The sequence below is a fragment of the Suncus etruscus genome, chromosome 10 (genome assembly GCF_024139225.1).
Source record: "Suncus etruscus isolate mSunEtr1 chromosome 10, mSunEtr1.pri.cur, whole genome shotgun sequence".
NCBI classification, from domain to species: domain Eukaryota; kingdom Metazoa; phylum Chordata; class Mammalia; order Eulipotyphla; family Soricidae; genus Suncus; species Suncus etruscus.
The window spans coordinates 31,810,116-31,882,204 of NC_064857.1; the positions used below are offsets into that span (position 1 = coordinate 31,810,116).

Below are 72,089 nucleotides of genomic sequence, written 5' to 3' on the forward strand. Positions count from 1 at the left end.
AGGGGAGCATATGGGATGCCAGGATTGAACCAGGATCCATCCCGGTTCAGCAGTATGCAAGGCAAATGCCCTATCGCTATCTCTCCAGTCTTCAGTGTTTATCATAATTATTACCTGTTAAATAGTTTTCCATGTCACTCCTAGTTCTTTTATTTCAATTTGTTTTTTATTCACTATCCTAAAATTGTTCCATCATATAATGAATTACTTACTATCATATTCATGGGAAAAGCAAATATACATAATAATCAGACCAGATCAACATATTTTACTTTGGTTACAAAATTGTTCGTGATTGAGTTTCAGTCATACACTGTTAACCACCCTTCACCAGATAACATTTTCCATTGCCAGTATCCCCAGCTTTTCTCCCATCATCTCCCACCCTTCCCCCTGCCTGCTTGAGGGGCAGACATTTTACTTCTCTTCCTCTCTCCTTTACTCCCTCCCTCCTTCCCTCCTTTCTCTCTCTCTCTCTCTCTCTCTCTCTCAAAAAATATATGTATATATATATATATATCTTCTTTTTTGACACTATCACACCTAGTTTCATAATATTAGAAGAGTTGCTTTTGGAAGTTGTTTGTTTACACTTTTCCTCTTGTATCTGAGTCATAATAATTATCAGTAACCTGTGATAATTATTTCTAGTGGGTGTGAGTGTTTTATGATGCTCATAATATAAACTAATATTAGGTAATGTCCATTTGAATTCTCTATTGTATAGTGTTCATTAAGTGTAGCATTTTATTTTAATGATCCATTGCAATTTAAGTTGCATGAATCTAGAATTGTATTTTTTTAATTAAAATAGTGTATTCTTGGCCCGGAGATATAGCTCAGTGACTAAGGTGATTTTCTTCTGTATGAGCAAGCAGGATTGAGTGCCAATAAGAGTTATTCCAAGCACAGAGCTAGGAGTAAACTATTGTCCCACTTCCTCCAAAAGATCTTTTCTGTTCTTTTAGTGTTCTTTTTAGTGTCACTTTTATGCTGTTATTACTAGATTATCTTCTTAAATTTATGTGTTTCACATAAATTTTGTGTATTTTAGAAAAAGATTCTTTCAAGGTGAGAGACATGAGTTAGAAATCTTTCAAGTAATTATTTTAACTAAAAATCATAGATACACCCACCTAAAAATATGAGTCAGTTTAAAGGAAGTTATGACTGAGGCAGAATATTAAAATGGGTAGACAATATGACACATACATTTTCTCTCTACTTTTTAATAATATTTTGCTATCTCATATTAATAGTGTTTTTGTTTGATATCTGATTACTACTTTATTTTGAAATGTGCATATATATGATGATACTTATTTTTGAAGCATTTAAAAAACATATATATTTTGATTTTTGGGTCACACGGGCAGTGCTCAGGGGTTCCTCCTGGCTCTATGCTCAGTATTCGCTCCTGGCAGGCTCAGGAGACCATATGAGATGCTGGAATTCGAACCACTGTCCTTCTGCATGCAAGGCAAACACCTTACCTCCATGTTATCTCTCCGGCCCCAAAGCACTTAAAATATTTAAGAATTTTTTTTGTCTCTATATACTTTATATACTTGGGAAAATGAAGTTGCTTAGCTTAGGCTTATGTGATTAAAGCCCAAGGTCAAATAGTCCTGCATGAGTCATATAGTGCTTCTTTGTCCTGTAGATACCAAATACATTTGTCATCCAGCCAAATAAATTGCAAAGGTCTATCACTAGGTGAATGAGGTGAATAAAGACGAGGCATGAACATACATTTCAACTGAAGTAAGAGTAGAACGTGCATACTTTAAAGACATAGGTCATTAAAGTAATTTGTAATTAAAAATGGTAATCATAAAATAATAGGTAATAAAATATAGGGGCATAGTTTTACTATTCATTTTCTTATTAAAATAATTTCAGTAAAATAGTTGCCAAATATTTAGACTCTGATATAACATCATTGTTCGAAGAAAAAATTTAATTTGTTGATATATGTAAAATTGGAATACACTTACATATTTGGTCTATTATTATTATGAGCATTACTACTTGTTTTCTCCTAAGGAATTTTTGTTTGTTTGGTTTTTCTGGGCCACACCTGGTGAGGCTCAGGGGTTACTCCTGGCTCTGTTCTCAGAAATCACTCCTGGCTAGGGTGACCATATAGAACTCCGGGGGTATCAAACCCAGCCACTGGCAAGGCAAATGCCCTACCGCTGTGCTATTTCTCCAGCCCGACCTAAGGAATTTTTTTCACCATTGATCTCTTCTCTACCCTTACTTAGCATTCAGCCCTTCTATGTTATTTCCCACTGGCTTTACAATCTATCCAAAATAAATCAAATTATTTTCTCCTTTTTAAATTTTAAATTAAACTTTGCATTTCATAATCATACTTGTACTTCATTTTATTTTTTATCTTTTTCTAGGACTTAGAGTGAACCTAAAACTATATGGAACTAGGAGCTGGAGCCATATCACAGCAGGTAGGAAGTTTGTCTTTCATGTGCCCAACCCAGGTTCTATCCCTGGCATCCTGTATGGTCACCCTATCCTGACAGGAGTAAATTCTGAGTATAGAGCCAGGGTTAATCTCTGAGCACACCCATCAAAATAGCCTTTATATATGTGGACACCGAAAGAACCTATATATACATTTATATAAATAGTGTATGCATATATATACATATGAAATTGTTATGATATTTTCATTACTTATCTTTTCTTTGAGATGAGACCTTTGACGACTTATGTGAGAAAGTAGAAGATAGAATGTGTTGGATATATTCAGGAATTATATTATTTAAAATAGTACTGAATCATTATTGCAACCTTTTATTTTATAACTTTTGCTTCCATGAGTTTATTAGTTTCTGAGTATTAAGCAATATATTAATTCTATTGGCCTCAGTTTCCAATATTTATAAACACGGAGAAATAGGTCAAGTTACAAATTTCCTCTTCTTTATCTTTGAATCACATAAAATAAAATTTTAAAGCATTCCATATGAACCCATGCTAGAGAGCGAAGAGAGTTGACTAAATCTCCTTAGTTGATTCTCCCTGTCGTCTCCTCTGGTCTTTATAAGCATATTATTTTCAGCCACAACTTCAAGTCTAATTAGAGGATTTACAGTCTTTCTAAATTTGAACTTTGAAATTCCAGATGTGGCCCAACATCTTGATTCCTGCTATAGATAGGAGAAATGTAATATGTGCTGAATGCAAGTGAATTGAACTGAATTTAAACCATCATTATTTAGTATCTCCAAGAGTGTCTCTTCACTTGCTTCTAGAAGAGCACGAAACATGTACAAATGCTTTATAAAACAAAAGTTTATAAAACAAAAGTTTAATTGATTTTATTGATATGCTGTTATAAGAGGTTTATATGTGAGACCCATATGATAAATGGCTTACTATTTATTTAGGATTTTTTAAATACAAAACTATTTGATTAAAACTTAAAAATTAACACATGTAAATATTTAACAAATATGGAATAAAATGTTAACGAATTAAAAAACATCTATTCACTAGTTGGAAAAAAAGATGGCAATCATTAAATAATATTTTAAAGGCATTTTATTTAATATTCCTGTAAAATTAAATTGCCTATTATATTTTGAGATTTTATGTTTCTCAAAACTTCTAAATAATTCTTTCAAGGATTTAAAAGACTGGCAAGCCAAAATGTTCATAATTTAGAGTAACAAGAACAAATTTGCTAAACATGAATGAAAAATGTTAGAACACTAATGAGAAAAATGTCATTTTTAGAGGAAAAAGTTTTTCCAGTTTATTTTTGACATTTTAGTTGCTAACATACAATATCTGTAGATGTTTAAGAGGCTTAGAGTTTTTAGAGTGTCAACATATGCACTCTGACACCACTAGAAGGAAACAGTCTATCAAAAATACAATAATCTTTTATTTAGCTTTGGCAACTGGAAGTACAAAGACAATTGTACTAGACAATTATACTAGACATTTTACAAATAATTAACAAGATGCATCTAGAAAATAATTTTAACATCATCCTCCATTAGAAATAAGAGCTGCTATGATTCATAAATCTGACTGAGTTTAATTTAATTTTAATTTTTTTTGTACACCTTCTGAAGTAGTACCCAAATAAAAATAGAAAATATAGTAGGAATACAGTTGATGGGAAATAAGTAGAAGATTGGTTTATTCTAGGAAAATTGCTAATTTTAGGAAGATTTCTAAGGGAGAATTACTTATTCGCTAGGTTCAAAAGTAAGATGATTGAGATTAAATTGATCTTTTACTATAGTTAATTGGATAGGATTACTTCTAAATAAATTCTTTTTTTTGTTTGTTTTTTTGTTTTGTTTTATTTGAGGGGCCACACCATTTGATACTCAGGGGTTACTCCTGGCTAAGCGCTCAGAAATCGTCCCTGGCTTGGGGGGACCATATGGGACGCAGGGGGATCTAACCACTGTCCTTCCTTGGCTAGCGCTTGCAAGGCAGACACCTTACCTCTAGCGTCACCTCGCTGGCCCCCTAAATAAATTCTTAATTTATTTTTCTTGAAAATTCCAAAGGAGGTAACTCATTTAGGTCTATTGCTCATAATAAAATACATAATTTTATATATTAAATATTTATATATTTTGACCCAGATATACATTGTAAAAACAATTTGTTTAAAGTTTTTGCTTTCCTGATTACTGATTATGATGGTGAATGTCATAGAGAAATTATGCAGTTGTCATAATTATTGAAATAATCTATTTTTACAGAGATTAATTCAGATAATATATGGGCATTGATAAGAAGTTAAATATTTTCCATAATATATAATTAATCACTGTTAATATACTAGTATATACATATATATCATAAGTAATATATATCAATATACTGATAATAACAATACGAATGTAAGATATATGTATATTTATATATTATATATTATTGTTGATATATTATTAAATATTATATTGCTATATATACTATATATATATATATATATATATTTGGCTTTTGGGTCACAATCTATGTTGCTCAGAGTTTACTCAAGATCTACTCAGGATAACTACTGGTAGTGTTTGGGTGGTGTTTGGGAACCATATTGGATATTAGGGTAGAATCTGTGTCAGGTTCATGCAAGGCAAAAGACATTCCTGCTTCACTTTCTGGATCCAATATAATATTTGTTTATTTACTTATTAATGATGCATGTATGTATGTATGTATGTATGTATGTATGTATGTAATACTTTGAGCCACAGTAGACAGTTATCAGGAGTTACTTATGCTCTGTGTTCAGAAAATATACCTGGCAGGCCCAGAGGACTTTACAGTCTGCTGGGTATAGAAATTGGGTTGGCTGTGTTCAAAGAAAATGCTTTACTTGCTGTGCATTCGCTTCGTCCTTGCTAGCATTTTTATTTTATTTTATTTTATTTTTTGTTTTTTGGACCACACCTGGTGGCACTCAGGTGTTACTCCTGGCTCTACACTCAGAAGTCACTCCTGGCAGGCTCAGGGAACCATATGGATAATGGGAATCTAACCCAGGTCTGTCCCAAGTTTGCCACAAGCAAGGCAAACACCCTGCTGCTATGCTATTGCTCCAACCCCAGAGCATTTATTTTTAATGAAAGAATATATATTGGATTAATGCTCTAATATGATACATCTAGAAGTACCTTTTACTATATCATCATAGAAGTACCTTTACTTAATCATCATAATTGACAAATAGAACAGGCAAAATATTGACTAAATAATTTATAGACCTTAGTTAAGGTTGCTGATACTAGCTCTCCTTGTGGGAAGGACCACACCTTGCAATGCTCCTGGCTTAAAAGTGATTTTTCACTTAGAGATGACTTTTGGCAGATCTTGGGCATCATATGGCATGCTGCAGATTAAACTGCTAATCTGTGTTCAAACATATGCCATACTTGCTTTCCTGTTGCTCTGACCCTGGTCCTTACTCTATTTAGTGGGGGTGGGGGGGGAGGTCACAGGACTCAAAAACCTTGGTCAGCCTCATGCAAGGCAAGGTCTTAACCATTTTTGCCCCATAATCTTGACTGTTAAGGTTTTTTAATTTGGAATTTTGTTTTTTCTTGTTTTGGTTTAATATTAGTGTGTGGAATATATTAAAATAGCCAGAGAGACTACATAAGGAGGTGTTTACAAGCATGACTATTAGGAAATGTCAACTGGTTTTTGGGAAAAACTTCCTTCCAGTTTGCCGTGTTGAATAAAAAAATATTCTGTCCACAATTGTTCAAATAGAGACTTAAATTTCTGAATGCAAATGGGAAATAATTAAGAGTAAAGTCATTGAAAACAGCCAAACTTCAGAGATAAATGAGGTAGTTGGAATCTGCCAAAGAAAAAGAGAAGTGACTACTGATGTGAAAATCACTGAACACTAGGAGGCAGTTATCAAAGAGAGTAGTAAATAATACACAATGCTGTTATATTATGCTATAAATATGACATTTCATATGAAAATTAGCCATATAAATTCACCTCATATACCTATAAAATGGAAAATCTAATTTTATAATATTGAAAAATTTGTTAACTAATTTTTATTTTTTTAATTTAGTTATTTATTGATTGATTGATTGATTGGTTTGGGTGCCACACCTGGCAGTGCTCAGGGGCTACTCCCGGCCCTGCCGGGAATCAAACCAGGTCCTCCCAGGTTGGCTGTATGCAAGGCAAACACACTACCCCTGTGCTATGGCTCAGGCCCCTTGGATTTTGATTTTTTTTTTGTCCCCCAATTCACAATACAGACCAGGCAAAGTGCCTGGGTTGAGGTGTATGTGGAGTGCATTTACTGTATCTCCTCTTTTTATACAGTCAGTGTAAAGAACACAGCCTGTGGTGAGAATTGGGAGGCCTATCTTTTCTTTTTTTTGATTTTTTAAATATATATATGTATAAAAAAAATTCTTCACCAGTGCAACATTCTCATGACCAATATCCCAAGTGTCCTTCCTCCCTACCCCATACCGGCCTGAACTCTAGACAGGCTTTCTACTTCCCTTATTCAGTCACATTTTGTTATGATACTTCTCAGTGTAATTATTTCTGTGACTGCACTAAACGATCCCTGTGGTGAGCTTCATGTCAGGAGCTGGCCCTCCAGTCCTCCTCTATTTTGTCTCTGAGAATCATTACACAAATATTTTTAATTCTTCTCAAAACCCATAAATGAGTGAGACCATTCTGAGTTTATCTCAGACTTATTTCACTCTGACTTATTTCACTCAGCATAATAAATTCTATATACATCTATGTATAGAAAAATTTTATGACTTCATCTCTTCTAATGGCTGCATAATATTCCATTGTGTATATTATATGTACCGTAGTTTCTTTAACCATTCATCTATTTTTATTTCATTAAAGAACTATATTAACAAAGTTCAGTTTTGGTCATATAATATTTCAATATCAATCCCACCACTAGGTTAACTCCTGGCTCTAGTTATCCATACTCTGTCATCACCCATCCCCAATAAACCTTCCCAAAACCCACCACCTTGGAAGATACATTAAAGTTTTGTGGGTTAAACTTAGTTCTCATATTTTTAGTCTTGTTGAGTGTGCGCTTTGAATGTATAGCTATATTATTCTCCCACTCACATCTCCAGTAAAACTGAAGTGCAGACTCCTGTCCCTTTACAATTTCCCTTTCTCATAATCTTCATTTCCATCTTGATTTAGTTTCTTCTCTGTCCTTTTACCACCTAGGCTCTGGAGTCAAATGTATCTAGGCAACCCTTCTTTACATTACCCTTACTAAATCAATCATTTTATACACCACAGATAACTGAGATCATCCTGTGTTTGTCCTTATTTTTCTGGCTTTCATTACTCAATATGCTATCTTTCAGGTCCAAGCAGGTTGTAGAAAATTGCATGATTTTATCTTTTATTGTAACTGCATAGTATTCCATTGTGTATGTGTACCACATCTCCAAGTCCATTCCTTTGTCATTGGATAGCTATGCTGATTCCATATGTTATATGTTATACTCAATGCAGCAATGAATAGTGGTGTGCCTATATGTCCATTTAAATGAAGGTTTTTAAGTACTAGGGTTAGAAACTGAAAAGTGAAATTGTTAGATCATATGGTTGCTCAAATCTAAGTTTACTGTGCCACAGGTGTTTAAATCAGACAAATTTCCACCAATATTCCCACATCCCTGCAGCATAGATTGTTTCTATTATTTTGTATGTGCCATTATCACTGGTTTGTGATGATTTCTAATTGTTTTCTTGATTTTGATTTCTCTGATAATAAGTATGCTGAGTACATATTCATGTGCCTATTAGTGATCCACTTGTCTTCCTCTGAGTAGTATCTGCTCATTTCCTCTCCCCATTTTTTGGATAAAATTTTTGAATTTGATTTTGTTGATCTTCATTAATACTTTATATATCTTAAGTATTAAGCCCTTATCTGAAGTGTTGAGTGTAAATATTTTTCCCATTTAATCAGCTGTCTTTTGGTTTTAGCCCATGTTTCTTTTGCCACAAAGAAACTCTTAAATTTTATGTAGTCCTACTTGCATGTTTTTAATTTTGTTGCTTGTGGTATAAGATCATTTGAACATTTGGTGTCCAAATCTTGAAATGTTCTGCCTATATTTACCTCAATGTGCTTTGTAATTTCTGAACATTTTTCTAGGTTTTTGATACAATTTGAATTGACTTTTGCTTATGGTGTGATATGGATTATTTTAATATCTTACATGTCGTTATCCAGTTTTCCCAGAATTATTTGTTAAAGGGGCAACCATGGTATAGACCTCCAGATATTTGGTTGATTCCTAGATACTTGGTGTTTTTTAAATATTATTTAAAATAGAATAGAATCCTTAATCAATTTTTCTTCTCATTTATTTTTGTATATTAGAATGCAGTAAATTTTTATTGACTTTTAAGCCAGACACTTTACTGTATATTTTTTTTCTAGAAGCATTTCAGTATATTATTTAAGATTATTTCATGTCATATGAAAATAGCGATAATTTTACTTTTTTCTAATTTGGATCCTTTTGAATTTTTTTTCTTGCCTCCTTCTGTAGCCAGGATTTTTACTACTATATTGCAGAATAGTGAAAACAGTGAACTTTGTGGCTTTGCGCCCAAGGAAAGGGTTTTAATATTATGAATGATACTGGTGTTATTTTATTGAGGATACTTTTTTTGATAAGAGAATTTGAATTTTTTCAAAAGCTTTCTCTACATCTATTGTTATGATTGTATGTTTATTAACTTTCCTTTTATTAATGTGGTGTGTTATGGTAATTGATTTGTAGAACAGTCCTTTTGTCCCTGAGATAAGTCTTGCTTGATTGGATGTACGATATATCATATATATATATATATATATATATATATATATATATATATCATATATATCAGTGATGTTGATTTGAAATTTCCTTTCTGAAAATATCTCTATTTTGGATATTAGTGTAATGCTAGCTTCATCGAGTATATTAGAATATTAGAAAGGATTCTGTATCTTTGATGTTTAGGAAGAGCTTAATGAATAAACATAATAAATATTCCTGTAGGTTTGATAAAATTCACCATTAAACCCATACAAAGTAGAACTTTTGTTCTTGGGAAGATTCTTAAGTACTGTTTTGAATTTCTTAGGTGTGATGGCCTATTCAGGTTTCTACTTCCTCCTGGTTTCACTTTGGGATAAGAATCTATTTCTTTCTTTCAGGTTCTCCAGTTCAAGATCATAAAGTTGACCATAGTAACTTCTTAGTATATTTTGAATTACTTACTTATGTACTTACTTATGGTAAGTAATTACTTACTTTATTTTGGATTATATTTATTTGCAAGCATCTTTTTTGGGGGTAGCGTTTCAGTAGTTCTTTAAAAATTGGTTTAGGTTTTGAAAATATGACAGTTCTTGTCTGTTTGAAAAGGTTATTATCCTTCATACCATGAACCTGTCCTCTTTTTTTTGTTTGTTTGTTTGTTTTGAGACACACCTTCTGATGCTCAGGGATTACTACTGGCTATGTGCTCAGAAATCGCTCGCTCCTGGCTAGGAGACCATATGGGACGCCAGGAATTGAACTGTGGTTCATCTTAGGTCAACTGCATGCAAGGCAAAACCCCTATCGCTGCATCACTGCTACGGCCCCTGGACTTATCCTCTTAACCTTCATTTCTTCTTTTTTTTTTTTTTTGGTTTTTGGGCCACACCCGGCGGTGCTCAGGGGTTACTCAGAAATAGCTCCTGGCAGGCACAGGGGACCATATGGGACACCGGGATTCGAACCAACCACCTTTGGTCCTGGATCGGCTGCTTGCAAGGCAAACGCCGCTGTGCTATCTCTCCGGGCCCTTAACCTTCATTTCTATCATCTTGGGGTATTATTATTACACTATGGATTATATATATATAGCAAATGAGTATGATCATTCTATATGTTATTCTCCCTCTAACTTATTTCACTCAGTATGATTACCTTCAGATCCATCTACGTATAAGCAAATTTTGTGATTTTATTTTTCATAATAGCTATTTAGATATAGCATTTTTCTTTATATACTCATTTATTTTCAGACACTTGCATTGTTTCTAGATTAGAAAATTGTTAATAGTGATGCAATAAATACAGGAGTTTAGATGCGTTTTCTGCCTTGTGATTGTGCGATCCTAGGGTATAATCTCAGGACCTACATTGCTGAGTCAAATAGAAGCTCAATTTCAATTTTTTTGAGGGATATCCATATTGTTTTCCACAATGGATTGACCAGTTGACCATTGACAACACCAGCAGTGAATAAGAGTTCCTTTCTCTCCATAGCAGCTCCAGCACTGGTTGTTTTGTTCTTTTTAATGTGTGCCAGATCAGAGACTTTTAGTGACTTCCTTTTTTTCTATCTCACATTTTTTATTAGATTAATCTTCCTGAAGTATGCTTTGCTTAGAGGCATAGCAGGTAAAAGGTTTGTATTGCATGTGACTGACCCAGGTTCAATAATCTGCCTCCAATATGGTCCTCAAGCACTACCAGAAGTAATTCCAGAGTGCAGAGCCAGGTGTAACCCATAAACACCTCTGGATGTGACCGAGATAACTAATAAAACATGCTTTGCTTCATTTTTCTGATGCCTGACTGCCTACATGTAAGATCTGAATTCCTTGCTTTAGATTTTAAGCTCAGGTATCACTTTAATTATCCTTCTTAGCTCAGCACCATTGTAAATCATTCTAATTAGAATTGTCACAATGTGAAAATAGAAATAGAGCAGTCAGCTTTTATAAAATTCAAGAATCAGGTTCACTTTTTTTCTTTATTTAAACATCTTGATTACAAATATGATTGTGATTAGGTTTCAATCATGTAAAGAACACGCCCCTACTTCACCAGTGCAACATTTCCACCACCAATGTCCCAAATCTCCCTCCAACCCACCCCACCCCCACTTGTACTTTAGACAGGCTTTCCAGAAAAAAGAAAATGAAAAAGAGGACAGGTCCATGGTATGAAGAATGCTATAATAGTGGGGTGAAGAGCAGAGTATGGTTTGGACCAGAAGGGTGCATTATGACAATAGTTGTTAAAAATGATCACTCTGGACAATATCTGGGTACTACAAGGAAGGAAAGTGATATGCATACTACCGTTTCAATAACAGTATTGCAAAGCACAGTGCCTAAAAGGAAAAAAGAAGATAAAAGAGGGGGAGAGAAGAAATGTATATGACAAAGAGGTAGACTGTGGTTGGGGGCTGGGGAAATATTGGGAACATTGGTGCAGGGGGATGGGTGTTGGAACATAGCATGACAGAAACTCAACCATCAGCTATTTTGTAACTACATATAACAGTGATTCTATTAAAAATTAATAAAAGAATAATAAATAAAAGTTCCAATTTCTTCTTCAAAAAAAAAAAAGGTTCTTACCATTTCCTCAAACCTAAGTGATAGCTTTGTGAGGTAGTGAACTCTGGGCTAGATTTATTTATTTTTTGTTTGTTTTTGACAGTTACCACAATATTTAGGTCTAATTTTTTTTTTACTGTGTGTATTCTATGTACTAAAATCTAGTTACCCTGGGTAACTTCAAGACCACGTCCAGGAAGAACAGCTTAGCATAAGGTAGGACAGCAGAGAATGATCACTTAAGGATCAAACCCCTGGGAACAATTTTGGGAGATTTCTCTTGTATTTTAGGTGAGAGTGGATCAGCCAATCAGGTTCAAAGAATTTTAGCCAATCAGTTTAGAATGTGGGCTTCCTGTGTTTAGAGGAAGATAGGTTCTGGTTTTCATTTTAGGGGAGCCGTTTTAATAAGCGCTCATCTCACCCATTTAGGTGGTCTATAGGGTGGTTTCTCCTACACAGTTGTCTATTTAGTGTCCTTTGGTATATTTGGGGAGATCTTTGGAGGATGAGTCGGTTTTATGGGGAGCCTTCCTGGTCTCCCTTGGTGAGAGCCTTACTCTGCTTCCTCAAACCCAGCTACAATGCCACTATCTTGTTTTGAAAGATATCAGATAGGAAGTCTTATCACTATATCAGGAAGATATCAGGAAGGCCTATTATTTTCCTTGTATGTATCTGAGTGCATTTTTTCTCTCTTGCTGTTTTAATGTAGATTTTTGTTGTTTTTGTTTTATCATTTTGATTACTCTGTTTTGTTTGTTTGTTTGTTTGTTTGGCCACACCCGGGACTCTCAGGGATGCGCTCAGAAATCGCTCTTGGCTTGGGGGACCAGATGGGAGGCCTGGGGATCGAACCTTGGTCTGTCCTAGGCTAGCGCTTGCAAGGCAGACACTGCTTGCGCCACTGCTCCGGCTCCGATTACTCTGTATTTTGGCATTGTTTTGTTTGATTTTATTTTGTTTGACACTCCTTGGCCCTCTTGAATATGTGCAGGAGCTTCTCTCCAGAGATCACGAAAGTTCTCAGTGATTATTTCTGATGGCCAGTAGTTTGTCTTTAACATCACTGATACAATACTCCACATGTTGTAGTCAGTTGTAATGGCTAGCTATTGTATTTTTAACTCTTTCTATTCCATTTTATGGACTCTGATACTGTGGATCAGTTAAACTTATTTTTAAATCTTTTATTTTTAAATTTTTATTGTGATGAAGTGCATTACACAGAATTATTTACAGTACATAGTGACAATGAATGAAGGGCATTCCCACCACCAATGCTGTCCTCCCTTCACTCCTTTTCCCAGGATGTCTTCCATGTCTCCCTCCTTTAACCTCCCCCCCCCCCCCAGAATACTAGTGCAACTGGTCTCCACTTTACAGCTTGTTGTAGATTGGGTATCTATTCTGTTGTCATAACTTTGGGTTTGGTGCTCCAGTCTGATCATTTTTTATTTTCACTACATGTTCATATGACTAGTCCTGGTATCATCAATTTCCCCCCTCAATTTATGAGGCTGAATGATGCAAGTTATGTGATTCTGTTGGAGATAAAAAAGGTTAAGGAAAAGAGAAGAAAAATTTGGTATCAATTACCAAAAAAATCACCAAATAATAATCACAAGAGTGAAAAAGAAAGAAAAAAGTGGAAGAAAAAAAGAGAAGGAAAATAATATCAAAAACAAAACAAAACAAAACAAAACAAGAAAAAGGAATGCTGGAGTGGCAGGATTTGGTGTTTGTATTTTTATTGAGACAATTGTGAATTACAAGTCTTAAACAGTTGTATTTCAGGCATAAAGGGACAGTGAATTAGGACCATTTCCACCACCTTTGTTGACCTCCCTCCACTCTAGTTCACATCATGCACCCATATCTCTGCCCTTAGCCCCTTGTATACTAGTCTAACAGGCCTGTTTTGTGTTTAGCTGGTTATAGTTTGGGTCTCTTGATTCTACTGTCATTGACTTGGCTTGTGTATTTAGTTCTGACCATTTTTTCCCCATCAATTCATCTGAGACCACTGGGTCTCTGGGTCCCATCCATTATTTTTTCCCCTAAGTTTGTACAAAGATATAGAAATATGAGGCAGAACAAAATGATTCATGTTCTAATTTCTATGAAAAAGGTAGTAGCTCCTATCTAGAAGATATAAAGAAAAATTTAAAAAATAAAGGACAGATGTGGCAAGGTATATTTATTTATTTATTTATTTGCATAGGCTCAGTAAGTGTTGGGGAAATTAGAAAGGAAATTCTCTTGGCCTAAGGGAAATTTTTTTGGCTACCCATGAAGCATACTTTCATAAGACTGACTATAAGTTCTGGGCATGTTACTTGTCTAACTCCAAGGTCTTTCTATTTGGTTCCACAAAAAGTTCTGCTCAATTGCAGGTGTAAGAGTCAGTCTTCTCTAATTAGAGATCTTGTTTTTTGCACAAATCCTAAGACGAAGCCATAGTGTCACTGAGCGTCTTCTGATTTCATCAAGCCATTAGGTGGCAAGATAGGGAAACCTGCCCTTTGATCAAGTTATTGCTGTTTCCTTATTTTGGGGCTATCATACAAACCTACCCTTGAGCAAGTTGGTGCCAGAGTGGTATTAGGGCCTCCCCAGGAGGGAGTTTGATTCCTGGTGCTGGTGCAGGGAACCTGCCAGTTTAAGTTTTGGATCTGGGGTTTGAGGTTAGATGGTCGATGTCCATGAATCAGTAATTTTTAATTTCATTCAATTTTTAAGTTTCTTATTGATGAGGTTTTATTTGAGCTTGAAGATTTGACAGTACAAGTATCTACCAGATCATGTGAATTCTTCTTTCTTCAGTGCTTTTTTAAAATATTTGGGTACATTGATTTGAGATCCATATTTCTAGTTGTCTGGGATCTGAAATGTTTCTATATAGATCAACAAACTATTTCTCTCTATAATTTGTTGATCTAGCAATGTTAGTTCCCTAAATTTCTAGTGTAGGGAATCAAGGCAAAAGTGTCACATGGCCCTATGACAGTTGGCCCAGCAATAATCAGTGCCCTGGATGCACCTTGATGACAAATGGGGCGAGAACTTGCATTATGGGTCCCTTAGCACATGACCTATGTTCTTGAGTTGGACACAAGAATTGCCCTGTGGAGGAGTGTCATGGAGAAATGACAGAAAGTGTAAGGATAGTGGATGGGCTGAAACTGAAAATATAGTGTTAAATGTTGGCGAGTATACAAATCACTGGAAACCTTTTAAAAAACACAACCAGTATTTCTGATTCAGAAAATTTGAAATGAGCCCTTTGATATTTCATTTCAAAAAAGATTATTTCTTCTCTCCCACCCTGCAAATCTCATAATTTTCTTTTTTCCCCTTTTTTATTGGACCATAACTTTTGATTGTCAGAGCCTACTCCTGGCTAGAGATAATAGGCTCAGGGATCACTCAGTGCTCAGAGGACCATGTGAAATCATACTGTGTTGGTCAATTGAAAGGCAAGTGTCTGACTCTCCATATTATTTCTCTGGCACCTCAGATCAGTTTATAATGAGAAATCCTAATATAGAATAGTACTGGAATTATTACTTTATATTTACAGAGCTGAAACATTAATCCATTCACTAGAGTATTATTATTCACTGCCACACTGGCAACCTCCCAGCTTTTCCTCCTTATTTCGTAGTTCTATTGATAACTCCAGGTTTTCTTCTTTTAGTACTGTCTCATTTTTGATATTTCTTTGTACTTGCATATAAGAATGTTCATCTGGTATTTATCTTTTATCTTTCTCACTCACTCATTTAGCATGAGTTTATTCATGTTGCATCATATTGCAAGACTTTATCTTAATGCTGAGTAATGTTCCATTGTGCACATACAACTTACTTTTTGTATGCATTCATCTCTTTTTGAGCACTTGAGTTGTTTCATATCTTGGTTGATGTAAACAATGCTTCTATGAACATAGATATACATATCACTTTTCAAATTTATAGTTTTTTTACTTTAAATTCTTTAAATGTTTTTGTGCACTTTGGTAGATACCAAGGAGTAGATAACTCAATCATATGCAATTTTATTTATCATTTACCAAGGAACCAGTTCCATCAATAGAGGAAGAAAATTCCCTTTACCAAATTCCTGCCAGCACTTATTAATTATAAATATTTTTGGGTTTTGTTTGATTTTTAGGGGCAACATTTAGCTGTGCTCAAGGCTTACTTCTGGCTCTGTTCTCAGGAATTACCCTTGGTGGTTTTGAGCTAGCCTGGAACTGAAGTCAGGTCAACTGAGTACAATGCAAACACCTTACACACTGTACTAACTCCCTGGCCTTATTTTTCCAAATTTCTTGATATATATTATTCTCATAATCTGATGTGATGTAACATTCTCAATATTATTTGCAAATCTCAGATAATCAGTGATGAAAACATTTTTATATGTCTGTTGGCCATCTTTATGTCTATGTGAGGAAGTGTTTATCTCCTCTCACTGATTTTTTTAAAATATTTGAAAATGGGCCGGAGAGATAGCATGGAGGTAAGGGCGTTTGCCTTTCATGCAGAAGGTCATCAGTTCAAATCCCGGCGTCCCATATGGTCCCCCCGTGCCTGCCAGAGCAATTCTGAGCATGGAGCCAGGAATAACCCTGAGCACCGCCGGGTGTGGACCCAAAAACCAAAAAAAAAAAAAATTTGAAAAATTAACAAATTTATCTTTAATAACTACTTCCAAGTTATTTCCTTTTAACTTGTTTATGTTTTCACAGTTTGTTTTAGTGACATAGTGACAGTGAATTAGAGCCTTTCCCACCACCAGTGTTGACCTCCTTCCACCATAGTTTCCCAGCATGCATCTCATACCTCCATTCTTAGCCTCTAAGAGACTATAACATAACAGGTCCATTTTGTGTATAACTTGTTATATGTAGTTTATTTATAATCAGCAATGCTACTGTTGTTTTACCACAGATCATATTTTGAAAACTGTAGTATATGAAAAAGTTTCCATAAGATTAGTCTTGGAATTGTTGTATATAAAAATATTTCCTTAGGATTGTTCTGTGACTATTGCCCCACCTAGACTTCCAGGTGGGGCACTGTAGAGTTGGCAATAAATAGCTTGATGGACAGGGAAGGGGGTTCCTTTTTCGAAAGCTGTTTGCAGGTTGCAAGAGGACTCTCTTTCTTTGCCCAATCTTTTACACCCTAACCTTCTTGTCTGTGTGGATTATTATTTGCTGCGGATAAATGTTACAAAGGTCTTCCCCCAAAAGGGGACGAGGGGATGGGAAGTAATTTCTCATTCTGAGGACTGTTTGTGGATTCACAAACACCCAACAAAGGATTTAACAGCTCAGATTCACTACAAATGGTGCCCGAACAGGGACATGAGCTCAGCTAAAAGCACACAGAGACTGCTCCACCGTCCTGATGCAGCCACTTTGGTTCAGCTCCTGCCATGTGGCATGGCAAAAATGCGGTGAATAGCTTGCAAGTGGCCAAGGTGGCAGGTGCGCTCTCAGCCCAGCCTTGAAGCAGCTGCGGTGGCTAAAACCCCTTGGAACTCCAAACCACATGGAAGAAGGCCAGTGTCTGGACTTATGGTTTTAGGTAGGGTAGTCATATTTTACACATAGTTGGTGATGGGATAAGTTTTAGTTAGGATAGTGGTATAAAAAAAATTAGTTAAAAATAGGGGAGAAATAACAGTAAAGCCTAAATGAACAATCTAATTTCTAAAAGCCTGCATCTAACTTTAATCTAAGTCATGTTCTTGCCAATTTAATGTGCTTTATTGTTTTCCATAGTTAATGTTTCCATTGGTATAATGTTTTACTGTGTGTATTTTAATGGACTTAGCCTGTTTTTTTAAAATGTTATGCATTTATGCTGTAGTACTTGTGTTTAGGGAAGGTTTATAGGAACAAAATGTTCCCCCAAGAAATAGTTTATATAGTATTACAAGGTATAGGAACATGAATGTTCCAGGATAGTGCTTGGTAAAAAGCATTAAGAAAATTTTAAGTTACAGGTACATGGTATGTTTTGCAAAAATGTTATATTTTTGAATAGGGCTGGTATGTTAATTTTCACTTTATTACATTGTTGCTATGGAAATATGACCCACTTTGGATATAGGCAGAAATCACATAAGTTATGCCTTTTTTCTTTATGAAAAAAAGGGGGGGGGCAGATGTGGACCCATTTCCCCATTCTTCCTAGGTAACTTGAGCTTACTTGCAAGACCCTGCCCATTTCTGGGAGGGGGTCTGGGAAGGTTAGATAAGGGCTTTGACCCAAGGGCTTTTGGTCTTTGCCAGCATGGAGGTCAGAGGGAAGATGGCTGAAAGGAGTTAAGATGCAGGACAAGCTAAGAATGGCAAGTGTAAATGGTTAGCAGTCACATCTGTTGGCTAGGGCTGAATAAAGATATTATCTCTCTGGAAGCCTGCCTGTGAGTGAGTTCAATACCCGCCGTGACCACCTGAAGATGATGAGTTGTCAGTTAATGGAGGATGGAGCCATGTAGTCCTGAGCCTAAGGACAAAGGCCTCCATCCACCATATAAGCCCATAGTAAGGGCTTAATGCAACAGAGAACTACTGATTTAAATATATATTTACAAGGAGAAAGTTTATACATAAAGACATAGTAGAAGAGAATAAAATTGTTTGAAATAAAAAGAAATGAGTTTGAATATCTGGCTATTCTTTATTATTTGTTAGATTTGTATTTTTGTTTTAGAGGCTTCATTTGTGAGTTGAAGGAAAGTATCATTCATTTGTGAATTTAAAATCTTTACATAATAGAAATAATGCTGTTAGATATGGAGAACTCAAAGATTATTATATTTGCTTTTCTCACTGTTAAAGATAATCTAAATCATGTTAGTATAGTGCTATTGAAAATCTAAGATTCATTTAAGAGTTATTTTAAAAGAAAGGCTGAATAATAAATGAATCTTAGTTTTTATTTTAAAATACTAATGCAGTTAAGAAAATTGAACACAAAAAGGAGAACCATATCAGAATATAATTTCTTATTTGATCTATTACAACACAATTTTATTTGAAATAGTCATGGAGTATCCAAGTTAAACTATTTGCAAGGCTATAGAATTGACAGTGAAATAAACCCATTTAATGGAGATACTCATTACAAGCTTGAAGTATTAGGAGATGTGGAATTGTTTATTGGTGTATAAGATTTCAGAACTAAAGTTCCAGGTATTGTTTAGTTCTAGAATAAGGTCAGGGAAGTTAGGGGCTAAAATATAATTAGACAAACAGCATTTGACTTGAGGAGGTACAGATATTCAATACAAGTCTTTGCATTGCATGTTAGACACAAAACTTACCCAAAAGAGACTTTGAAAGAAAGCTGCAGTGAGTTGTTTCAGTCTTCAATGCATGCTGGAAAACTATAAGAGTACATGATTGTATATGGAGGAATAGAGTGTCACATATTTGCAAGAGGGTGAACATCAAATGAGTATTTTGTTTTGTTTTGTTATGTTTTGGGGTCACATCCGGCAGTGCTCAGGGGTTACTCCTGGCTCTGCCCTCAGAAATCGCTCCTGGCAGGCATGGAGGACCATATGGAATGCAGAGACTCAAACCACCATCTATACTGAATCGACTGTGTGCAAGGCAAATGCCCTACCACTGTGCTATCTCTCTATCTCTCTGGCCCCATGAGTATTTTTTTAAAGCATGAAACAGGGATGAAGACAGTAGAAATAGATTTTTTTTTTAATTCAAGCATCTCCCATTCCTTCCAAATGTAGAACATTTGAAAACAAGTAAAGAAAATAAATATTCTTGGAACCAGAGCAATAGTACAGTGGATAAGTCATTTGCCTTGCTCATGGCCTACCTTGGTTTGATCCCCAATATTTTATATGGTCTACAAATCAACCAGGAGTGATTTCTGAGTGAAGAGCTAGATGCAGCCTCTAAAATAAATAAATAAATAAATAAATAAATAAATAAATAAATAAATAAATGTTCTTATACAATAGAGCCATGTGGGTAATATAGCTTGAGTATTTATATGGAGGACCTAATAACCCAGGAATGATAGAAGAAAGTTTATTGAAGATTCAATGGTTTTAGGTATAGAAAAATAATCCTTGCAATAGGAGTTCTAGTAAAAGAATGAAAAAAACAACAACAACAACAGTGCAGTGATGTATAAATCAGGGTATAAATATAATATTTAAATGAATGACTTTTCGAGACAAAGAGAATAAATGACATGTATTCTGAGGGTTACCTAGCATGAAAATTGTCAATAATTTAAATTTAAATTTCTTTATATATTTTTGCTGGATCTATACAAAACATTTTATTTTACAATTAGTACCTAGAATAATTTTAAATAAATGTACATATTTGAATTTTCTCTAAGGTAATAAAATTTGGGCAATGCTTTTATAAAATCTATGAGTATATGGTGGATTTAGATTTCTGCTCATAATTAAAGAAATTTAAGCCTGATATTAAAGGCATAAAATTCAAGTATAACTTGGGTGCTTAAATTAAAGTTTCTCTTTATTATGGCTTAAAAATGTAATTAGGAGGGCTCAATTTATTGCTCTAAAAGTTCTAAAAGAATTTATAACAATATAAATACTTCCTAAAAGTTCTAAAAGTATTTATAGGAAACTATGTCACCTTCTAAATTACTTTAAAGTCATTGATGTGGTAGTTGAGTTTGATTTTATCTCCATTTATTATTATTGTTATTATTATTATTTCCCTACTTTCCCTCTACTTTCTACTTTATCTTGCAGATCTTGGTAGAGTACTTACAACTACAAGTTAGATTTACAAAACTTCACTGGTTTTAAAGGTCAACATGTAAATGAACTAATTAGGTCAATGCAAATCACGATAGCACTTTCAGTAACAAACCTCACACCTTTTAAATTCCTTCTGAATTAAATAATGAGCCATATTGTTAACAGAGCTAGCATAACATAAAGAAGATATTAAATACTTAAGATCCTAGATAAACAGAAAACTCATTTGCAGATATTTTACAATGAAAAAATAATGCATAAAATTACAAGTGTAAGATTTACACAGTATAATATTTGCAAAATGGAAATGTAACCTTAGCGCTGAGAACAGGAAATTATAAAATGAAATTGAAAGGAGCCAAGCAAATGGAACCAACTCTCCGTTTGTCCAGAAAGAAACTCAGCTTTATAAAACCAGTTTATTAGAACAAATTAGCAAATCATAAAGTAAACAAAACCAGCCCTAAACAAAAATTTATGTCAGCTTAAGTATTTTGAATATTAAAAATGAACAAGAGTTTTAAGTGCATTAATGCTTTTACTATTAGTAATTTGCAGGCAATATAGATATGTATAAATAGGTACATATATAAATATTAGATATATATCAATGAAAAATTAGGAAATTTAAAAACAATTCTTCAACCCTCTGTTATAGAACTGATAAATGATAAGAATTCAGGAATTTTGAGTTACTGCAATATTTAGAATATTTTTAAGAATAGATATTAAATCAAATTATTCAAAACTTATGGACAGATTTTTAATATTATTATTGTTACTATAAAAGTTTAAGAATTACCTATAAGATAAAAATTTGTGAGGTCTTTGGAATACATAAGAGACAATTATATTTCTGGCATTGTTTCTAAGCTTTTGGATAAATCAGTTCTTTGTTTTGTGCCAGAACTAGAAGTAGGAAACCCCTTTTCTTCCCTTTCCCTATGTTGAGCTTTTCAAAGATACCAGCTGCCTCAATTTTGAAAATAATAAATCCTTAATTTTTTTTAAATTTTCATATACAAATGAATTGATCCCTAAAAATAAAATAAAACTTCTATAATGTTCTTCATGGCATCTATCAATATATATTAGAAGATTCCTGATTCTGAAATCTAGAATATTTGTATTTATCAAATAGAGCAGGCTTTGAAAAAGAATAACAAATGTGAGCACAAGTTATAATATATTAATTCATGCAGAAGCAGCTGCCTCTTTTGCTATTAGAGTGTGCTTATGCTCTCAGTTTGGGTGAGAGCTCATGTGAGCACACTTCTCTTGTAAAGAGACAGCTGCTGCTGCATGTATTAATACATATCAAATAGTTGCAGAGTAAACAAAATGCTGCAAAGGACTTGAGGCCTTCTGCTGACGTCATGAACCTGGAGACTAAAGGACTGCTGATGTGGTTCTTTCTCTTCTATGTGACATCATAACAATTACAAAGCTGAGAATGAATTTCCTCACCTCTTTTTATTTATCAGCCTAAACACATTATCTTTGATGCCATTCACATTCTTAGATAACTGACATGGACTATATTTGCCTTATGTTTTGAATGTCAGCTTGTATATGTTAACTTATTTATTTTGTCATGGTTACATTCTTTGGTCCTTGTTAGATGCTGAGACCAAGAAAACTTTCAGTGCCAAATCAGAGGATGGGCTCACCATCCAGAAATAGCAATATAGCAAAGAGAGAGGGGACAGAGAGAAGAAATCTATGTAAATCTCAAGAAAGGTTAGCATGACTGGCAAACATGTCTTGTTAACCATGATTTAAATCATCTTCATTATGTATTTGTGAGTATACTTTACAGTATGGTAGATATTTTAACTATATTAATAATGTATATTTATGTTATTTACTAAATGAAACAATGTTTTGATAACTAACCAGTGTTCCAGTAGTCTATGGTATAAAAATTCACAGATAGTTTAAGAAACTTAAACCTTGTAAAAGAACATTTCCCCTGTATATTATTATACTAAAAAATAAATATTAAAACTTAGAATTACATGGATATTTATAATTATTTTATATTTTATTCTATAGTTTGAAAAAGAAAAACTTTTTTCACCCATTTACTCTATGAATTTAGTAAATTTATTTAGTAGACTAGTTAGTTCATTTTTCTGCAAAAGTAAACACATATATTTGCTGATCTTAAGGTATTTGTAGAACTCAGTAAAAGAAGTTGTAAGTGTTTGACCTCTTTCAGTTAATCAGGATTGTGAGTTCTAATTGGCTTAGTGAAATTATGTATCTTGGTAACCGCAGATCATCTTAGATATACTAAAGCTTATGGTTCAAGGAGAAACTGTTATTAAAGATAAAAGGGAGTAGCTGATTTGAAATAATATCTAGATTTCTCTACCATCCACTGGTTTTGCTTTTCTTTCTTTTGCTTTTTAGAAAAAGCAATGAATAAATTAGGAACCATATCTTTGTTCTAAGAGTCTTATTCCAAAGACATCCTAATAGAATGTCAAAGTTCATGTCATACAGATCTGCAAGTCTATATCTCACATTGGTTTGAGACTCCACAGCTACAAATGAGAGCAGACCCATCCCTTTAATAGCCAAGAAAAGCACCAAACCCTCCACCATAATTTCCTCTTGGAAATATTATATGAAAGCTCCCTTGAAGCTTCAAACTGTTTTGTATTTTCCTAAACCAGTCTTTAATATTTTAAAATACACATATACAAGACAATTTAAACTACTAGAACAACTGTATGTAGATACACATTGTCTATTCACCTTGAGCCAGAGTAAATAACAAAAGGAACAATTTCTGCTGTGTAAGATGAGATTTGTTTCCTAATCAGAAATGGACATTAGGAGTCATTTCATCCAAATTTCTTATTTGTCATGTGGGGTAACTGAGTCCCAACTGGTTTAAATAACATTTTCAAAGGGTAAGTTTTACTTAGAGAATGGTCTCTTTAATTGTAGTTTTTCTTAAATTCCCAGTACTGTTAAAGAAATTGATAAAAATAAAAGCATAAGAAGAGTTTAGTTTTGTTAAAGTGGGAAAATAGTCTGTGTGCTGTTATTTTTAATCATTAATGTAAGATCAGCCCTTGCAAATGGATATCCTATTTTAACTGACTACATAAATAAATACATAGCAATAACTTCAAATTTATAATCTATATTATTTCAAAGATATATTTAATAGGTTCAATTTATTAAATTATTTGCTTAGATGTTTCCACTCACAAAGACAGTGATGCAATATAATTTTTACTTATGTAAATATAAAAATAATTGGCAAAAATCTTTAAATATATAAAAGATATTAGTGATTTTATAGAAAGCAGACAGAAAAGCTATTTTTCAAATGAATCTCCACACATGACCTCCTACTTAATTTTAGATAAATATTAGATTAAATTAGAATGTTCCATTAAAAGAAAAGTATTATATTCCCCCAAAAAAAACATGATTACCATTTTATTTTCTTTTAAAATGTCTTATTTATCATGAAATCTTGGTCAAGTAAAATGGAACAGGCAATTTGGGTTTAACCTATAGGAGCTTATAGGAAGGCAGGAAGACAGAATAATCCAAGACAATTGAAATGTGTAAACTTTAAAGAGTTTAGTGTTGAAAATACAAACAAACAACAAAACAAGTGGAGACAGAGTTTCTGGTTTCTGGTGTGTTTATGGTAGGAAGGAAAGTTCTGTCCCACCAAAGAAGCTGGCATTATAAAGAGGATTAGGAAGGATTTCAAGAAAAGGAGGTAGGGAATGTCACCCTGCTTGAAAAAAAAAATCAACAAAGAGGAAGGAGAGCCTGCCAGCTGCCCCTGCTCCATCTCATGGCTCAGGCTTCTCCAGCTGTTTCCCGAGGAGAATTTCCACTGTGCTCTCTTTCTTCCAAGACATAAGATACACCATGAACGTTAGATAGTATTAGGTAGATTCACCACAACTTTTGTTAGATTAATATGAACTGAAAGCTAGGTGACATTCTGAGAACCTTCAGAAATTATGTTTGGACAATCACCTGAATTTCAATTATTTTTCATTACTTTTGCCAGTACTGTATATGCAAATATTATATTTAAAATATTTTATTTGAGAATGCGGCATTTATATTAATAATAAATGCCATGTCATTGAGTAGCAAAATCCACTTTTAGTAGCTTGTCCAAGTAAAAATAAAAATTACTATATTTAATAGTTTTTAGACAAAAACATTTGAAGTAAATAGAAGGAAATACATTTCTTTATAAAAGAACTTGAAAGGAAGCTAAAATTGATTTCTAGGGATATGCACACATAATTTTATGTATGTAAATAAAGTATACATATCTGTGTATCTATTAGCATTCCTTTTTAGCAGTAACACCTAGCTGTTATCAATCTTATTGTTTTTATCAAGGTTAGTAGAACAAGATATATAATTACCTGGAACATAAAAATCTTATCGTCAAGTAAAATTTTGATCATTTAAATCTGAATTTAGTGCCTAATCACTTTATAATTTCTATATATTTTTATAATATTTTGTTAGAGAAATTTTTCTGTATTACCTAGTGAAGGGTCAAAGGTCCAAATTTTTCATTTGGTGATTTTCATTTCATAGTTGGGAAAACAGCAGTACCCCCAAATTAAGTAAATTCATTCAGGACATCCAATTACTGAAGTTGGTGCAGAGGCCAAACCTTTAACTCTCAACAGAATTCTGAAATCTATCCTTGATAATCCTTGGGGATTCCTTCTCTTGCTCTAGGAAGAATTAGTTATATACTTTTATTGAAGTCACCCAACTGTGACTTTAGGTTAGTTTCTATTTTGAAGAACTGTAGGTAGACTTAGAAAGTTACTGTTAGTCCTTGAAGGACCCTGTGGCCTTGTGGATTTGTTGAAGTGCAGCGTGGCAAAGCTGAAAGACCATAGGATTTTGTCAGATGGAACCGACTGGTCAGAATCCTGGTTCTATTTTTAACTAATGTCATTGATGAAATCTCCTGAAATCTGAAATTTTTTTACATAATTTATATCATAAAAGGCATATGATATATCTGCTGTGTCAAATATTTATTTGACATATTTCTTTCTTACCTTCTAAATTGTTCAATATTTCAGTTATTTTTGGCATCATTTTGAGGTCATAAATGGTCATGTCTAACCCAAATCAGAGGGTAAATTTTATATATGGAAATTTATATTCCCAGTCGGTCTACTTTACCGGATGAACATTTCCGCACTTCTTCTGGTATATAAAATAGTTGATATTTGGTGTTGATTAAAAACAGTATTCCATGTTACCTTTTTTGTTTGTTTGTTTGTTCGTCTGTTTTTATTTTGGGCCATACCCAGTGACACTCAGGGGTTACCACTGGCTATGCACTCAGAAATCACTCCTGGCTTGAGGGATTGTATGGGATGCTGGGGGATCGAACCTTGTCCCTCCTAGGTTAGAGCATGCACAGCAAACTCCTTACTGCTTGTGCCACCGTTCTGGCCCCTCCATGTAACCTTTCTGCCTGAGCTTTGTCAAGGCCAGGTACTTATTTTCTTCCAAATAAAGCTGATCACATCTTAAAGAGAAAACTGTGTTTAAATTCTGTGACATTGTAGAGAATTTTGAAGAGACATTTGAATAGTCTGTAATCATGCCATTCTACTGTGATTCAATTAACTGAACCTTACATTACTAATATCTCAAATGATTTACTTACATAATTAACTAAAAGTGTACTACATGTATACAATATTCAGTTTTTGTTTCAGCTCTAGGTATACTGTGAAAGGACAATTACCAAGATGTAGTACTCTGCACTTTCATGGTTTCTTTTTTTTTGGGGGGTGGCACACCTGGTGATGCTCAGGGATTACTCCTGGCTGTGAGCTCAGAAATTGCTCCTGGCTTGGGGGACCATATGGGACACTGGGAGATCAAACCATGGTCTGTCCTAGGCTAGTACTAGCAAGGCAGTGCCTTACCACTTACACCACTGCTCCAGTCCCACTTTCATGGTTTCTTTACAGTTTTGTTTGTTTGTTTCTTTTATTGAAAGTTGTGGAGTTTACTGGCACAACAAAGTGAAGTTTGGCCTGGTGCTGATTTATTTTTGGCCTTGCAATTTACATGACCTACATCAATATTTTTTCTTCCTGTATTTTTTTAATCAGGGAGAATAAATAGTAGTTTTAATTTATATCATTAGTATTTAGTACAAGATAACATTTTGTCATATGTAAACAAATAGAATGGTAACTCAAGTGCATGGAAAGAAGGGTATTTGAATAATAAAGTGTATGATTTTGAAAGATCATACATATTTATTTAATATTTGAAGACATTTTATCTAGCAGTTACAGCAACTTGGCTTCAGAATCTGAACTAGTCTAGTATTTTAAACATGATTGTACAATATTATTTTCATATCAAATGGATTTTTAAAACCTAGATCAAACTTTTCGAACCCAGAACAGGGTACTCTTGATATTTTCTATAGATAAAACAATCCATAAAGGGCCACTTTTTCCAATGACTTCTATCATAAAAATATTACTTGGAACTGGAGCAGTGGCTCTAGAGGTAAGACGTCTGCCTTGCATGTGCTAGCCTAGGACAGACAGCGGTTTGATTCCCCTGGAGTCCCATATAGTCCCCCCAAGCCAGGAGTGATTTCTGAGCACATAGCCAGAAGTAACCCCTGAGCATCAACGAGTGTGCCACCTCCAAAAAAACCATATTTTTTTCTTTGAATTTGGGCCTCATGCTGGGTCCATCATGGGTCAGCCGCTTGCAAGGCAAATGCCCTACGTACTGTGGCCCCGTTAAAAATATTTCTTTTAACCTGAATATTCTAGTAAGTGTATTTTTAACTGTTGGTTTCGGCTTTAAAAGTCTTCTAGCCTGCATCTAAAAAATGTCATGTAATAAATGTAACCATTTTGTTTTGTTTTGTTTTTAAGTACACTCAACTGTATTCCGGTTTACTTCTGATTCTGCACTCAGGAATTTCTCTGAAGATAATAGGGAGTGCCAGGAATCCAACCCAAGCTTACTATGTGCAAGGCAAGTATTTAACTCACTGTTTTGCTTGGTGCTGTTTTGGATTTAATATGCTGAAAAGTTTTGCTCTTTATTAACTCAGATATAGATCTTTAATATTTAAAATCTTCTAACCCTTTATTTATTTATTTTTTTATTTATTTTTTTGGTTTTTGGGCCACACCCGGCGGTGCTCAGGGGTTACTTCTGGCTGTCTGCTCAGAAATAGCTCCTGGCAGGCACGGGGGACCATATGGGACACCGGGATTCGAACCAACCACCTTTGGTCCTGGATCGGCTGCTTGCAAGGCAAATGCCGCTGTGCTATCTCTCCGGGCCCTTCTAACCCTTTATTTATAAATTACAATTTATGACAATCCAGGCAGGAGAGATAGTATAGTGGTTAAATGCTTGCCTTAACAGCAGCTAACATGGATTCTATCTTCAGCATCACATTTGATCCACCCATAGTGATAACTGAGCAAAGAGGCAGGAGTAAGCCCCCATCTCTGCTAGATATACCATCCCAAAATTTATCTGGCGGGGGAAATACTATGATTATGAAGGTAGTTTTCTCAGGATGACTTATCCATTGCAATTTGAATGTGATGACCCCTATGATTTCCCCAAATGAGAGAAACTCGACTTCATATTTGTGGTAGTAGGATCCTGTGTTCACTTTCTCCTTGAAAAATAAAATATCATCCCTAAATAAAATTAAAAATGAAAATTTGCGATAGTCTATATAACAAAATGAGATTAGTTTAGCCTATTCTATAGATGCAATGACTTTAGCATGGGACAATCAGTAAGTCACCAAAGGGAAACATCTAATCTATGCAGCCCTTTTTGTTGCTGAGTTCATAATCTTCACTATAAAATTCTCACTGATTACTTATAATTGGCCAGAGTCTAGATGCATTATTAATAAAATGTCCAAAATAATCTAATGAATAAGTGAGAGAGCTGAGTTCTTCTGGCTTTTTTCAAATTGAAGCTTTGTGTGTACATGAGTTTTATTGATATATTCTTCGTATACCATAAAATAAATCCTTTTATAAATCTATAATTAAGTAGTTTTTAATCGTAAAATCACTCACAGATGTTCAACTATTACATGGATCTAATTATAGAATATTTTTATCACTCCCTAAAGAAATTCTGAACCTATTAGCAGTCATCTCAATATTTCCTAGAATCTACTAATCTAATTTCTCTCTGTATGTATTTGATGTTTATTCTAGATATTATCTATAGGTGAGATAAAGTCTACTGTGTTGTGAGGTGGGGACTTATTTATTTTAGTATAATCCATAGAAAGATCATTCAAGCTGAAGTATGTTTTAATACTTTATTTTTTATGTCAAAATGTTTTATAATGTTGACATAGAATGTTTCATTTACTTATTAGTTGATTATGTTGACTTGTTTACTTTTAAACAATTGATGATCTTATAAAAATTGTAGTTAAGTTTTATTTGTGAAGGTGCTTGATTTTTACTCTTGTATACATAGAACTTATGGATTATATGATAATTCTATATTTTATAATTTTTATGAAGTTTCAAAAATTTTACAGAAGTTACAACATTATACAATTACATCATCACTGTTGAGATTTCCATTTTTTTTTCTTTTCTTTTCTTTTCTTTTGTTTCGGTTTTTGGATCACACCCAGCAGTGCTCAGGGGTTACTCCTGGCTCTACGCTCAGAAATCGCTCCTGACAGGCTCGGGGAACTATGTATTTGCCGACATATAAGACGCCCCTTCAACCCATGGAAAACTTCCTGAAAGTCTTAAAAGTAAGTTACTTCTTAGAAGTAAGAGGGGTGCAGATCACTCGTCCCTGAAGCGGTAACAAAATTCAGCATGCTGTATACCAGCATAGAATATGACTCCCGACTTTTAGGAGTTTTTCATGGGTTGAAGGGTCATCCTATATGCCGGCAAATACGGTGTATGGATTGCCAGGATTCGAACCACCGTCCTTCAGCATGCAAGGCAAACACGTCTTGCCTCTATGCTCTCTCTGGCCCCTTCTTTTCTTTTCTTTTCTTTTCTTTTCTTTTCTTTTCTTTTCTTTTCTTTTCTTTTCTTTTCTTTTCTTTTCTTTTCCTTTCTTTTTCATCTTCTTTTCTTCTTTCTTTCTTTCTTTCTTTCTTTCTTTCTTTCTCTCTTTCTTTCTCTCTCTCTTTCTTTCTTTCTCTCTTTCTTTCTCTCTTTCTCTCTTTCTTTCTCTCTTCTTTCTCTCTTCTTCCTTTCTTTCTTTCTTTCTTTCTTTCTTTCTTTCTCTCTCTTCTTTCCTTCTTTCCTTTCTTTCTTTCTTTCTTTTTTCTTTCTTCTTCCTTCCTTCGTTCCATCCTTTCTTCCTTCCTTCCTTTCTTTCTTCTTCCTTCCTTTCTTCCTTCCTCCCTGCCTCCTTCTTTCCTTCTTTCCTTTCTTTCTTTCTTTCTTTTTTCTTTCTTTCTTTCTTTCTTTCTTTCTTTCTTTCTTTCTTTCTTTCTTTCTTTCTTTCTTTCTTTCTTTCTTTCTTTCTTTCTTTCTTTCTTTCTTTCTTTCTTTCTTTCTTTCTCTCTCTCTTTCTTTCTTTCTTTCTTTCTCTTTCACATCTGGTGGTGCTCAGGAGTTACTCTTGGGTCTGCATTCAGAATTCACTCCTGGCAGGCTTGAGGAACATATGGGATACCAGGATTCAAAACATAGACTGTCCTGGTTTGGTTGCATGCAAGGCAAATGCCCTACGGCTGTGCTATCTCTGGCCCAAGAGTTCCAACTTCTTTACATCCTTGCCCACACTTTTCATTATCTTTATTTTGTTATAGTGGGTATAAAATATTGCAATATGATTTTGTTGTGCATTTACATGGTGACAATTATATCGAGAATTATATCATGTTCTTATTAGGTATTTATTTATAATTAGATAAATGTGTATCCAAATATATATATACACATATATATGTATGTATGTATATATATATACACATATATATGTATGTATGTATATATATATACATACATACATATATATTTATTGGCTTTTGGGTCACACCTGGTGACTTTAGGGGTTACTCCTGTCTATTGCTCAGAAATCGCACCTGGCTTGGGGGACCATATGGGACGCCGGGGATAGAACCCTTGTCCATCCTGGATCAGCCACATGCAAGGCAAACACCCTACCACTACACTATCTCTTCAGCCATGGGTATTTTCTTATTATTTTATAGTTTTTTTGTGACATTCCTTGTGATACTTGATTTGGTTGGCTTGATGGCTCAGTATTTGGTCCTATAAGGCAATGCTATTAAGTGATAACTATGATAAAACCCTGTGATTCTTAAAAATGAACATGCAGTTTCAGAAATTGAACTCAGGGCTTCTAAATGCTAGAAATACATGTCATTTATTTGCACTAGCTTTCTGGAGCTTTTTATTTTGACTTCTCATTGTGTTGTAAGAAAGTTTTTTTTTTAATTTTCTTGATAATGTCCTCTGACACTCACATTTTATAATTTGATGACATAAGAGTTACCTTTTCCTTACTTGTGTTCTTGCTGCTATACTTGAGAGATCATTCTCTAACTCAAGATTATGAACTATAATTCTAATAGCTTTGTTTCCTTAGTTCTTAAAGACAGTGGTGTTTTGAATCAATATTGAGTTTTAAAAATGCACAGTTACAGAATTATCTCTCTTATATGTGGACTAGAAAGGCACAGTAAGGAAATAACAAATACCAAAGGCAACAAAACCTAAAAACTGGTCTATAGAACTGAATTTAGTAGGACTCTGGGGTCTCAGTAAAATAGACAGATTAGCGGCCAGGGACAACAGGACAGTAATGGAAGGAGTTACTCTAGTAGAGGATTTGGTGCTAGAACTTACTTATGCATGAAATCCGAGGATTTACCATATTACAAATCAAAGTGCCTAAAAATTGAAAAAAAATGAGAGAACGACAGTTCTTAAAAATAAGTTCAACTCTAAATAATTCAGAGTTAGAAGTTTTCTAAATGAGTTGTCTTTTACAAAAATGAGAGCTTCCTAAGTTTAATGCTCTTTTGATTGGAACTTTATTTTTTGTACTATGGTGAGTATTTATTTTCAGTTTTCTCTTTTAATAAGTAAGATTGCAACGAAGTAGGACAAGACCAGCAGCTTTGATCAGTTGATGATCTTTTCTCATTGTAACGTTTACTTGGTTCTTTTTCTGCATTAAACTCAAACATAAATAAGGTACGTTAGGCCCTGTTACTTACAATATAAATAAAGCAGGATTTCAGACAAAAACCCATTCCACCAGAGTGTCAGCGTCTCTCCATCATGTGCTTCCCATCCAATGTCCCTATATACCCTCTACATGACAAGTTACTTATTAAAGACCAATTCTCAGATTCTATTATCTTTGAGCATGTGTTGTTCAGTATGTTACTTAAACATGCCACATGTGAGGAAGACCAATCTGATCCTGTTTTTCTACTAAATAACACTCAGCATGATACTCTACAATTCAGAGGTCCTCAAACTACGGTCTGTAGGCCAAGTGCACTTGCTGAGGATGTTTATCTGGCCCACCAGGTGTTTTTGCCATCACTACCTGTCTTGCTTTGCAACCAACTCTATCAAGCCCACAGTGCACAGTTGTGGGATATATGCTGCACTCTCTGACTTCCCTCCTTCTCTCTGTTTTTCACATCTTCTCTTTGTCTCATGCAGGGAGTCTCAAACTACAGCCCCTAAAACTAGGCCCATAGTTCTCACTGAAATACTGCGAAGATTTTTTTTAACTTGTTCTTCATTTCTAATGTTGTATTTGAGCCTTTATATATATATATATATATATATATATATATATATATAAAAATTTTTTAGACCATATTGGCTTACATATCTTTCACAGTAGTATTTTAGGTACATATTAACATTGAATCAAGGGATTCATCACCAAATCCCATCACCAAATTTGCCCTCCCTCCACCCCTGTTTCCATCCTGCATCCCCTATCCCCCACCCTCACTCTCCCGGGCTGCTAGAATAAGTCCTCTGTGTCTAGCTTACTACTTCGTGATCATAAATCTGTTGGTCCTGGTACCCTCCCTTATTTCCCCCTCTGTTTGAGAAGCGGAACTTGATAGTTCAAGTTATGTGGTTTTGTTTGAAGAAAGAAAAAGCAAAAAGTGGGGTAAAAATCACATAAGCTGAAAACGGGTTTAGTCCTTCTAGAGGCTCTCAACCTCAGTTTTAGAGGGTACAGTAAAAAAGAAATTAAAATACCACAACAGTACACAAAATTTTGAATAAAATATCCAGTAAGCACTACATCACTAAAGGTAAGCATCACTTAATAGTCTTGAGCCTGTTTTGTTTTTAATTCAAAAAGAGATATGTACAGTGTGACTAGGTATTTGTTAATAGATTATTATTATTATTATTATTATTATTATTATTATTATTACACTTCTGGTTTCTGGGACACACCCAGTGACACTCAGGGGTTACTCCTTGCTATGTGTTCAGAAATCGCTCCTGGCTTGGGGGACCATATGGGACGCCAGGAGATCTAACTAAGGTTCGTCCTAGGTTAGAGCACATAAGACAAACACCCTACCATTTGCGCCACAGTTCCAGCCCCAATAGATTATTTATCTTAACTATAGTCCAGCCCGTCAGCAGTTTGAGGGATAGTGAACTGGCCCCCTGATTAAAAAAATTTGAAGACCCGTGACATAATAGCAACATATCGCATTATTTTATTTTATTATTATTTTTTTTTAAAACCCATCACCAGTGTAACATTCCCATCACCAATGTTCAAGTGTTCCTTGGACATTGTTCCAAGTGTTATTTTTTTTTCTTATAGCTCAGTATTATTCCATTTTGTATATGTACCATAGTTTCTTTATCCAGTCATCAGTTCTTGGATACTTGAGCTACTTCCAGCTTTCATTTACCTTTAAAAAAAAAATACTGCAATGAATAATGAACATAGTACTACAAATGCAAAGGACTTTTCTGAGTAGGTTTTTGGGGCCTTTGGAGTAATAGTCAAGGATTTGAATTGCTGGATCATGTGGTGAAGCAATATCCAGTTTTTTGAGAAGAATCCCTATTGTTTTCTAAAAAAGACTGCGCCAGTTAGCATTTCCACCAGCAGTGAATGTGGTTCCCTTTCCCTCAAAGTCCCTATAACACTAAGTGTTTTTAATTTTGGTCAGGTGTGCTAGTTCATTGGCATTAGCTGATGTCTCAGTATTGTTTTTATATGCATTTCTCTGATGATGAATGATACCAAGCATTTTTTTATATGCCTTTGGACATCTGTATCCTATGGAGAACAGGTTGGAGATCAGGAGGGATGTTAAGACCCCATATTCAATGTCTAACAGAATCTCCAACCCAGATAAGCCCCAGGTGTCAGACCCTGCTTGCAGAAACTCAGGTGAGCAACCCCAGTGAACCCATCATCCTTTAGGGGCAACATGGAGCCTGGGAGAGACATAATGCCAGACTAAATTTCCTAGTCTAATCCCCTCTACTTTTAATTTTTGAGTGGGAAAAACACTAGCTGATTATCCCCTGATGTCTGGTACTTGACTTTGGGGTCTCTGTGGAATATACTAAAATACTATTATTAGAATACTGTTATTATTAGCCAAGGCAGATTGTAGTACTAACCAATTTCTCATGTTTAAATTATATTTTTGAATATTTTATTTGAAGACGTCCTTACTAATGATGAGTATGAAAGTATGAATATTTTGAGTATTTTTTTATAAAAAGGTTAAAATTACACTAGCTAGTTTATGCATTTCCAACTTTAATTTTTCTTTGTTAACCTATTTTAGTCATATATTTAAATGTCCAGTTTGCAGGGGAACTACAACAATAGCATTGAAAATAATTGGATATTTAGAAATTTTGCTTCCTGGATATGGTTCCCAGAGAGTGACTGATAAACCTGACATCCACAATTTCCATCTGAAAATTACAAAATTTATTTTATATACTAGTGATATTATGTAAAGGACATATTTTATTTCTCATGTTATTTCTAGAAAATTGCTTCATTCTTAAGCAAATCTTCACAGCATATCATCCTAGTTTGTCCTCATATTATATGCTTTAATTTTAAAAAGTGTTATTTATTTTATAGCTTAAGTTATATTAATTTTAACTATAAATAAATATTTTAGCCTAAGCCTCTAAACTATGGTACATTTAATATAAAAATGACATTAAATATAAATAGAGTAAGCGATAGAATGTATTAAGTATGATAAGACACACATATTACATTTTTTCTCATAAATTATTGGTAAATATATGTCCAAAATTTTGCTTAGCCCTGTTTAAGTGCCTTTTAAATAATAACCATTTAATTTCCTTAAGTCACTCTTCTGTAGAATGGTAGAAATAAATATCATGGAATTATACTTATTAAACCTATTGTAATATGCATAGTCACTAAAATGAACATTTTAATAGATAATTTTATAAATGTAAAATATTAAGCTTAAAAGTGATTCTTTTTCCCCTCCCTTAAAAGTGATTCTTAATTTCAATAATTATTTCAGAATTTCTTAATAATAATGACTGGTCAGTAAAAATACAAAAATAATCGTACATGTAATGTCCAAGTAATAGTTTCTTCTTCCTCCACATTTCAGAATTAATATTTCTACTTTTTTCCACCATCGAAAATCAAAAAATTCAAATGAGGTACATACAACTTAGTTGCCTCATAATTTGCATTGGAAAGCAGGATTATCTCAATATATTTTTAACCAAGCTGGTAGCAGACATAAGAATGGTAGTGTACAAACTGTTATGTTTTCCACTATGTTCAGTTCAGACTATATAAAAATCAGCTTTTCTTAGTGCACACATACAAACATGTGCACACACATGCAATAATAATCACAATGTACATAAAACCCGTCCAAGCTCCAATTTCCAATATTCCAATGCATATCAAAAGAGTCCAGTTTTTCTGACTTTGACAAATTGCAGATGAGGTTTTATTCATTAAGAGGGGCTGCTAATGTTTATTTAAATGCAATTTACTGTTGCATTATTGATTAGCTACTGCAAAATTATCTTACAAGGAGCACGTGTGGCAAGAAGATTTCAGGTTGAGAGCGGATTTATCTAGGGAAGGCCTGTAGGCTTGATTTAGGCCCCAGGACATGAGAGTTTTAATTTATCTGGAAAGAAAGGCCTGGTGGAAGGTTTGCTTTGTTTGCATTTAGACAGCAGATGAAAGGGGTTTTGATGTTGAGCTGGGAGAAAATGGCTGCCACTCTTGTTATTCACGCAGAGAATTCAGCAAAAGGGAGAGAAAAAAATCTATTACTCAGGAAAGATAAAACAAGCCCTTTCTTACCCCCAAATCATTTTTTTGAATCAAATATGTGGTCCTGTTATCTTTCAAAGTAGAAATAATAAATTTTAAATGTTGCGAGACAGCTAACATCTTAAAAAATATATCCTGTATTCTGCTTACTACCAAACCTTCATTTTCTAGTATGATTCTGTGTATATTTTGGTTAGGGTCATTGTGACGAAAGTGCACAAAAATGGAAGGCAACTTTAAAAAAAATCAACCAAGCTAATGTTAAATATTCTGATAAAAAATAAATAAACCAACCTTTCGTCTTGTTTTTGAAGAGGCAGTAGAAACAAAGTCTGTTAGACTTAGCAATAATCCATTATTGATTCTGCAAGGTAGACAAATTTGTCCTAAGAGCAAAAGCTTTTCTTGTGACTTAGTTTAGCTTAATAACTATGAATATATTAACAAGTAAGACAAAGCCATAGGGCTTGCACTTGTATCTTAGTACAAGAAAGAGTGTTTCTATTTAGACATAGGAATGATTCACAACTAGATAAAATTTAGTTCAAATGAAGACAATGAGTGCTAAGAAAAATTCATGATTGTAGAGAGGAAAATGTTCACCGAATATAGAGGTTCCTCAGTTTATTTGACCTATTGTCCTCTTTTCAAAAAATAAATTACTCAGTACTTCTCTGGAAATTTGTCTTCTTTAAGAGAACAAATAGAAAGTGCTTCCTATTTGCACCCAAGGCTACACCACCCCTCTAGATCAAACACCCACTTTAGGAAACACTATTAGATTCTCATCGTTTGATTATGTATCTTAGAAAACAACAGCAGCATCATATGTTTATTGCCCAGTTAACAAATGTTGTATTCTAACTAAGCAGTAGGAGATATTTGACCCTTTATGTACCTAGAGCCTGAGCAAATTTGTAAAGGTAATTTGTGGACTTATGATTATATTTTAATTGTATATACTGGGCAATTAATAATAAAAACTTGCATATTGGTCTAGCTTTACAAAAATTGTCTTATTATTATGATTAAATATTAACCAATAAGAAATATTAGAAAATATTTCAACTGGTCAGTAATACAGAAACTCGATTTTGTATGCTGTGTGATATAATACTTAAATCTGTATTCTATTATCATTCAAGAGACATTTCAGTTGGCTTATTATTATTCTATAAAAACCAGTTGTAGGCAATATTCTGCATGAAAGATGCAGAAAAAACTTACTCTATGTTATTTGGGGCCACAGATGAGAGTGACAGCAATAAGAATTATGTTTTCCTTTGGGGTTTATGCCACTGGAAATACAATGAATGACTGAGTATCAATTCTGACAACCTGAAGGTTAATTACTTACCCTAGTTTTGGGGTCTGCCAGAAGAGGATATTGCTATGCATTTATTTTAGAAGTTTGAATTATGTGCTGCTTCTTTAACTTGGACTCATAATAATGCAATGCTAATGAACTCATAACTTTTTCTATGCAATTCTTTATTTTTTCTGTTTAGTTAATTTTATTTTATTTTTCTGCATGCAAATAGTCATTATTTTTTCTCTTTATCTTCAATTCTTAATCATAAACACAGCACTTAAACTCAGAATAATATGATTGAACAATGCAGAAAGCTAGATGATGATATGTGGTCCATGTCCAGATACACTAACATCATTCAATCAACAATATTAAAAATAGTGACTTGTTTTTCTAAGATTACACTTGGTAGATATTTGGCCTACTAATGAAAGCCATTGGAGACATGAGATCAAGCAAGATAATTTGAGAGACTTATATAAGATGCTGGTAATGAAACATGCTATGTTAAATTATCACTGGCATTATTTAAACAGTAATTTGATATAAAAATGTGTTGGTGGCTATGACTATGTTGTCAGGATTGGTATTTTACTTTTTTAAGTTCTTGGAAGTTTTATGAACTTAAGTGTGCTTGGAAGAAAAAAATCAAAAGGATTCTAAAGCAAGAATTAGAGGAGAAAATTTGTTATGTCTAAGAAGCATTAGTTAATGTATTCTTGTCAATTAAGTGAAAGGCTGACTTGAGGATTTTGTGGAGTGCTAGTATCATAAAGATTAAAACTAAAAATTCTTTAGTTTGATATTTTTCTTTGATCCTAAGAACTCATTCCTGGGCAGCATATCCTTAACTGGGGCAGTATAAAGCCTTGTTAGGTCTAAGGCTAGCACTTTGCTGCTTTACTTTTGGTCTTTCTATTGATTAGATTATTTATTTTATTAGATTATTCTATTATATCATTATTTTATTAGATTATTTCCAATTTTTATTTAATTGACATTAAAATTTCCAATGTAGAATTTACATATAAAATAGAATTGCTGATTTTAGTATATATCTTTGACTTTACTTTAAATTGTGCAATTTGCAAATTACAATTTGAAAAATTATGCAAAATTATTTTTATAGTGCCGGTATCAATTTAAACTCTTACCAGTAGTGCACCCATTATACCACAGTCTCACTATTACATAAATATTTGTTGTCAATCTTTAATTTTGCCAGATGGGTTTAAAATAGAATCTTGTTATGGTTTTATTTTCTTTTGCTTAGTTACTAAGAGATTAAACACCATTCCTAGTTTACCAGAAATTCCCTATTCTGTGAAGTCTACTCATGTCTTTTTTTCCTTTTCTAGTACACTGTTCTAAATTTTCTTACTGACATTAGCAAAAATTTTAAAGACCAGATGCACATTTTCCGCACATACATGATTAAACGTTATTAGTTGTGTACTACTCAAGACAGCATATATAAAGTCACATTGCTAAATTTTGACTCTATTCTTTATTTAATATGCTAGTTTGTAGGCAGGACTATTGATGAAACAGTAAAGAAGAAAATATAATCATCCAAAACTCTACATGATTACTATAAATCAACACATGAATACTTGTAGAAATATATTTTGCTTTTTCACATTCCTTTTTAGCTTCTCATTTCCTACCTACTTAACTTGCTTAAGAAAGTGACCTTATCTAAGAAATAAAGTGAGCCATAAGGCATATATTTTTATTCCACTCTGTAGTTAATATGTTCATTTCCATCATGTTGTCTTAAGGACAGAAGTTCAGAATTTTAATGTAGTCAAATTAATTATGAATTCTATTTAAGACTTTGATTTGTTTTTCTCTTGTTTAAAAGATTCTTTACTGTGAGGTCAGAGAGCTATATTTGTACATTGCTTTATATAAGTTTTATTGCCTTGTTTATTACATTTAAATCTTTAATGTGCCTAGAATTGATTTTTACGTGAGATATAAGCCAAAGGTTTATTTTTATAGAAAACATCAATAAAAATGTGAAAAATATGCTTGTTTTATAAATCAATTTAGAATTAAAAGAATACATAGTTCATGTAGTCTTCCAATAAATAAATCTGGCATATATATTTAAATGTTAGTCATATATTAGTAATATAAAAAAAATTTTGTCATATATATACCTTGAAAGTTTAATTTTTGCTACTGTTAAATCTCATGCATTTTCAAAAATATGTATTTTCTAATTAATTTAATGAAAATTTAATGCAATTGATGGGGCCAGAGCGATTGTGCAGGTGGTAGGGTGTTTGTCTTACATACACTAGCCGAGGACGAACCTCTGTTCGATCTCCTGGTGTCCCATATGGTTCCCCAAGCGAGAGTTATTTCTGAGCTCATAAACAGGAGTAATCCCTGAGCATCACTGGGTATGGTCCCAAAACAAACAAACATAAAATGCAATTGATTTGACACATTGACACATTTTTTAATACAGGAAGTTTGATAATCTTTTCTCTTTTCTAAGTTTTATGGAAAATCATTCATCTCTATGTAGCAACAAAGACAATTTTGAGTCTTTCTTCTAAATCTCATTTATTTTCTTATTTTATTTTTCTTTTAGAATTGACAATGGCTTAGATATTTTCTTTTTTATATATATAGTTTATTTAAACACCTTGATTACATACATGATTGTGTTTGGGTTTCAGTCATGTAAAGAACACCACCCATCACCAGTGCAACATTCCCATCACCAATTCTTAACACCTTTCTTATCACCACCAATAAACCTCAACTATCTTGGCCCCTGTCCTTCATCCTTCCATATTTTTGTTTCTATTCCTCTACTCAATTTATTTCTTTCCCTACACTACACTCTGGGGCCAAGAGTGTTGTAGACAACTCCCATTTAAACCATTGAATCACTTCATGCAGTTATTCTAAATACATATATAAGTGATATAATTTTTCATTTATTCTTCTGGCTTACTTATTTTAACATAATATCTTCCAGTTCTATTCATGTCACACAAAATTTCATGCTTGCATCATTCCATAAAGTTATATAGTATTCTATTGTATTTATGTACCACTTGTTCATGATCTACTTGTCTGTTGAACATCTAGGCTGATTCCAATTCTTAGCTATTATAGATTGCTGCATAACATTGTGCATATATACTTTTGGATCAATGTTTTGCAGTCCTGGAGAGATATACCCAAAAGCATGATTTCTGAGTCATATGCAGATTGATTCTTAGTTTACTGATAACCTTCCATATAGTTTTTCATAGGGTTTGGACCAAGCAGTAGTGGATGAGAGTTCTTTTCTCACCACATTCCCAATACAATTTGTTCCCAATACTTTTGCGATGTGCCATCCTCAGTGGTATAAGATGATATCTCATTATTGTCTTGATTCGGAATCCCCTGATAATAAGTGACGATGAGCATTTTTTTGTGTGTCTATTGGCCATCTCTTAGTCTTCCTCAGAGAAGTATCTGTTCATTTTCTCTCTTCATATTTATGAAGTTTTTAAGTTTTTGCAGGGTTAACTTTTGTGAACACTTTGTATATCCTAGATAACAGCCCTTTATCTTATGTGTTGAGTGAAAATATTTTTCTTCCGTCAGTTAGCTAGCTGTCTTTTAATTTTAGTCCACGTTTCTTTTGTCATCCAGAAACCTTTTAGTTTGATGTAGTTCTACTTATTCAGGCTGGATTCTATAGTCATGGCAATTAGCATCCTATCATTGAAGACTCCTTTGGGGTATAAGTCTTGGAGTGTTCTACCTATATTTACCTCAATAAATTTTATTGATTCAAGTTTAATCTGAGGATTTCTGATCCACTTTGAATGTTGTGTATGGTATGAGATATGGGTTGATCTTTAATTTCTTACATATGTTTATTAACTTGTTCCAACACCATTTGTTAAAGAAACTGTCTTTAATTTATTTTAAGTTCTTGGCTCCATTGTGAAAGATTGATCGACTATATACTTGGGGGATTGTCACTGGATATTATATTCTGATCCATTGATCTGAAAGTCTGTCTTTGTTCCAATACTATGCTGTTTTGATCATTATGGCTTTGTAGTAGTGCTTTAAGTTAGTAATGATATGCCTCCCAGTTTTTTGTTTTGCAGTACTGGGTTAGGTCTTGTAAGTTTACACACAAACTTATGATTGTGTATTATAAAATTATAATTATAGCACAATTGTGTTATAATGATTATAATTGTGCATAATACACAATTAGCACACAAGGACTTCTAAGTCCTTGAAGAATATTGTCTGAATTTGGATAGAGATTGCATTGAATTAATATAGTAGTATAGGTAAGATGGTCATTTCGATAATATTGATTCTTCAAATTTGTGAGTGTGGAATGTTTTTCCATTTCCTTAACTATTTTTCAATTTATTTCTTAAGTGCTTTGAATTATTCATGGTGTAATTCTCTCACTTATTTTGTTAGGTTGATTCCTAGCTATTTGATGCTTTTGGATACATTTTAAATGGGATAGACTCTCTGATTTTTTTTTTCTACTCTGAGTCATTGTTTGTATAACGGGAACATTACCTAAGTCATCCACATGCAAATGCATTGCACACTTCCCATTGTACTATTACTCCTGTTTTGTGAACTTCTATTAATTTATTTGATCTATAGCTACTTCAAAAGTTTCATAAAAAATCTCCTCAACATTGTAAAATTTTCTATATTTATGATTAATATTACCATCATTTAATTTTTTATTTAGAGCACTGTTATTTACAAAATTATTCATAGTTGAGATTTAGACACTGTTTCAGCACCAGTCCCACCACCAATGCCAACCTCCTTCCACCAGTGTTCCTAGAGTTCATCCCATAATTATTCCCTCTTGTCCCAGCATGCCATCATAACAATTACCTTTTAAAGCTGGTTGTTAAAATTTAGATCCCATAATTTTAGTATTGTTGACTCCCTGGTTTAGATATTTAGTTATGTCCTTCCTTAATACCATTCTTGTACCTGAATCTTTTTGCCTCTATACCTCATTATATTACATGCCTTCCTCATCACTCCCAACACACACTCTATTTCTTTCCTTCTCACTTTATTCTGGGCCAAGAAGAGTATTTTAAATAACCCACATTTAGACCATTGTATTCCATCCTCAATTATCCCTTACTTACTTCATTTAGCATAATATTTTTCCAGGTTCATTCATGTTGCAATGAATTGAATGATTGTACCATTGCATAAAACTATGTAGTTTTCCCTTTTATATATATACCCCATCTTCATGACCCCCTTATCTGTTGTTGAACTTCTAAGTCAATTCAAAATATTAGCAATTGTTCTCAGGCTGTGACAAATAATAGTATCCTTACATCATTTTGAATGGTTATGTTTCTGTCATAGGGATAGATACTCAAACATAAAAATGGCAGCTCTATTCTGAGTTTATTAAGAAACCACCAAACCATAGCGATTGAGCCAGATACCATTCCAACCTCCTGGAGTTGATGTGAGATCCTTTTTTACCACATCCTGGCTAATGCAGATTGTCCCCAGTATTTTTGATATATAGCATTTTAACTGATGGAAAATAATATTTATTTGTCTTGATTTGGAGTTCTCTAATGAAAAGTAATAATAAACATTTTTTCTTGTGCCAATTTACCATCTGTTGGTCTTCCTCAGAGAGGTGTCTCTTCATTTCTTCTTCCCATTTTTGACCGGGTTTTTAGAATTGGGGATTAATATTTGAGCACGTTGAATATCCTAGATATCAACCCTATATGTGTTGAGTGAAGGAAGAAGTGCAAATAGAGGCACTCACAATCTCATTGTGTGAATGGACTTCTTTGAGCTATTAGGCCTATGATGTGTTTTCCAGGCTCTTTATCACCAGAATAAAAGACTTCAAATAAAGTGATGAGATAGTGTAAATTCTTATGTGAGGTAATTTCTGAAGCATTCAGTTATATTAATTATAGTAATAATTAGGATTAGGTTGCAAGGTGATAAAAATAGGTAGCAAAATTTCAGTCAATCCTAAGTAATCCATTCAAAGATCAAAATGTATATTTGAATTTATAAGCAGTAATGTGGTTCACTGATCTCAAAAATAAGTTAGTGATTTTATTTGTCTATTCAATGAAATAAAGTTCACATTTTAACTCATTAATATTAATGCATTAAGTATGTTTCGTGTTTAATAATTTCAAAATGTTTCCATTTAGATTGAGTTGGCCTAATTATACTTTTTTTGTCTTTATAATTTGATGTAAGATATTTTAGTTCATATGTTTACATGGAATTATAGTGTCTGTTTTGTTTAATGAATCCTTAATAATAATATACTTTACATAATCCCTTTCACTGTAAGAAGATGGAGTTGACTTAGTATTTGGGACTTGATTTAGTGTGACTTAGAATGCTACTTGATTTATGCTTGAATGCCTTATCTCATAAACAAAAACACAAACAAAAAAGACTTCTAAATGGTGCAGATTATTCTCTTTTCACAGAGAATTTTGCTTTGTTCCCTGTATAGACATTTTTTGAAAAGCTTAGCATATAATTTTATGTAAAGATATGTGTTAACGTTTGTAATATATTAATTTTTCCTGGGACTGTCTTCTAGAAGCCTTATAAACTTCATGACAATCATGTGCCTGTAAAAGTTTGCAAATTCTTTCAATAGATACATAATACTAGAAATTCACATAACCATTCCAAATGACAATCTTCACAAAGCTATGAAAATATTTTATGCTTATAGCTTTATATTTTTTATTTTGCATGTCAGCCTTGGTGTGAAGTAACGTTATATATTGCTCTAAGAACAGATTATTTCAAGGGTAATAAAGATGGCCATAATAATAAATAAATATATGGATATAATAAATAAATATAATGAATATTTTAGATAATGTATAGTTTTAAAATACTTTCAAATATAACCCATTTAGTTCTGAAACTTTACAAAAAAAATCTTAGCCCTGCTTTACATAAGAATGAAGATTCAAATAGCTATGTATTTATATAAACCTCAATAATTGAACATAACTTCACATAAGCTGCTCAGAATTAGCTTGTGTTTACTACATGAACTTATTAAAACTTGATTTCAATTTTTTATACTCTTCATTTTAACAGAGAATGTCTAAGCATTCAGCTTTCTGTAAAACAAGGGAATCATCTGCACACTGAACTCTCTGACCTTAAGGAAATCTTGCCACCTCTTGAGGCCTCAGTTTCTTCACATTCTGAATGAGGCAATAAACCCAAACCGCACAGGGATTCATCTCAGCTCCATATTCCATGCGTCTTTGTCAAAGTATGGCCCAAAGCTTCTTCTCAGGAGAGCAGATTCATTTATTATGTCTACATGCCCGGTGAGTTGGCTGGTTCCCCACCAACTGCAGTTGTGCCACCAGGCTCCGGGCTGTGCTTTGGTGATCCTTAAAGAGCGTCTCCCTATTGTGAGGATGCCATCTTGGTTAATCTTAGAAAAGCAGTCTGTTGTGTTGGCTTTCTTCTATTTTTCTCTTCACTAAGATTTTGTCTGGAGAAATGGTGTTATTTTTTTTGCCTTAGTTCAGTTAGACACTTTGTTCTAAGATGTTTTAGTTGTCCTTCATAATCATGTGATATAGAGTAGGCAAAACAATGCTGAGAGCAGTATTTTGATGATATTAGATTTAGAATACGTTTACTTTTGTTGTTGTTTAATGAACAATCTCAGGAATTAATTTGATAAACATTCCAGGGCCTTTGAGGTTTTGTGCAATGTCATTTATATTTTACATTATCTGTTTCAGAAGCTGTATATATTGGTAAAGACTAACTCAGTTGGGATGTTTGGATTAATATTTTAGTATGGCATTATCACTGGATAAATTACTAATTTGAGATTTAGCTTTATCATTTATCAATGGGAAACTTAAGTAATTATGAATCATATTGATAAAAATTTCTGACATTTTAAATAATAATCTATTATAAACTATTTGTATCTCTTCTTGTATCTCTTTGTAATAATTTTGTAATCTTTGTAATAACTTCAATGTTATTGCTAGGATTTATAATAAGAACTAGAGTTTTTCTAGATAACTGAATATTTTCAAGTATATAATAAATATTTTAGCTGTATTTTTTGACTTGATCTCTAATATTTTCTTAATTTGTTTGATCTTAATTTTATCTTATTTTTTTATCTTAAAAACAACACGGTTTGATATCTGGAAAGTAAAGCTGCTGTCATGAGTCAAAACACAATAGGCCAGTAGACTCATTTGACTATATAGGTATATATAAACTGGTATTTTTTTCAGGCTCAGTAGTGAGTACCTTTTTTAATGCAGATCCCATCCTATATTATGTTTAGCATTTCACATCACCTGATCAAATGCCCACTTCAAAGCTGAAATAAAAGGATGTATTTTTATTATGATGGGATCACCTGCTATTGAAATTGGATTTTTTTCTATTCCATTTGCAACCTGCCACCTGATAAATGCTAGATTATGATTCAGTATAATAAACAAGGAGGTGTTATACTAGGCCAAAAAGCTTCCCATTGTCTAATGTTACATCTGTCTTTTAAAGAATATTCTCAAAGGAAAACAAAATTTGAATGTGTGCCTGTACACTAACGGTTTCTGGAAATGGCAGTTCCTATCCATTTTCTTTTTTAAATAAAAGCTTTCTGTGAACGGTTCACATAACCAGTTATTTGGCTTGCAGTAGCCTCCCCATGAAAATGCCTGTTTTAATGTCAAGTCAGGGAATAGTGAAGCTTGCCGGAGTCCCAGTGTCTAGCAGACATGCTATAAATTTAATTTCATGGCAAAGTGAAGTCTATTACAGAAAATCAGAAAGAACTACCTTCTCAGCAAGGCCATCTCTCCTTTTTATTTTATTGAGTCCTTTTTGTGTGTAACTTTCCCAAGCTTTGTTGTCACCTGTCAATAAAAAGTGTCTTTCTTTGAGGACAATACTTACAAATTAACCAGAAAACAGATTTTCCAAAGGGGATTAGAGGTAGAAGTTTAGGATAGGGACATGCTGGTTACCTGTAACTGTGAAGCTTAGTCTTCTTAGCAATTTTTTGCTGTTAAATGGAAATAGTTTTTTTCTTCTCTGGTTTTCTTACATATTTGTCAATGAAGCTGAGGCATAAAATACATTTTTGCTATGCAAGTACAAGTAAAAGAGAAAACATGATGAAGCAGCATTAATAACTTTGGTAGATATCTCAAAGACAGGTAAAACACTTTCTAGCTCTATTTAAAGTGTTACTTAATTGGTGTTTGCTGGTTTATTGTTATGTGCTGTAACACATTAATTTATGATCCCCTGAGTACTATGAAAATCAGCTAATTATTTCAATAGTAGGGATGGTCAGCAATCATTTTCATGGGGTCAACAAAATTTTTGCTGGGCATTTCTAAGAGAATTATATTCAAATAGAATGAGAAAGTCATCCATTGGTGCTATCATTATTAAAAGCTCAGAATCGATGTTTTAAGGGAATCCCTATTAGGGAATAAAATTACTAGGATATTTTATTATTTGTATTAAATTAATTATGCAGTACATTAAATATGAAAACAAAGAAGCACCTCTGTCACCACAATTTGCCTTTAAATAGGTGCTGATTAGTGGTACTTTGTATTACTCTGTAGAAGTTCAATGGTTAAGTTTAAATAAGATCACCTTTTGTGACATTTTTAGTAATTTTCTGGCTGTTTCTGATGCTATTCATATTCTAAGTTTTTTGAAATACAGAAATAGTAAATACTTTTCTTATCCTCAAGAAGCTAATGGCACAATCATCCATGACTATTAAATTTTTCCTTCAAAACTGAATTCTCCAGGAATTTAGAATTGTAAGTATGTATTTAAATCATTGATTCATTTTGAGCTATTTTTGTACATAGTGAAAGGACTTCTATGCACATAAACAGTATTTTGAGTGAATTTATTAATAGAATATCTTTCCATTGTACATAGAAAACTTTATGTGGAAAACACCTTGACTATACATCATAGGTTTTTTGTTTTTTTTTTTTGATGATCTGTTCTGCCCTATGGATCTATATGTACATATGCTAGTATATGATGCTTTATTACTGTGGCATACTGATTTCTTTAGAAATAATAAATTTAGTTTTGTTCTCTTATCTTCCAAAAGCTACTCAGCTAATTTGAATTCATTATCTGTGACTTATAAGTATAAACTAAAATTTAAAAAAATTAAATATTCATTAAAATTTAGGCATCCCAAACTTCAAGTCATGAGAAAGCATAGAAAAAAACTATTTATAATAGTGATGTGGACAAAGAACACAGATAAATATCACCCAAAACAAAGGCAACAAAAGCAAAACAACAATGAATTTTCATAAAACTACTAAGACTCTGATACGGTTAATCAGACTATAAGTATGCACAAGTTATTTTGAGAAGCAGAAATGCCTAAAACAGGAATAAAGTGATAGCACAGTTGGAAGGGCATTTGCCTCATTCATGGCTGACCCAGGTTCAACCCCCTGAGCACCACCAGGTATGGTCCTCACCAAAAATAATGCCAAAACACATGTGACTTTTCTTAAATCCCGCAGATGAGTGAGACTATTCTGTATCTCTCTCTCTCTCTCTCTCTCTCTCTCTCTCTCTCTCTCTCTCTCTCTCTCTCTCTTTCTCTCTCTCTCTCTCTCTGACTTATTTCACTCAGCATAATAATTTCCATGTAAAAGACCCAGAGACAATAGAGATGAAGGCTGAAAAGACCGGCCCGTGATATGAAGCTTATCAGAAATAGTGGTGGGTGCAATTAGAGAAATAACCACTTTAACAACTATTATGACAGTGGTGGTAGGCATTGGTGGTAGGAATGTTGAACTGGTGAAGGGGCTGTTCTTTACTGTAACTGAAAACCAATTACAACATATTTATAATCATTGTGCTTAAATAAGATATTAAAAAACATATGTAAATTTGCCATAGATAAAATACCTGTGATACTGAGCTATTATTAATGAAAGTATAGCTGCTAGTATTTGAATATATGATTCTTGGTCAAGAATATTAATCAGGAGGCTTTAATAGGGAAAGAAATGATATTTAATAGTGAGATTCTATAGAACTATGTGACAACTTAAATATTTTTGTTGTTGTTGTTGTTGTTGTTATTTTTGGGCAAAACCCGGTGACAATCAGAAGTTACTCCTGGCTATGCACTCAGAAAGCTCTCCTGGGGAACCATACAGGGCTCTGGGATTCAAAACAAGTTCCATCCTGGGTCAGCTATGTGCAAGACAAGCACCCTACTGCTGCAATATTGTTCCGTCCTCACAAATTAAATCTTAATGAAATGAAATTTTATTGTAAAATAAATTCATTCAAACACAAAATATTTTATTTATATGTATATGCCTGGGCCAAGCATCATACTTAGATGAAATAAGTACAAAGCTGTAATAAAATTTATTAGCAGAAAAGTACTAAATGGCAACATTATTAATAAAACTGAACACCTAAATAACTGAATATGGAAAGCCTCTGTGTCAGCTATTGGCTTACATTTTGTTACAGAGACAAAGTTGAATCCATATTTGAAGCTCATTACTAATGAGCTAATAAGTTTGAAAAGGGCTTGTATGAGAGAATATCTACTTTTACTTAAGGAGTCAAGACAAGCTACCCATAGAGAAGATGGAAAAATCATCAGAATTTTCAAAGATTTGTTAGAATTTTAAATTTAAGAAGTGAGAAACAGTCCCTTGAATAATCAGAATTTATCAGTCAGCATTGATTTCTGTAATTCATTAATTTTTCTCAGTGCTATTTACTGAACATTACCTCCTTTTGATTTTGAGATTGTATGGGTGGTGATCCTAGCCTGGTGCTTCAGGGTCAACCCTGGGTAGTTCTCAGCTTGAGGGCACGTTGGTCATGTAATTCAGGTGATCAAACCTAGATCTGCTACATGGTCTGCATCTACTCTAGCTCTTTGAAGCACATTACTGTTGAGAGTTGAATATATGATTTCACAAAAGTTTTTTATAGGGATAGAATATAGATAAGTTGAGTATCCAAATATGATTTGATTCTATTTTCTAGACAAATATATGCTTATGAAGAACAGCAATGATCAAAATTAACTATGAATAAAGAAAAATCTGATAAGGTCTAGGGAACAAAGTGAAGAAATGAAGGTTTTGAAACAGAGCAATGGTAATGTTCATTTCATGCATGGTATATAAATATTTATACACATAATATATATATTAAATTTTCCCATGATCTGAAACTTTAGAGTCCTGGGGATTACACTGTATACTAGACATATGCCTTGTACACTAGGGACTTATTCTTTGGTTGGGAGAGCAAGTAACTACAAAAGTAAATAGAATGTCAGAATGTGACATGTTGGGAAATAATGAAGTAGTATTTTGGTTTATGAAAAGTTGGATTAGGTAGAGTATCGAGTTATAGTAGAGCCAATCTGGTACTAAGGTAACTTTTGGGAAGAAAATAGAAATAACATATACAAGTTTCAGGAGAAAGTCAGTTAGGTAAAAGAACCAAAAAACAGAAGGAGGGGGCAAAAATCCACAAGAGTGCTTATTTGGAAATTTTAAAGAAATAAAATTGGATAGAAATAAAGGACTAGTACTATAGAAGTTGATAGAAAGATTATGTATCATCAGCCTTATGTTAAATCATCTTTTTATTTGCAGTGGAAAGGAATGACACTGGAGTTATTTTATCTTGAACCCCCTTTTGATGCACAAATTAAACTAAATGTAGGAACAGGGGAATAATTATATCAATGTAGAAATTTTGGAAAAACCATGTAGGAATCTATGCCAATTGGTTCAATTTTGGATAGTCTTATAGATTAGATATAAAGTAGACCTATTGTATTAATATATAAGAGTTCAGTATGAGCAAAGAAAAATTTTGATGGTGAGTCAAAATACTACAAGGTTTTTGTCTTGACAAATAAGAATTTCTAAGTACTTTTTCTAAGTATTTTACTGATGGTGACTTGTTGAAGAATAGGTCTTTTCAGAATCAAGAATTGTGCCTTAGACATAATAGATATTAGATGCCTTTAAAATTTCTAAGTAAAGATGCTATGTGAATAGTTGGGCAGAGAGGTCTAGAGGTGAGGGAGAGTTTCATCTGTGTTGAAAAATGAAACTTATAATTTATTCGCACATAGTAACTAGTGTAAACTTTAGACTAGATATAATCATATAAATCATATAAAGTATGATGAGTCAAAAGCAAAATTCCAAGAAAGGGGAGTTAGAGTTCAAACTTTCAGAAATTAGTAAGATAGGGTGTAGTCAGTACATATAGTGTTTCAGAAGCAAAATGAAGAATTATGAGTAAAATTTGTAACAAATTTTCAGAAAAACTAAGAAGGATTAGCACTGACAATTGACAGTGATCACAAGGGATGTCTCAAAGAGAACATTTTCATGGAACTGTAAGGCAAGAACAGTAGAACAAAATATTCAAGGGGATTTGTAGATGGCAGTAGAGTTGGTGGTTGGTTATAGAAGGCATTTCTTAAAAAGTTGCTTTATTTAATCACATCACAGTGGTCACAAAATTGTTCATAGTTGGGTTTAAGTCATAGATGTAAACCAACTTTTGCCAGTGCACCTTTCCCTCCACCTGTGTCTCACATTTTCCCCTCATCCCCAAACCCCTTAGGGTCAGGCATTTTACTTCTCTCTCTCTCTCTCTCTCTCTCTCTCTCTCTCTCTCTCTCTCTCTCTCTCTCTCTCTCACTTGTGTTTTTGACAATATTGTTAATGAAGGGGTGCCATGGATGTAATATTATCCCCTTTTAGTCACCAGTCTTGTCCAGAATGAACAGTTACAATTATTGTTATATAGACCCTCTCTACTGTGGAGTAGATCCTCATTCTATTGTCTCTAGATAATATTACCATACTGTCTTTTATATATCTTATATCCCACAATGAGTGATATTATTCTATGTCTATTCCTTCCTCTTTGACTCATTTCACTCAGTCTACTAATCTTCATATCTATCCATGTATAGACAAATTCCATAAATTCATTTATTTTAATGGCTACTTAGTATTCCATTGTGTAGAAGTACCACAGTTCCTTTATCCATTCATCTGTTGTCAAGCACCTGGGTTGTTTCCATATTCTGGCTATTACATATTCAAATAGTGCTGCTCTGAAGATAGGAGGAGAGGGCATTTTGTATTGTGTTTTTGTGTTATTGGGGTATATGACTAAGAGTGGTATTGCTGGATTATATGGGAGTTCAATTTCTAGTTTTTTGAGGAACATCCATATTGTTTTCCAGACAGCCTAGTCAAGAGGGCGTTCCAAGTAGCAGTGAATGAGAGTTCATTTTTCCATGCATCCATGCCAGCACTGGTTATTCTTATTCTCTGTTATATTTACCAGTCTCTGTGGCATGAAATGATATCTCTTTGTTGTTTTGATTTGCATCTCCCTGATAATTAGTGGTGTGGAGTATTTTTCAAGTGTCTTTAGCCATCTGTGCTTCTTCTTTGAAGATATGCCTGTTCATTTCTTCTTTCCATTTTTTATGAGGTTAATTTTTTTTCTTGTTAAATTCTATCAGTACCTTGTATATATTAGATACTACCCCTTATCTGATGGGTATTAGTCAATAGTGTCTACGGTAGCTATTTTGTATCCTAGTCAGGATTATCTTTGCAGTGCAGAAGCTTCTCAATTTAATGTAGTTACATTTATTTAGTTTTGCTTTCACTTACTTGGACAGTATTTTTCCATTTTTTAAAATGCCTTTAGTTTCAATATTACTTTGCCTATATTTTCCTTTATGTACTCTATGATTTCAGGTTAATATCAAGGTTTACTTTGCCTATATTTTTCTTTATGTACTCTATGATTTCAGGTTAATATCAAGGTCTATAATCCATTTTGATTTGATCTTTGTGCACGGTGTTAAAGAGAGGTCTGTGTTCACATTTTTGCATGTAGTTGACCAGTTATCCCAATACCACTTGCTTAAGAAGTTTTTCTTGTTACACTTAGTTTTTCTTTGACCTTTATCAAATGTTTATTGATTGTACAGGAGTCAGTCTTAGAACACTCAAATTTATTCCATTGATCTGATTATTATAGTTGTCATGGCTTATGATATATGGCCCTAGTAATATTGAGAAAAATTCTTTCCATTCCCATCTTTTTGAGAATGTTATCAACAATAGCTGTTGGATATTCTCAAATCCCTCTGCATCTATTTTATACCAGAAGCAGAGACTCCTCCAAAAAAAGAAAGAGTAAATTACATGCAGTATTCTTGTTGAATAAAGATAAAGATCATCAATAATATAGTAGAAAATAGGATATAATGGTTTATCAATAGGCCATACAGCATGACCAAGTAGATTCATTTCAGTAGTGCAAGGATAGTTTAACCTATGCAAGTCAATTAATATACTATGTAAACAAAAGGAAAGTAAAAATAAGATAATCAGATAAGTAAATGGAAAGAAAGCATTCAAATAGGTCCAACTTCCTTCCCACTTCACTATGACAAAGAATTTTGGTTTTGGGGACCCACAGGGTGATGCTCAGGATTTACTCTTAGTTAGGTACTCAGAAGTCGCTCCTGGTTTGGTGGACCAAATGGGATGCGGGGAATTGAACTGAGGTCCATCCTAAATCAGCCTCTTGCAAGGCAAATGCCCTACTGCTCCATTATTGCTCCGGCCCCTGGTTGTTCTTATTTTTTGTGGGTTATGATAGTCTTTGTGATGTTATATGATATCTCATTGTTGATGTGATTTACATTTCTCTGATGATTAGTAATGAGGAGCATTTTTTATGTGCCTTTTGGCCATATATTTCTTCTTTAAGGAAATGTTTGTTCATTGCTTCTTCCCATTTTTTGATGGAATTAGATGATTTTTACTTGCAATGTTTAATTAGAGCCTTGTATATTTTATATGTTAATCCCTTATCTGATGGTTTTTGGGTGACTAATATATTCTATGGATAGCCTTTGTATCCTAGCCGCTAATTCCTTTGAGGTGGAGAGCTTTAGAATTTTATGTAGTCCCATTTGTTTGTCTTCATTTCCACCTGCTTGCCCAGTAGTGTTTTATCCATGAAGATACCTTTAGCTTTGATGTCATGGAGGGTTCTGCCTATGTTTTCCTTTACGTACCTATGGTTTCCAAGTTGATATCAATGTCTTTAATCCATTTTTATTTAACCTTTTTTTCATGGTGTAAGGAGAGGTTTGAGTTTATTTTTATGCATATACTTGAACAGTTTTTGCAACACCATTTGTTGAAGAGACTTCCCTTGCTCCACTTTACATGTATTGAAACTTTATAAAAGATTAATTGATTGTATACCTGGAATCAGTCTCAGAATACTAGTCTATTTCATTGATCTCAGGGTCTGAATTTGTTCCAATACTTTTCTGTTTTACTGACTACTTCTTTACAGTACTGTTTAAAGTTGAGAAAAGTGATTCCTTGCTTCTATTTTATTTTTAATTTTTCAAAGATAGCTTTAATTATTTTTGAATGTTTGTTTCTCCATATGAATTTTAAGAGCATCTGACCCAATTCTTTGAAAATTGGGAATTTTTATAAGGATTGCATTAAATCTGGACAGTGCTTTAGGAATTATTGATATTTTAAGGATATTAATCCTCCAAATCCCTGAGCAGGGTATATGTCTTCATTTCCTTGTGTCCTTTTGTATTTTTTGAAGCAGTGTTTTCTAGTTTTCTTTATATAGTTATTTAAGCTCTTTAGTTAAATTGACTCCAATATACCTGTGATATACAATTGTGAATGATATATTTTAAAATATTTTTCTTATCTTTTATTATCTGTATATAGGTATATAGGAAAGCCATGGATTTTTTTTTTTTTTGCATTTTAACTTTCTAACCTGCCACTTTACTATAGAAGTCTATTGTTTCTAGAAGCTTTGTTGTGAGTTCTTAGGATGTTTTATACCCAGTATCATGTCATCTGGAAACAATAAGAGCTTTACTGCTTTCTTTCCTATGTGAATGGCTTTGATAATATTGTATTGTTCTGTTTAAAAATACATGTTTTGGGGCCAGAGGGATAGCACAGTGATAGTGAGTTTGTCTTGCACACTGCTGACCCAGGATGGTTCTGGGTTTGATCCCATGCATCCCATATTTTCCCCGAGCCAGGAACAATTTCTGAGTGCATAGCCAGGAGTAATTCCTGAGCATCACAGGCCCCCCAAAAACAAAAATATATTTTAAAATACATGTTATAAGTATATTTTATTTCTTGGCAAAGTGTAATGTATTTTTATTTCTCATAATGTTTTTCATTCCATTATTGAATATAGCTATGCTTAATTTTTAAAATTATTTTCAACTTTTGCTGAGATCAGAGTTGACCTATATTGATTTCTTTCTCTTGAGAGTAGTTCATTTTGTCCTAATTTTTTTATTGAATAATATTGGAAGGTATCCCAGATGTTTAAAATATTGTAGTATGAGTACATACATTCTATTTAGTCCTTTGAAAAATACCTCTATTTTTTTTATTTAGATTTTAATTCATTTGAAACTTCAAGGTTTGCCTTTTGAAGGATTGGAGAGATGGTACATAAGGTAAGGCATTGCCTTGCATGTAGCCAAAACAATGTGTTCCCTGTTACTCTCAAGCACTTCTAGGTATGATAAACAGAGGCAGAACCAAGAGTAAACCTTGAACACAGCAATGCGTGGCTCCCCAAACAAGTTTTTTTTAAGGTTTTTGTGCTATTTGTTTTATTCCCTTGATATGTATTTTTTAATTTGTAGTTTTTTTCCAATTTTTAAATAATATCTTTAAGTGTCATTATTTTTTATTTATTTTTATTAATAATTTTTGTTTTGACCAAAGTGGATCACAAATCATTCACAGTAGTATTTTAGGTACATAGTGACATTGAAAGAGGGGCTTTCCCACCACCAATGTTGTCCTCCCTTCACCCCTGTTCCCAGCATGCATCCCATATTGACCCTCCTTTGCCCCATCCCGGCTGCTAGTATGAGTGGTCCTTTCTGTGTCTAGCTTGTTGTAGATTGGGCATCGATTCTGTTGTAGTTGGCTTTGGATTTGGTGTTTAAGTGATCATTTTTTATTTCTACTCAATGTTCATATGACGGTTTGGTCTTCTTGCCCTCCATTATTTCCCCCTCAATTTGTGAGACAGAACAAAATGGTTCAAGTTATGTGGTTGTGTTTGAAGGTAAGAAAACAAAAAGAAAAAGAACAAAGAAAAAAGAGGGGGGCAAAAATTCTAACAAGCAAAAAATGGGAGGAGTACTTCTAGAGATTATAAAAATCAGTTTAAGAAAAGAAAAGGAAAAAGGAAGGAAAACATAAAAATAATACAAAAAAAATCACCCCCCAAAAAAAAAACACAAAACAAAAACAGACAAACAAAAAAACCTGAAAAGCACCACATTTCTGCAAAAGGCATTACTGTTGATAAAAATAAAGAGAAAACATCAAGTTAACAAAACATAATCTATATCAAGCACTTGCATTTGATGGTTAGAAATGGTATATATATATATATATATATATATACCATATAACATATAATATAACATATTCTGGCAATAATTGGGATACCAACATTTAGCACATTTTTTTGCAATTCTAAATTTTGCCATGATATTGGAAAATTTTCTAAACTATGCTCTTAATGGTGCAAGACTAACCATATTTATTTCCTTTCACTGAGGTACTATATTTGTATATGGGGATATAAAAAATATTTTAAAATTTATATATTTTACTAGAAGTTTTTTAGTTCTGAAGATCATGATTTAAAGATTTGTTATTGTTGTTTTGTTTTGGGTCACACTGGATAATTCTCAGGGGTTACTCCTGGGTATGTCCTTAGAAATTGCTCCTGGTTTGGGGGATCATATGGGATGTTGGGGATCAAACCGCAGTTGGTCCTAGGCTAGCGCTGGCAAGGCAAATGCCTTACTGCTCTGTGCCACAGCTCCAGCCCCAGATTAAAAAAATTTACTATTTACTAAAGACCTACTTTTTACCAGATTCTTCTGGCATCGAGCTAAATACACATTAGCTATTGCTCTCTGTGAACGACTATCTGGTGTGGTAATAAGATTGAAATAACTGCAGAGCTACAAAAGTAACAGGCAACTATGAAGTTAAGGAAAACTATAAGGAACTTATAGATGATTTGTGTTGGTACTGAAAGGATGTGTAAGAATTAATTAGGCACTCCATACAAAGAAGGATCAACGATAAACAAAGTTTTATTGAAAGTAAAAGCCGGCCTTATTTGGAGGTTCTGAGGAAAAAGAACAAGAGATTACGAAAGAAAAAAGTAACAAGCAAGGGGGTGGGAGGGTCCTACTCACAGTGTGAAAGTATAAATAACTCATCTTAAGAGGGAAGATGCAGGCGACAGATTCCTGGTACCGTGTATCCAGGCAACTCATGTGGTAAGAACAAAAAGGTTTACCTGTTAAAATTGATGTTGGATTTCATACCTGAAAAAGTGTTTACATGTCAGATCTACATTTTAACTACTAAATAATGAAATTGAAGATAAAAGAGGTGAAGTGCTTTGACAACTCATTCTCTAGGAAGGGCTACATCTACCTTTGCTATGTAGGAAAATATTTTGAAATATCTTCAATCTAAGTAGGTTCTAGTCTTATAGCTTGTGTCAGTACATATCTCCTTTGCCATATTGACTTTTGGTATTTTAGTCTCTGTTAGAAAGCTCTTAGAAAGGTTCCACAAAGGCATAAATATGTGAGATCATTATCTCTATGATTTCACAGATATTTACTTAACTATTTAAAATTATATACTACTTTAATTTATTTTAACTTTTTTCTGGAAAATTCCTCGAACTTCATTTTTCAGTTTATCTCTTAAGTATGTTATCTAAAAATTTTGTACTGAATCATTACCAGGCATGGTTGTGCTTTAAAAATAACCACAGTGCTTAAATAAAGAAATTAATTAAAAAATAAAAATAAATAAATTGTGGTGAAGTACCTATTATCATAACTTATCTGAATGGTGAAATAATATGCATCATTTACATATGATTCTATGTAAGCAATATTCATTAACTGAGCACTGTTTCTATTAAAGTCAAGATTCTGATAGTTAAAAGTCTCTTTTAGTGTAGATTATGAAGCTTCTTTTCTTTCTCCAATGTCTGAATTTCTATTGCAAACTGAGTGTATAATTGCCGTGAGTCATTCCTCTTACAATAACCCATGTGGGTGGCAAAAAGAAACAAGATCATAAAGAAAATAAATTCAGGATTCCTGGAGTTATATAAACTGAAACACTTTGCTAGGACCATGTGGGACTCATTCTTATGTGAATAAAGGAGGTTTCTGAGAGAATTTATTTAGTTATATTTATTTAGCAACTTTTCATTGAATTACACCCCTCCTCCATCACCTCTGTTGTTGAAACAATAGGATAGTACACATTTTGTTGTACACATCAACTCTCACATAGTTGGTTGCTGTGTGCAGACACTTGAGGTTGTTTGCACACACATACTGTGGCACCATCAATCCCAAATTTTTTTGCTGCTAGGACTGCACTTGGCATGGAGATCTTGCTGGGCTTCAAACTCTAGGGCCTTCTGCCTGAAAGAGAAACTTGTACACTGACCCACAACCCCAAGCACCTTGAACGATGATTTATATAATTATGTATATTTTTACAAAATTGAACTATAAATATAAGTAATTGACAGCTTTTAATTTTCTGAAATGAAATGCAATTCATAATGGACTTTTAAATAAAATACAAGGTTTAGTTTTAAACCTTATTTTTTAAAGAATAATTTTATTGTGACCAAAAGTGAATAACAAATCTTTTACAGTAATATCTAAGGTATATAGTGACAATGAATTAGAGCCATTCCCACCATCAGGGTTGTTCTCCCTCCACTCCTTTTCCCAGCATGTGTCCCAAATCTTCCTCCTTTGCCCTCCAGTGTGCTAGGGTAACTGTTCCCCTCTGCATGTAACTTGTTGTAGATAGGGTATTGATTTTGTTGTTGTTGACTTTGGGTTTGGTGTTTAAGTCTGATTATTTTTTATTTTCAATTGAATGTTCATATGGCTGTTTGGTCCTAGTACCATTCATTTTTAATCCCCCCTCAATTCATGAGGCACAACAAGATGATTCAAGTTGTGTGGTTCTGATGGTAGAAGAAGAAGAAGAAGAAGAAGAAGAAGAAGAAGAAGAAGAAGAAGAAGAAGAAGAAGAAGAAGAAGAAGAAGGAGGAGGAGGAGGAGGAGGAGGAGGAGGAGGAGGAGGAGGAGGAGGAGGAGGAGGAGGAGGAGGAGGAGGAGGAGGAGGAAAAGGAGGAGGAAGAAGGAGGAGGAGGAGGAGGAGGAAAAGGAGGAGGAAGAAGAAGGAGGAGGAGGAGGAGGAGGAAGAAGAAGAAGAAGAAGAAGAAGAAAGAAGAAAGAAGAAGAAGGAAGAAGAAGAAAAACATAACAAAAACCCAATAAACAACAGTAAAAAATAAAAAAGAAAGTAACTACCAAAAAAAATAAATAAAACATCCAGCAACAACAACAAAAAATTACCAAATAATAATCACAAGAGTGAAAAAGATAGAAAAGAAGAAAGAGGAGATAAAGAATAAAATAAATGAAAAGAAAAAACGGAAGGATTGCTGTTGTGGCAAGGTTTTGTGCCCCCCCCCGTTTTTTGCATACGTACAGTAAGTATTTACATAATCTTATTTTAATGAAGAGAAAAGCTTAGTGTCTTACTTATGAAAGAAACATAGGATGTTCCTTTAACTATTTTTGTGAGCTCTCTCCTTGTTTATGTTATAATGATTATCAAATAAAAGTTGTCCCTGGTCTCTGAATTTTTCCCAATTGCTTCCCTGAACCTTAAATTTTACAAGTTCATAAAAGAATTAAATAGCTTAATATATTTTTGGATAAATAAACATTCTCATTTTCTAGTCTCTTGGATTGGCATCCCTGCTTTTGAAATAAAGAATTATCAAAATTTTATAATTTTGAATTAGTTTTAAAATGATCTTTTTTCCTTTCCTTATTCTACCATTTTGTCAAACATTTTATTTTTATTCTGAATATCTCATGTCCCTTTCCTTCTGTGAATGCCAATTTTAACAACAAAAATAGTGGTAGACTTGGGCTATTGTTCAAACTTCTTACCAGATTCCTTTGTATCCAACAAAGAACTAAATCTCCAAATTGAAAGTTACAACTAAGCATCTTATTTTCTATGCTGCATCTTTTAGTTACCTTAGAATGGTGTACATAATAAATATTTAGTAATTAATAGTTAATCATATATTTGAGGAATCTTCAAATATTGACCAAATGTGTTTTAAAGAGCAACTGCCACTGTCTGCTCTTAAAGTATTTAAGCACCAGCCAAAATGGCTTGCCCACTATTCACAGACATAATAACACTATACTACCAAGTATTTGCTCAGTTACCCCATCAATATTATTTCCTCTGAGTTGTTTTTCTTGGATATATCACTCCATCTATGATACTCTCTCTCACCTGTAACAAAAAAGTGCTATTTTATAGCAATTATTTTAATTGTACCAATACTATATTAATATGTAAAATACTGAGTTAATGCCACCATTTAACCAATTGGCAAACAATTGATGGACACTTGATATGGGTATTCATATGTTGGTTACTAGGAATAGAAACTATTACAATAATGATTAAAAAATTGAATGATCTGATCAAATTCAATAATGAATGGAACTCAGCATTTCTCACTTTGACCTATGGTAAGAAGTAATGTGGGGAGTTGGGTAGTTCTGATGGTTGCAGGAGTTAAATATTCCCAAATATTTATGACACCTCATTATCTTAGTTTACAGCAACCATATATAGTGTATATATACACACATATATAGCAGAGTTCTTATGTTATTCTTGCTGTAGTTGGCTTATATATTCAGGTTATGTATACATATATATACATATATTCAGGTTATATATACATATACATAAAGTTATATATATATATATAGTTTTTATTAAAGAGAAAGGAATATCACACCGATGGACTGAATACTAATATTTTGTTAAATACTCTATATTTATTTCTTGCTATTTTAATAACTATCATCTCAGAAAGACATATTTATCCTATACAGTAGAGAGCTAGAGACTTAGCTGGCAAGGGACAGAAGTATAAACTTCAAAGGAGAGAACCTATTTTTCCTTTTATACTCTATAGCACTTAACACAATGTCTTCCCCATAATACAATCTTTTTATATTTGTCTAAGGAATGAATAACCAAAGCAATTCTGGAAATATTTCTTCATTACAGAAAGAATCAAATGAGCATCAATGTAAAAAAAAACCCTTGAAGAATAAATAAGCCATCTAAAATTATAATGTCAAATACATTATTACATTTCACAGTATTTTACAATTTGAACATTCCTATTGATCCATGAAGTAATTTAATTACAAAGATTATTACATGATGATATAGTTTGGTGGTGCCATTTTTTTCCTGCATGTTGTTGGACAGAGATAAATTCTTTCTCAGAAAGAAAATACATCACAGAGGAGTCTAAATGAAGATGAAAGGACTTAAATTCAACTCTTCAATCCCCAGGATAGTTCAGGCTATTTCCCTCCAGCATCCCTTAATGATTTTTCTCTGACCAAATTTTTAAGTATTGAAAGTGATAATGCTTCCACTATTTCTCAAGAACAGTGCAGAAATTGAGATATTTTTAATAAAAAACTTGTTCTAGATGAATTATCTTTTTGGGGGGAACATTGGTGGTGGAGGTGAATATAATCTGACAGTTGCCCTATTGAATCTCTGAAGGAAAGCAGAACCTTGAAAATAACGTATTTTATATTTGTCTTTTGATAAACTTAACTAGCTTTTTCTACATATTCTAATACTTTATCACTACTAAAAAACTAAAGACAATATATTGCCTAAATATAGTTGCCTATCTCCCTTTTATAAAAATGCTGCTTTGTGAATTTTTTATTTTAAAAGATGCTTTTATATTTAGTTTTATTCCTATTTAAGACTGTCAGACTTTATGCTTTCACCTGATTATTTCAACTAATGGGGCTGTATATCAAGAGGAAAAATATCTTTACAATCTGACTCACTCAAAGGAAAGTCACAGAGAAGTCAATGTAGAAAGAAATACTGTTGTTTGTGTGTGTGTGTGTGTGTGTGTGTTTTTGTTTTACATCACATCTTTGATCATGTTTAAAGCTTATTACTGGCTCTTCTCAGAAGTCACTCTTGGAAGGGCTTGTGGAAACGTCAGTGAATGGTGGGCAGGTCAAATGCTCTACTCCAGTTGAAATATTTAATATTGACTTAAGATACTTTTTGACATAATGTTTAAAGCAAATAAAAATTCTTGATAATTGTGATTATTATATTCTCTCTCTGTTTTCTCTCTACTCCTCTCCATGGTTGTCACAGGCTCAGAATTTCTAATAGCTGGGACATTTTTTATCACTAATTTCCTAATTTTTTTTTCAACATCATCTAACACTTGGGTATCTCTCAGTACCCAAGAATTTTGGGCAATGTTTTCATGTTGATTTCATGGTATTTGTTACATGTTTTCAGGTCCTTGTAAAGAACAATACTGTGAGTGTGTCAAGTTCCAGGAATATTGCATTTTGCTCCCCATAATAAAGCCTGTTATAATTCTGATAAGACAGATGTGGAAATGAAATCTCAGAAAAGTCGTGTTTTTTATATCAATGTTATTACTGGAGGTAAACAGGTTTAGAAAAGGAATGTCCTGACTTATATTAATTAATCATTTAAATAGTTCAAAGTAAAACAATCTTATGTAAACTTAACTTGTTTTGAATTAATATCATCAGGACTTCTAAATTTTTTTTATGTCTTGGGTGAAGATATATTATGGATAAAACACTTCCCTCGCATAGCAAAAAGCCTGGAATAAACGCTGAATATTTCCAGGTATGGCCCCCCTACCAAAAAGAAATAAAGTTAATTATGTTTCTAAATTTAACTTTCTATATTTGAAAAATAAGAGCCTCTTAAGGTTGTTGTGAAAATGAGATGAAGTACATAAAGCTGCTAACACAATGCCAAGGGCCTAATATTTTAGAATGGTAGCAACTGAATTACTTACCAAAATTTCCATCCATTTTTCTGTTATTTTACTTAAAAATTCTATTTATGAAACTTCTTTGCAGAGCATTTTGAAACTATTATGAGGATGGTATTGAGGATAAATGATGATAGCTAGTATTTATTTAAAGAGTAATATGCTCAGTTCTTATAACAGCCCCCTTAGGCATATATTGCTAGTCTGGGGAAGACCATATTACACTTTATTATTGGCATTATACTTTGATGAAGAAACCAATCTTCACAAATATTTATATTGCAGAACTTAATTCTGTCTTCTTGAGATCTATAAGTATTAATTATGACACTTGTTGAAATTTTTTTTTTGGCCCTTATTGATAGCAACTCAATCCTCAGTAGTAACTGGGTCTATACACAGCCAATTCCTATACTATTTTAAAAGTTTCTTACCAATTAATCATTTTTGTGTGTCTGTGTATGTGCAAGAGGTGTATTGATAATGAATCTGGACAGAAAAATTCTTATTACCCTAAATGCTAAGTCTTGAAGACTTGATGACCACAGACGGAAATGACATGTTCTAGTATTATGGAAAAGCCATACTGAGACCGAACTGCCAGCAAAAGAAGGGAGCAGAGCTAGAGCTGAATCCTAATTGTTCACACATTCATTTTCTTTTTTGTTTCAAAGGGACAAATTTGAGCCTCATTTTAATTATTTGAATTATCTTATGAAGATTATATTTAAGTAAACACTGCACTTGGCATGCTTTTAAAGTTAGTATAACATGCTAGTACAGAATGCTGATTAATTAAACTTTACCAAAATAAAGAGAGGCAGAATAAATGGTTGTTACATAAACTAAAAAAATGGGAGATAGACAAGTACAGTGGATAAAGTGCTTGCTTTTCACACGGCCAACCCAGGTTTAATCCTCAGCACCACATATGGTTCTCCATATGTGTAGAGTCCTAAACACCACTGGGTATGGCCCAAAAGCAAAAAAAAAAAAAAAATAACGTTGATGCAAACAGATGTGGAAATTATTTAATTAAGGGTCTTGAGTGATAGTACAGTGGTTAAGGCACTGCCTTGCAAGTGATCAGCTTGAATTCAATCCCTGGCATCACTTATAGTTTTTGGAGCACCATCAAAGTGATTCCTGAGTGCAAAACCAGGAGTAATCCCTAAATACTGCATGTTGTGCTCTCCAATAAATTATTTCATTAAAATGTTTATGAGCCTACATACAAAATTAGTTAGAATTTGTGAACATACGTCAGTGATGTTGCTTAATTGAGTGTCTAAATCCTTGAGTTCAGTCTCTAACCAAATAGCTAGATATGGCCCTGATAATACCATGTATACCAGGAGTGTGGGCAGCACTTTGAGAATTGATTGGCTTATTTCTTCAGTTATATAGCCCTTAAACAACATCAATGGTATGATGAACTTTAGTAATCTAAACCTTTAAACATTTTTACTTAAATGTAATCAATAACATTATAGGTTATTAATGTGAAGAGGTTGTACTAGGGGGCCGGAGAGATAGCATGGAGGTGAAGTGTTTGCCTTGCATGTACAAGGACAGTGGTTCGAATCCCAACATCCCATATGGTCCCCCGAGCCTTCCAGGAGCAATTTCGGAGCGTAGAGTCAGGAGTAACCCCTGAGTGCTGCCATGTTTGACCCAAAAATACCAAAAACAAATGTATTGTTACATTTTAGTTATTTATTTATATATATTTATGCTTGTTTATAAGCTTTTTATGTATTTTATATACAGTTACATAGTTTATGTTTTTCTGTAAGTTAAAATATTAAAACAAACATGCCATAATACCTGACCAGAGTATAATAATAAAACAAGTAATATTAACATAACCTGCTAGTCCTGTAGAAAGGTTAGGATGATAGTATTAAGAAAATATTATGAATTACTTCGAAATAAAAATATTAAGGTATGACATGAATAAATGCTATAAGTATGGCATAATAAATGAATGAATCATAAAATCATAATTTAACAGTATTTGATATTATGAAAATGTCAAATGTATATTTGAGAAGTATGCTTGCTGCAAAAAAGGTAATATACAATATATAGCAGACACTTTCATGCTGATCTTCAACAACATTAAAATGGGGAAAATGTCCAAATAAGGCTGTAAAATATATATATATATATAAATATCATTAAACAGATAAAGACATTAAGTTCCACATGAAAAGAAAATAGAATGATATGAAATAATTGTAAAATATTATATATAAACAAATTAAACTGTTCTAAAATAAATCTGATACAAGTAATTCTAATTTATGAAAATATAAATATGGTGTGAAATTTCACTTATATTTAGGTTATTAATTCATGACTTTGGAGGCTAATTTAATAAAGAACATGTAATAAAATTATGTACCTCAATACATTTAAAATTCAGTAGTGATGATTATAATACTGTCATTGCGTAATATTAAAAATAACATAAATATTTATTAGCAGATAACTACTTAATGGTATGTAAAATAGCTTGCATATACAAATATATACATGGGAACACACATAATAAAATTTAAAATGTATTATGTAACAATTATGGTGTTTTCTTTTTTTTTTTTTTTTTTTTTTTTGGTTTTTGGGTCACACCCAGCGGTGCTCAGGAGTTACTCATGGCTGTCTGCTCAGAAATAGCTCCTGGCAGGCACGGGGGACCATATGGGACACTGGGATTTGAACCAACCACCTTCGGTCCTGGATCGGCTGCTTGCAAGGCAAATGCCGCTGTGCTATCTCTCCGGGCCCGGTGTTTTCTTTTTTATGGCCAGTGTTTTCATGTATAGTTGTTACTAATATAGGCAGAATAAAATCTTAATTTTATTTTAAAGAATGGTACACATTTTGTTCATTCAAATAGATATACTTATATAGTAATTTACTGGGAATAGTAAAAAATAAAATATTTTAATATATTTATTCAAATGATAAAATATATCTACTCTAGATGTGTAACTATAGCTTTCAGATTTTTGCAATAATCCAAATCACTAAATGAAAAGTGTTGTTTGGGGCCAGAGCGGTGGTGCAGGGGTAAGGCTAGCCTTGGACCGTGTCCCATATGGTTCCCAAGACAGGAGAGATTTCTGAGCTCATAGCCCGGAGTAACCCCTGAGCGTCACCAGGTGTGGCCCAAAAAACCAAAAACAAACAAACAAACAAACAAAAAGAAAAGTATTATTAATCTTAGAAAGTTTACAAGAAGTTGATTTTTAAAGATAGTAATGTAAAGATTATACAAGGGCAAATGACAGGATAACAAAAATATCCAGAATGCAGACTAGAAGTAGAAAAATGAAGTTACTTTAAATCTCAGTGATCTGAAATTTCAGTGATACTGATGGCTTTTGCCTTCCTTACTTGAAAAGCTTATATTATTTTAATGTATGTACTACTGTAAATATTTGTTTTCTACCATGTTTGTTTGTCATAGCCTTATAATTTATGAAGAAATAACAATAATTCTGATGATGATAGTATTAATAATTATGTTTATCAAATTCCACACAGAATATTTATATTCCAAAAACATATGAAATTTAATATTTCACATTGCATAACAAGATGTTTTGAATTACATAAAACAAATTTATCAGCTTAAATTATTTTTTCTTTACTCTTCTATATATACTTCAGCCATTGTTTGATGAAAACTATATCTAAATAACTTAGATAATTAGTTTCTTTTCTCTTATGATACAAAACATCACATAATAAGTCTAATTTTCAGAGATCTTTTTTATGTATAGCTAAAATGTATCAGTACTTAATTATAATCTCTGATTTCATAATTCTTTTGTTCATGGTATTTATTTAAAACTTGTTTGTCTATAATGTTTTTTTATTCTTCAAATATTTTCTGAATGGACACTTTATTATTATTATTCTGCTTAAATTTTCTTTTTTGATTCAGCCAATGAAATAATCTTTATTAATTGAGTTAGGACAATAGCACTATGGAACCATAATACATTTTTCTAGGAAAATTAAATGCTGAGTAAATTTATTGTGTACAACATTCAATAAAACGTGTATTAAGAGGTAAAGTTTTATGCATGATATTCTTTTAGTGACTATATTGAAATCTTGATGCCTAAAAGAAAAAATTAAGAGAGAAAGCAAGCAAAGAAAAGTACATGCTATAGAGGCAGGCTGTATGTGGGTTGGGGGAGAACAGGAGGAAAAATGGGGAAATTGATGTCAGAAAATGAGCACTAGTGAAGGAATGAATTTTCAAACATGGTATGGCTAAAACAACTTTTTGACTTTGTGTATTATGGTGATTCAATACAAAAATTTTAAATGCTTAAATTAGAATAATTCTATGGACTGTATAAAGGAAAAGTAGGGATGGAAGGCAGTTGCAATGGATTCTGCTTTAGCTCACTAAATACTAAAATACAATTCTTTTGACATAATTTAACTTGGAAAACTATGAATAAGGTGAAACCAGCCACCCCTAGGTAAGCGTTTTAACACATTCTCATTTAGATGCTAATTTTGATTCTAAAACATGCTTTTAAAAAAGCCATTAGTAGAGGTCAGGTTACTTAAATGGGACTATTTGACAGATATATGAAGGTGTTTGGATACCAAATAAATGGTCCTTTTACTTTTTATAATTTTTCTTTCTAATATTTATTATAACACCAGGATTCTTCAAGTTGTTCATAATATAGTCATTTCAAGCATTAAACTTTTGAACACCAGTGTGACCACCAGTGTGACAACCACCATCAGTGCGACCATCGCTTTACCAGTATCCTCAGTCACTCACCCATCACCACAAACATGTTTACTTCATATTGCTTGTTACAACACAAAGGCAACTTGAATGAACAAATCTTAGATCAGCTTGGGTCAGTTTAAAATTATTGTTCTCTCTCTCCATGGTATTTTTAATGTCAGTATCTAATGATTTGCTGGGCTTTGTTTTGGTGCTAATTGAGCCTTATGTGTTATTAGTTAGGCTCATTGTGTATGTCTGGGGGGGGGGATTTACTATGTAACTCTTCCATTGGATTCCCTGTGATGCTACTAAACAGACATCACAAGATGTTGAAATATTGCATGGCTCCTTGAAGTAGCACAGTCCAAGATTTATAAATCTAAAACAAACTAGGTGACTTGATAAATTTAAGTTGTGGAGCTGGGCCCTTTCTGTTGGAGAATGTTGGACAGCTACTGAAGTTCATGCAGAAAGGAGTATGTGCCCCACCCCCCATTCTGAGAAGGCCACACAGGTGTAAGGTTGGAACAGACAGATTGCCATAATTTTCTTCTGGAGCAGGAGAATAGAGGTCCAAGTTGCCCTTATAAAGGTCAAAAATATTTAGCTAAAATAAAAAATTCATTTGTTTTTAATTCAAGAGAAAGATATATATTTTATATATACCTATTAAGAATATAGATACCTATTAAAATATATATAGCTATTAAAATATAAGGTTGGGGCTGAAGCAATAGCACAGTGGTAGAGCGTTTGCCTTTCATGTGGTCTACTCAGGAAGGACCTAGGTTCGATTTCTGGCATCCCATATGGTACCCCTCAAGCCGGCTGGGGGTAATTTCTGAGCACAGAGCCAGGAGTAAACCCTGAGCACTGTCCAGTGTGGGACCCCCCTCAAAAAAAAGAGAATATAAGGTTGCCTTTTTCCTACTACTGGGAATATGGACCACTGCAACATAGAGGACACTTGGAAGTATAAAGTACTTAATCAGATGAAACTTATGCAGTGGTGGTGAGTGCTGAAAAAAATAATCTATCATCAGTTTTATGCCCTACTCTTTGTAGCAAAACAATTCATTATGACACAGAAAAAATAAAATAAGGATCATAATAGACAGAGGGAAAATGTATTATTTTCTGCTGTGACTCAATTCATGGCTGGCCAAAATTATCCTATAAAGAAATCAAAATAAACCTTCTAGGGGAAAAGTGATATATATGCATGTATCATATACAAACATAGAAAAGTGGTGAAGAATGGACAGATGGTATGCAGGCACATGAACGTGAGCATTGCTGAACTAGTTTGAAAATGGTTACTGCCAAACTTAAACTAAATTCTCAGTCAGAGAGGACACAGGGGGCTTCATCAAAAGAAGTAAAACATGTAAATCTACAGAAATAATGCCGTTTTGCTTTGAAACTTATTGACAATTTTTTTCATTTTATCATTGCTTCTGATTCAGTCTCTTACAGTCAGATTTCACCAAAAGTTTGACAGATTAATTTTTTAAACACCTTCTTATTGCTAATAGTTGAAAGTTATCTTTTGAAAAAAAATATAAGGAATAAAAGGATAGGAATTTTCTCTTAGTTCAGTTTCTTCTGTATCTTATTAAAGGTTCTAAGCTGCTTATTCTTAGTAAATTTTGGTGGGGAGGTAGATAGATGAATGGAAGGATGAATTATTTGACATTTTTAAAATAAATCTGCATTCCCTACTGATTTCTCATTTAAAATAAAATATTTCTATTTTAAAGTATCATTCACTTTGACAACTAAAGTCTCCATATCTTTCCAATATTCTTTTCTAAAAATTTAGGCTGGATTATATTTCTTTTTTTTTTTTTTTTTTTTTTTTAAATTTTTTTTTTTATTTAAACACCTTGATTACATACATGATTGTGTTTGGGTTTCAGTCATAAAAGGAACACCACCCATCACCAGTGCAACATTCCCATCACCCAAGTCCCAAATCACCCTCCTCCCCACCCAACCCCCGCCTGTACCCTAAACAGGCTCTACATTTCCCTCATACATTCTCAATATTAGGACAGTTCAAAATGTAGTTATTTCTCTAACTAAACTCATCACTCTTTGTGGTGAGCTTCCTGAGGTGAGCTGGAACTTCCAGCTCTTTTCTCTTTTGTGTCTGAAAATTATTATTACAAGGGTGTCTTTCATTTTTCTTAAAACCCATAGATGAGTGAGACCATTCTGCGTTTTTCTCTCTCTCTCTGACTTATTTCACTCAGCATAATAGATTCCATGTACATCCATGTATAGGAAAATTTCATGACTTCATCTCTCCTGACAGCTGCATAATATTCCATTGTGTATATGTACCACAGTTTCTTTAGCCATTCATCTGTTGAAGGGCATCTTGGTTGTTTCCAGAGTCTTGCTATGGTAAATAGAGCTGCAATGAATATAGGTGTAAGGAAGGGGTTTTTGTATTGTATTTTTGTGTTCCTAGGGTATATTCCTAGGAGTGGTATAGCTGGATCGTATGGGAGCTCGATTTCCAGTTTTTGGAGGAATCTCCATATCGCTTTCCATAAAGGTTGAACTAGACAGCATTCCCACCAGCAGTGGATAAGAGTTCCTTTCTCTCCACATCCCCGCCAACACTGTTTATTCTCATTCTTTGTGATGTGTGCCATTCTCTGGGGTGTGAGGTGGTATCTCATCGTTGTTTTGATTTGCATCTTCCTGATGATTAGTGATGTGGAACATTTTTTCATGTGTCTTTTGGCCATGCGTATTTCTTCTTTGTCAAAGTGTCTGTTCATTTCTTCTCCCCATTTTTTGATGGGGTTAGATGTTTTTTTCTTGTAAAGTTCTGTCAGTGCCTTGTATATTTTGGAGATTAGCCCCTTATCTGATGGGTATTGGGTGAATAGTTTCTCCCACTCAGTGGGTGGCTCTTGTATCCTGGGCACTATTTCCTTTGAGGTGCAGAAGCTTCTCAGCTTAATATATTCCCATCTGTTAATCTCTGCTTTCACTTGCTTGGAGAGTGCAGTTTCCTCCTTGAAGATGCCTGTAATGTCCTGTAGTGTTTTGCCTATGTGCTGTTCTATATATCTTATGGTTTTGGGGCTGATATCGAGGTCTTTAATCCATTTGGATTTTACCTTTGTACATGATGTTAGCTGGGGGTCTAAGTTTAATTTTTTGCAAGTGGCTATCCAATTGTGCCAACACCACTTGTTGAAGAGGCTTTCCCTGCTCCATTTAGGATTTCCTGCTCCTTTATCAAAAATTAGATGGTTGTATCTCTGGGGAACATTTTCTGAGTATTCAAGCCTATTCCACTGATCTGAGGACCTATCCTTATTCCAATACCATGCTGTTTTGATAACTGTTGCTTTGTAGTACAGTTTAAAGTTGGGAAAAGTAATTCCTCCCATATTCTTTTTCCCAATGATTGCTTTAGCTATTCGAGGGTGTTTATTGTTCCAAATGAATTTCAAAAGTGTCTGATCCACTTCTTTGAAGAATGTCATGGGTATCTTTAGAGGGATGGCATTAAATCTGTATAATGCCTTGGGGAGTATTGACATTTTGATGATGTTAATCCTGCCAATCCATGAGCAGGGTATGTGTTTCCATTTCCGTGTGTCCTCTCTTATTTCTTGGAGCAGAGTTTTATAGTTTTCTTTGTATAGGTCCTTCACATATTTAGTCAAGTTGATTCCAAGATATTTGAGTTTGTGTGGTACTATTGTGAATGGGGTTGTTTTCTTAATGTCCATTTCTTCTTTATTACTGTTGGTGTATAGAAAGGCCATTGATTTTTGTGTGTTAATTTTGTAGCCTGCCACCTTGCTATATGAGTCTATTGTTTCTAGAAGCTTTTTGATAGAGTCTTTAGGGTTTTCTAAGTAGAGTATCATGTCATCTGCAAACAGTGAGAGCTTGACTACTTCCTTTCCTATCTGGATTCCCTTGATATCCTTTTCTTGCCTAATCGCTATAGCAAGTACTTCCAGTGCTATGTTGAATAGGAGTGGTGAGAGAGGACAGCCTTGTCTTCTGCCAGAATTTAGAGGGAAGGCTTTCAGTTTTTCTCCATTGAGGATAATATTTGCCACTGGCTTGTGGTAGATGGCCTTCACTATATTGAGAAAGGTTCCCTCCATTCCCATCTTGCTGAGAGTTTTGATCAAGAATGGGTGTTGGACCTTATCAAATGCTTTCTCTGCATCTATTGATATGATCATGTGGTTTTTATTTTTCTTGTTATTGATGTTGTGTATTATGTTGATAGATTTACGGATGTTAAACCAGCCTTGCATTCCTGGGATGAAACCTACTTGATCGTAGTGGATGATCTTCTTAATGAGGCATTGAATCCTATTTGCCAGGATTTTGTTGAGGATCTTTGCATCTGCATTCATCAGTGATATTGGTCTGTAATTTTCTTTTTTGGTAGCGTCTCTGTCTGGTTTAGGTATCAAGGTGATGTTGGCTTCATAAAAGCTATTTGGAAGTGTTTCTGTTTGTTCAATTTCATGAAAGAGTCTTGCCAAGATTGGCAGTAGTTCCTCTTGGAAAGTTTGATAGAATTCATTAGTGAATCCATCTGGACCTGGGCTTTTGTTTTTCGGCAGACATTTGATTACTGTTTTAATTTCATCAATGGTGATGGGGGTGTTTAGATATGCTACATCCTCTTCCTTCAACCGTGGAAGATTATAAGAGTCCAAGAATTT

The 72,089-nt window shown here is 33.4% G+C and overlaps 2 non-coding genes across 2 annotated transcripts; one reads left to right on the forward strand and one right to left on the reverse strand.

The window, feature by feature from the left end:
* Positions 1-6,748: 6,748 nt before the first annotated feature.
* LOC126021144 (small nucleolar RNA SNORA51) lies at positions 6,749-6,881 on the reverse strand. The gene has a single exon (XR_007499753.1). It is a non-coding gene; the product is annotated as a small nucleolar RNA SNORA51 (small nucleolar RNA).
* Positions 6,882-28,259: 21,378 nt separating this feature from the next.
* LOC126021311 (U1 spliceosomal RNA) lies at positions 28,260-28,418 on the forward strand. Its single transcript, XR_007499869.1, has one exon. It is a non-coding gene; the product is annotated as a U1 spliceosomal RNA (small nuclear RNA).
* Positions 28,419-72,089: the final 43,671 nt, after the last annotated feature.